General features: G+C 31.7%; 3 protein-coding genes and 2 pseudogenes across 6 annotated transcripts; 3 read left to right on the forward strand and 2 right to left on the reverse strand.

Annotated features, from left to right (window-relative positions):
• Positions 1–9,783: 9,783 nt before the first annotated feature.
• LOC149885633 (uncharacterized) lies at positions 9,784–12,561 on the forward strand. The gene is made up of 3 exons (XM_090093344.1): positions 9,784–10,132; positions 10,350–10,536; positions 10,761–12,561. Exons 1-3 carry the CDS (start codon positions 9,799–9,801, stop codon positions 12,493–12,495), a joined length of 2,256 nt encoding a protein of 751 aa, XP_089949470.1. The 5' UTR covers positions 9,784–9,798; the 3' UTR covers positions 12,496–12,561.
• A 5,505-nt stretch (positions 12,562–18,066) lies between these two features.
• On the reverse strand, positions 18,067–20,109 carry LOC149885634 (zinc finger BED domain-containing protein 4-like; annotated as a pseudogene).
• A 1,725-nt stretch (positions 20,110–21,834) lies between these two features.
• LOC149885635 (uncharacterized) lies at positions 21,835–23,273 on the forward strand (annotated as a pseudogene).
• Positions 23,274–32,256: 8,983 nt separating this feature from the next.
• Positions 32,257–34,825, reverse strand: LOC145201302 (uncharacterized). 3 transcript variants are annotated; one of them, XM_090093388.1, is made up of 3 exons: positions 34,684–34,825; positions 32,905–34,349; positions 32,257–32,818 (listed from the first exon to the last, which is right to left on the reverse strand). In XM_090093388.1, the coding sequence occupies exons 2-3, from the start codon at positions 34,340–34,342 to the stop codon at positions 32,601–32,603; spliced, it is 1,656 nt and encodes a 551-aa protein (XP_089949514.1). In that variant the 5' UTR covers positions 34,343–34,349; positions 34,684–34,825; the 3' UTR covers positions 32,257–32,600. The 3 variants fall into 3 exon arrangements, with proteins under 3 accessions (XP_089949514.1, XP_089949515.1, XP_079930809.2); XM_090093389.1 differs by having other exon boundaries at positions 32,257–32,707; positions 32,905–34,825; XM_080074683.2 differs by having other exon boundaries at positions 32,905–34,825.
• Positions 34,826–45,305: 10,480 nt separating this feature from the next.
• On the forward strand, positions 45,306–48,134 carry LOC145183988 (uncharacterized). Of its 2 annotated transcripts, none has more exons than XM_090093732.1 (4): positions 45,306–45,409; positions 45,820–46,120; positions 46,228–46,324; positions 47,975–48,134. In XM_090093732.1, the coding sequence occupies exons 1-4, from the start codon at positions 45,387–45,389 to the stop codon at positions 47,989–47,991; spliced, it is 438 nt and encodes a 145-aa protein (XP_089949858.1). In that variant the 5' UTR covers positions 45,306–45,386; the 3' UTR covers positions 47,992–48,134. The 2 variants fall into 2 exon arrangements, with proteins under 2 accessions (XP_089949858.1, XP_089949857.1); XM_090093731.1 differs by lacking the exon at positions 47,975–48,134 and adding an exon at positions 47,037–47,768.
• The last annotated feature ends 23,955 nt before the right edge of the window (positions 48,135–72,089 follow it).

A 72,089-nucleotide genomic window follows, 5' to 3' on the forward strand; every position in this document is an offset into this window, starting at 1 on the left:
AAACAACGAGTGTGGTCCAAAGAAAGGCTGGACTGGTCTGTATAACAGTGGGCAAAGTTATTTGGAGTGATGAAGCTAACTTTCAAGTTGTAAACCGCAAGGGAAGAATCTATGTCAAAAGATTTGCAACTGAGAAATATTCAGACAGGTTTTTGCAACATCGTCGACAAGGCGATGGAGGTTCGGTTTGCATCTGGGGATGTTTTTCTCACAAAGGTATAGGCTTCTGTGAGCTGTATGAAGGCCGAATTAATCAATACAATTACAAGAACACATTGGAAACGTGTTTAGTTCCATCAATCAGACACTTATATGGCAGAAGCAAGCAATTCATCTTTTAACAAGACGGGGCTTCAGCTCATACAGCACACTCAATCAAAGAAAATTTTTTGAAAAAAAAGCTCAATGTGATGCCCTGGTGCCCTAGATCACCAGATCTCAACCCATTCGAAAATATTTGGTCTTGGAACGACAATCAACTGACATACCATGAAACTCAATCAAGTCAGCATTTAAAGCAACTTTTGAATGAGTACTGGCTGAAGGTACCTCACGTGATGTGCGTGAAATTAGTTGAATCAATGCATAAACGAGTTTATCTTTGCTATAAAAACAAAGGAGGACATTTCAAATATTAATTTGGCTTTTTTTTCCATTTTTTGTTCGAATGTTGCAATTCGTTCAAACTTTTGTGCTTCTTATTTTTCCTATAAGATTTTTTGTAATGGCTTTTTTCTAACTAAATATTAAAATTTTTATAACATGTTCATATTCATTTTAAAGCTAATTACTTTTTCTTTAAGTAATAAAAAAAATTAAGTTGATATCATTTTACAGTTTTTCTTCACTTAACAAAAACCAAACATACTTGATAAAAATTCTGCAATCGTTTAAACTTTCGTGAATAGCTGTATTGTATGTATGCTTCTGGATCTTTCGTACCTCCAATTCTAATTTTTAAACGCAAAAGATTCGAAAACGAGCTCAAAAACAGAGCACCACCATTGGCAATTTGTGGATGCTCTGATAGTAGTTGGATAACAACAGATTTGTTTACTTCTTGGATTAGGCATTTTATAAACTATCTTTGTCTTAACCTTTCAGAACATTTTCAGAACATTCAGAACAAAAGAAACTACTTCTTACCCTTCACAGTGTATAGGAACATACTCTTATACCTTGCAACACGTTGCCAGAATTATTTTTTTTTGATTATCATTAGAAAACATTTCCTCATTCAAAAATTGTTACAGACAACTTTTTTTGTGGGGGTCTGGGGAGAAATCACATATTTTAGGGGAGTGGCCAGGAATTTTGTTGTTCAAGACAGGTAACCAAGAGATATGGGGCATACTCAAATTTCTAGTACGTTGATGCTGGTGCCGAATGAGGATGACTCACTAAAAATTAGGGTACGTGGAGCTAAACCAACCCCACCCCGACCCCTAACTGCCCCCTTCCTAGAACTGCGTCTCTTTTATTAATAAGTTTTTTTTTTTGTTTCATTATAAAATAGATCGAAAGTCATCGGCAGATTTCAAATTTCATCAAAAAATCTCATTTTGTTTTAGATTTATAACCATGCAAAGCTTAAAATTACCCTCAATTACCCCTTTAAATATCTTTACATGGTCTTCATTTTTAAGCAGAAAAGTTTTTTTTTTATTTAATTTGAAATCTGTTGATGAGTTTTGATTAAGTTTAACATAAAACACAAAAAAATTGAAAAGGGTTTTTAAGAACCATACCATAAGGGGGGAGGGGGGGTTCAGGGATCTTATTGAACACCACAAAATCGTGTCTATGCCCCTGTATTTACAATTTCAGAAATTCTAGGTGATAGATTTCTCAATTTATTTGTTAAAGTATTTTAAAGAGTTTGTTTAATATTGAAATATACGTGCGGTTATGTAATTTTCAGTACTTTCTCTTTACATTTTTATTGAAATAAAAACAAAGCAAACCCACCTTTAATCATTAACAACTAGTAAAAGCTAGCAGTTGCTAATTGTTAATATTGCATAATAAATCCTCACACGCGTTGACATATGAACTGAAAGTATGTTTAAACGGCTATTTTATTGACGTTTGATTGATATGGTTGATATATCATGCCAATATTATCAATCCATATCAGAAATTTGTTATTTGAAGCATTCATTTAAAATGCCTAAATATGCAAAAGAACATGTTAATTTTGTTAAAAAGTTTTGCATTTGATGCTTCAGGAAAGGCAAGGATCAAGACCAATAGATAATGCTGAAACAACTTATTTAAATCTAAGGTAAAAGGAAAATGAATACTCAAATCTTGTCAAAACTACCCAGCTAGCACAAAACGTTCGAGTACTTTCGAAGAACGTTAGAAACGTTCTTAGAACGTTCTTAGAACGTACCCGACCGTTTCTAACGTTCTCCGAACGTTTCTTGAACGTTTTGTGTTAGCTGGGTATATTCTGGGAAGACTACTCAGCGGATAATGTTGACCTTCCTACCATGCTTTGCTCAAAATGCAGAAAAAAGCTTGCAGGTACTGATTCTTACTTCACGGTGTAGTCGTATAATTATAATTATATTGATGTTTAATTTTCTTTAGTCAAAGTTTAATAACGTTACTTTGGTTACTATAGTTGCCATACATATGTTGTAAAATTTAGACCTAATACCAGAGTTATCAGAGGGAACACCTTAGCTTTGGAAACTTTTTGTCCGAAGCAGCTTACTGTCTTCTGTCGGAAAGACTGAGGCTAAGAAACCTTTCTTTTCTTTAGATAAATTGAACAAAGTTCAATTAAAATTACATGCCAGGCAAGTTTTTGTTGCTTAAAAATACTTTTAAAAATAAATTTGTTATGAGTTTAAAGCCAATTTTTGTTTACATTATGATTTCTAAGTAATCACAACATGATTGAAGTTGCACAACTTCTGAGAAGTGCGGCAGGACGAAAAAGTGTGAAACCTGGTTTCAATATTAAAATGATTGAGAACAACGAAAGGCTGGGAAAATTATTCAATGGTGATAAACTCCCATTGCTATTAGAATTAAACGAAAGCAAAGAGGTAAGTAAACTATCACCAAAAAAATATTTCTTGATAACAAGATTGCAATCTGTATCATTCCTTTTGATTTTTTATGGGTGTATAGTTGATAGAAAAAGATAATCCTTTTGTGTATTGCAAAGACATTGAAGAGCTTGTAGCAATGGTACTTCATCACAGAAGTAAAGGAGCAAATGATGTAGATATCAAATTAGGTGCAGATTGAGGGCAGGGATTCCTTAAAGTTACTTTGTCAATAAATTTAAAACTAGAGTTATAAAATGATAAAATTCCAGAGAAATTGAGCAAGTGTGACGGATAGGCGTGCAAAGATTTTAAAGATTCAAGTGTCCACAAAACTATAATATTGGCCATTATTGCCTTCATTGAACAAAAAATAACATAGTTTGTGGTTAATTTTGGATAAGTTGAACATTTCATCCTTAGATTACACAGTATCTGAAAACAAACTGCAGCATCAAAGCACCTTTGTCCGTAATGCATGACGTCATCTCCTGACTTTCAAAAAGCTGATCATTATATTTTAGAATCTTTGTGTAGATTGTACGACCAATAGATGGCTGATGGTGCAAATTTAGAAAAACCAAAAAAGTACACAAATGTTGTTAATTCCCCTTTACTAACAGGCGAGAAAAACAAAAAAGTATTAGAACTTGTAAATATTTCTGGTCTACATATACTGCTAGGTGTTGTAGACAAAATTTTAAAAGAGATTGAAAAAAATTTATTTGAAAACAAGGAGTGTATGTTACAGTTTGTTAACCAGTATTTGTCTAAGATAAACATTTGCAGAGTGTCCTACCAAGGGCAGCATCGTTTGGAAGGCAATGCTTGCAATAAGTTGCTTAAAAGCGAAGACATCTTTAAATTGTTTTTTCAAGAAACTAGTCTTAGAGTTGCCGCTACCAAATGCATTTAGATACTTAGAGATTTTGAAAATGTAGTCCATGGTTGTTTTGGAAAATCATTAAGCTCCACATATGTCAAAGATTTTGAGGAGTTCTCTACGAGCTAACGAAATCTAAGGGCATTAATTCCTTTGAAGGTAGAAATAGTTGAGCAACATATTATTGAATTCATCAACATGAAAGATGACTTTTAACATGAAAGATAACTTTTAAATCAACATGAAAGATAACTTTTAAATTTGATAAAAAATGATTTATAATATTACTAAGTAAATACTCTATTTCAACAGTTGAATCGTAAAATTTGCATAAATTACGAAGAATATTTGCTAAATACAAATTACATTTTATAGGCTTAGGTTACTGAACGAACAAGCTCTTGAATCCATTGATAAGGATTTCAATCAGTTTTGGAGGATGAGTAAAGTTGGAGAGCACAGCCTAAACAATATGGAGGTGCTAAAAAACTTTGTTGCTGTTTGCAACTTTTAAAGTGGCTATCTTTTACAGGAATGTAGTTAGTAAAAAGTAAAATGTTAAACAACCTATGAACAAACGTTTAGAATGATTTTGAAATGTAAAATATAAATCATAATCTAACCATAAAGACCAAAAATATTTTTTTTATGATAATAAGTGATTGTAGCAAACCCTACTCGACCCCTTATAGCCCCCCCCCCCCCTGTTATGGTTCCTAAACACACTTTTTCAATTTTTTTTTTGTTTTATGTTAAATTTAATCAAAACTTATCGACAGATTTCAAATTACATTAAAAAAAACTTTTTCGCTTAAAATTGAAGACCATTTAAAGATATTTCAGGGGGTAACTGAGGGTAATTTTAGGCTTTGCATGGTTATAAATCTAAAACAAAATGATCTAGTTTATAATGAAACAAAAAAATTTATGATTAAAAGAGACGCAGTTCTAGGAAGGGGGCAGTTAGGGGTTGGGGTGGGGTTGGTTTAGCTCTACGTACCCTAATTTTTAGTGAGTCATCCTCATTCGACACTAGTATCAACATACTAGAAATTTGAGTATGCCCCATATCTCTTAGTTACCTGTCTTGAACAACAAAATTCCTGGGCACTCCCTAAAATATGTGATTTCTCCCCCAGACCCCCACAAAAAAAGTTGTCCGTAACATTTTTTGAATGAGGAAATGTTTTCTGACGATAATCAAAAAATTTGGGGGGATATGTTGCAAGGTCTTAGAGCATGTTTCTTAACCTTACCTTGATGGTCATTCAACACATACAAAAATTCTAGAAGCATTTGTATTAGCTCGAGATCATGAAATAGTAATGCCATCTTTGCCATCACTTATTACTCACAACCTTTAGATAGATCGTTTTTCAAAGCTTTGAATTCTAAATGTAACATTACTTGTGGTAAATGGATGCGAAACCATCCAGGAGGATCTATTACTCAATTGCAAGTGTCTTAACTTTTTTTGAAGAGACTTATGCAGAGATTGTTGGAAATTAATTAATGCTCTTAATTGATTTAGAGATACAGGGATAAGGCCAGTAGACAAATCAGTGTTCCAGGAAGACTTTGTACCTTCAAAATTACGGAGAGGAGATATGAGTTTAAATAAACAACAGTCAAAAACTTTTCTATAACTACAGTAAATAGTTATTTCTTAATCTATATACAAATTTTTTTATTTAAAACTATTCAATAATTGAATAATGTTAACAAACAGCAATAATTGTTGTTTTTTATTTAAATTTAACATACTTTACCTTTTTTTTTCGTTAACATTTTAACATTTTTTCTTTATGTTGAGGTTCCAATAAAATATCCATACTTCCAATACGTACTTCACCACTCAAATAAAAAGGAAAAACTCCAGTATTACTCTTGTATTGAAAAGTATTCCTTACAAAGATCCACTCTCTAATACAGCTTTACCAATATCAACTGAAAAGGTGGAACAGGAGAGCAAAGGTGTAAAAAAGTTCAAGAATGCATCTCTCCATAGTGAAAGCTCGTTTTGTTACTTTTGTGTAAAAAAGAATATGCTAAAATGTCTCTTGTCTGGCTACAAGGCTGGTTACATCAAAATATTTCCTACTGCTAATTTTACAACCCATTTGTTTTAATCAGTTTTTTTTAATCCGTTAAATAAAAAATCATAAAATATTTGCAAACTTGTAAGGTATTTGAATCAAGAAAATAGTACAGTATTGGATTATAACGGTAAAATTAAGGATCTAGTTTCCTTACTTATACTGTATGCATTATTTTTTTAATTTGATTCTCTAAGACTTAGCGCCTTTTAAATTTTGAGTTCTTCTACTTCTTTACAACAAACAATCCTTAAATTATGAAATACAATTGAAAGTCCACGTTTCCACTAAGAGGATTTTCTACATTTTTAAATTTGGTCTTAGTGGGTACAATGTTGCAACCTTACTCTATAATAGATTTAGTGGTAATAATATTAAATGTGATCAAATCGAAGGCGCTGCTACTCTTTCTTCACTCCACCTCTAATTTTATGATTGATTATGATATAAAATTTTTTGCTGATTAAGGATCGTATAAAAATATAGGTCTCAAAATCAATGTTAAGTGCTCTAATCTGAAATTGAAAGTACAAAAATATACATCAAATCGCTAATATTCGCCATCTTGCATTAACTAACTTTACGGTGGATTTTGCTTTCAACCTCAAAATACTACCAGCCTGGTTTCTACCATAAAAAAATGTTTTTTGGTTTATTACACAATAGATCTATTCCCAGTGGAATCGCATGCTTTTTTTTTTTTTCGCAATACATTCTGGATCTTCCTAATTTTAAAAAGCGTTAAAGCGTTAAAAAGTTATTTAAAAAAGCGCTTTTATAGCAAATGCTGAGATAAAAACAACTTTTGTTACTTGTTATAAAAATTTAAATACGAAACTCAAATGTTAGCTTTTAGTAAAAAAAAAGATTAATGGTGATTATTGTGCCGTTTTTGGAGAATATTAGCGATTTGATGTACATTTCAACTGGAGATAAAACAATTGAGGTCGACGTGTTTCGGAGACGAAGCTTCGTAGTCGCTAAAAGTTGTGCGTGAACGTGTTTCATAATCTTTAAAAGAAACGATATTGTTTTTTTTTGCAGACCATGCTCGTTGCACATTGCTACAAGTCTTTTGTTTTAAACAATAGAAGTTATGTTAAAGATTATGTTATTATTAATAATTATATTATAAATAATATTAAAGTCTGTCGGATTCGTCGAAAATTTTTGGTCTCGTCAAACCAGTCACATCAACTTCCTTTTTGTCATTAAAGATAACAGCAATAGAACCAAGTTTTAAGCTTAATTTTATATATCTAGACATTCTTAATATTTTAAGAAAAAATGCTGATGATATAGAAATTGAGATCATTTACCTAACTTTTTTAGTACATGTATAACTAGAGATATGATAAATAATACAAAATATCATCTAGTTTTGTAGCTACCTAGAGCACAATGGTTTCATGTCCAGGGAACAACTAATATTATAGAACTTTCTATTTTTATGTTTAACAACAGAAATATATACAAGGATAAATAACTCATGATTAAAATTAATACAATAAAGAACTACAATAAAGAAAAATGTTATTTGTCACAGTTTTAAAGAATTTAGCAAAGCCATTTTATGGCAAGCCGCAAGAATAACTAAGTATTTAACATAAACATAATATGATTTACCAGATATATATAAACTAACTTTTATTTGACAAAAGTAAATGGGTTATTATGTGCTTTTTATGACAAATACAATAATATGTGAAATATAAAAACAAAAACATGAAATATCTGGTCGCATTTTGCAAGATAATTATAAATTAAATGACTTTATAAAAGGTTTCGCATTATCAAATGAATTATAAAAAACCCCATCAGAAAATACACCTACTAAAAAAAAAACGCATAGTAAATTACATATTTTGAAGCTTATAGAGTAGTCGAGGCAAAAAATGGCAACATATTGGAAAAAATACTAAAAAAATACACAAAATTAAGGCTGGTGAATGAAGTATCAAGAAATAGAATTAAAGCAGATCTTGGCAAAAATTTTATTTAGTATTAGTAAATGCTGTAACTGGTGTGAGCCAGTGAGTGTGGTATCAACACACTATGACAGCCGATTTGCTGAACTGCTGCTCATCCAGCAATCAAGGCCTGCTTTAAAACTGTTAACAGATTGTGCTTTAACCAACTCGCTTGGCAAGCTATTCCATAAATTGGCCGATCTATTAAATAAAAAATTTTACGGTATGTTGATTTTTTTAAGTGATGGTATTAATCGAGTTGCACCATGTTGAACTCTTTCTAATAACTCAATTTCTCCCCTTCGAATAGGTGACAAAACTTGTACTGCAAACTCTAACAGTGGTCGCACAAAAGAAACATAAAGTCTATAATCTAAGCAAACGAAGCATTTTTTTGATCCGACCCAACATTTGGTTGGCTTTGCCTACGCATTTTATTACATAATTTTTCCATTTCAGATTGCTTAAGAAAATTACTCCAAGATCACTTTCAGATTCTGTTATGTTTAACTTTTGTTCATTGATATGAAAGGGTGATTTTTTGTTATTTCGGCCAAAGTGCATTTAAGCTTTTTTATATTTCGCTACACCTTTTTAAGGCATTTTTAAATTATCCTCATAGATTTATTATTGACAGACTTTGTTTACAAGAACAAAGTTCCTAAGTTTACAAATGTTCATCTTCAAAAAATGGTGAAAATCTGTTCGTGCCGACAACTAATTTCCTTTACCCAAGTGTTTCCAATTGAATTTCAAATCTGCTGTTCAGAAATACTTCGGAAAAATAATTTGTTAATGGCCTAAAATTTGCAAAATTAAAAAAGTTCCTTGCAAATCTCAGATTTGAATTCAAGACATCAAATTCTGTAAGAAAAAGTGTCGGAATGAATGCAATAAAATTTTTGTTGCCCCGAGTCTTAAAAAAAGTTAATTATTTTTCTGCGTGTTTAAAGAAAAGATTTAGAGTTTGGGTTTTACTTTAATTTCATTTTAAAATAGAAAACATTATAAAGAATCAATTTTTTTTTATTGTTTGAATTTTAATGAAAGCATCTCATTCAAAAAATTATTGTGAACGTAAATTTAAAGCTTCAAGAAGTTTTCATGTGAAATTATTTGGTCCGTAGGCAATCTTTTCTAAATTCATTCACAAATTCATTACCATTTTCATTCGTCGTAAAAAAAATCCGACATGGTTAAGTCTGCTTTTTGTAACATAATTCAAGCTTATTTGAATAACATTATTTTGTCAAATTAAGATTTAAGATTGGGGGGCATCCATAAAGTACGTACGCAGGTATGGGGGGAGGGGGGTTACCAAAAAACGTACAAATGCGTACAAGGGGAGGGGGGGTTTCAAGACAGCGAGTACGTACGCGGTTTGACAATCTTTCTCTGAAGAAGTTTTTAAAACTTGATCTGTACAAAAAGCAATGAACTTTTCGAACGTAAAAAATCTTTTTTTTATATACGCAAACCTGGTTTTTATCTTTTCAATTAAAACGTTACAACAAGTTAATTTTTTATTATTTTAAATTAATATTTTATTATTAACTTTTTATTAACAATGTAATACTTCAAATTTTAATGCTAATAGAAACCAACACCTTTTATTGCGAAATGTGACTGCAATTAATTTGGGTCAGGTTATTTTTTTTACGTTCTTCGCTTTAACGACACTGAATCTTATGATTAAATCGTTTATTTCCAAATAAACAAAAACTTTTATCTTTCCATTCAAATAACTGAATACGTTGCAACAAAAAAAAAAACTGCTTATTTCCAAGATGTCGAACGAATTTGTTGGGAACGAGAAAAAGTATCTTCAGCGCCTTGAGTTATATAAGAAAGCATATTCAACACTTGAAAAACAAAAGCAGTATCAGCACGCACAGGAATTGTGGAAAATAGTAAAATATGATCAGTCTTTGTATGAAAAAAAAGTAAACGAATTAAAAGTGAAAGCAACAAAGTCAAAAGGATCAATCATGTCATTCTGGGGAAATACTTTATCACCGCCTAGCAAAAAGAAAAAAGATATCCATCCAGTGCCGTCTTCGTCAAATAAAATACAAAGTTTTCCGAACGCAACTACGGCAGAACCTGAAAGGATTGAACTTAGTAAGCCATTTTTTGTGATAATTTACAAACTTTTTCTCTCGTGATTTTTTATATATTGAAATCAACCGAATTGGTAATTTAACTACCTTGTACGACTATATTGCAATCGCATAGTTTTATTCATTATAATTGGACAACTTGACCAATTTTTCTACATCCAATCTCTATAACTGTCAAGAATTTATAATAGTTTATTTTTGGGTATTTCCTAATTTAGATTTAACATCAAACGAGAAGGAAAGAGCAAATCCGGCGCAAGTTAAAAGTCGGAAGAAAATCTCAGATCTTGAATCACAGCTTTCATCCTTGATAATCTTACGCGATTCTGGTTTGTCTACTGTAACGAGGAAACAATTAGACAATGTGAAAGAAAGCATAAGAAGAGAAAAACCAAACTTGGACAGGTAAATGTTAAGCGATATATCGAATAGAGCTTAGAAGTATAGAAAGACGTCTTGGCCATAAAAACCAAACTTTTAAGCAGGCAGCAACTTTCAAAATTTTGTTTTTTAAATTGTCAATAAGAATTTCTAATTGAGTATTTACAAAGTTCGCAGAATCCAGGTAACCTTAAGTATAGAAAGTTTTATAACGGAATCAAAGATTTGTGTAATATTTTGTTTTTCAGATTGATTCGTGAATCGGCACGACAAAGAAAACGGAGACAAAAACTTAAAGAGGGCATCGAAACAGTTTGTCAAAACAACCCTGAAGTATCAAGTGCTTTGAAACAGTTTATGCAAAACCATCCTGGACGACCACGGCTCGAAATTGATCAACCAGAACTTTTATCAACAATCATAAAGGTTGTGCAAAGTTCATCAGCAGCTGACGAGCGTCGAAGAACAGAATGTCTTCGCAGTGTCTCCACTTTGGATGATCTTCAGAAAGAGCTGACGAAAATAGGCTTCAACTTGAGTAGAAGTGGTTTGTACCTTCGTCTTTTACCACGACGTGAAAACACTTCTGAAGGAAAAAAGCATGTCAACACAGTTCCAGTGAAGCTACTACGTCCAGAAAATTCACTGCGAAAAAGAAATGATGATAGAATGTTTGCCAAATCTTTTATTGATGACATGTTTGAAGTTTGCAAATTGTTTGGACCAAAAGCTGTGCTTTTCATGTCCAATGATGATAAAGCCAGGGTACCGTTGGGTCTTACTGCTGCAAGACTTCAAGCGCCGTTGCTGATGCATATGGAATACAAGGTCAAACTTATGGATCATGACTTTGTCGTTGGCCCACAGCACAAGTTAATCCCATCGGTGTATGGCATATGCGAAGTTAACAATAATGGAAATGTATCCTACAGTGGAGACACTTTCATACGCATACGAAGTGGGAAACACGATACATCGAATGCTTTTACACATGCTTTTGATGTTAGGGAGCTTTTTGAAACCAAGTTGGTTAGACGTAAACCAATTATGTTAATGGAGACTGATGGAGCTCAAGATGAAGCACCACGCTTCCCTAAAACGTTAGCAACTGCTGTTGATCTCTTCCGCTTGCTGGATTTAGATGTCTTGCTTCATGGTGTGAATGCAGCTGGGCTTTCAGCCTTCAACCCCATTGAAAGAAGAATGGCACCTCTTTCTCGTGATTTGGCTGGAATAGTTCTTCCCCATGATTATTTTGGCAATCACCTTGATTCTTCTGGGAAGACAATTAACCAAGAACTGGAGGTAGAAAATTTTCAAAAAGCGGCTGACGTTTTATCCCAAGTTTGGGAGAAAACCGTCATCGGCGGTTACCATGTTAATTGCCGGGCAGTACCAGTTGGAAAAGCATATAAACCGCCGAATCCTGATCCTGTTTGGGTAGAGAAACATTGCCAGCAATCGCGTTATTGTCTACAAATTGTGAAATGCCAGGACAAGTTATGTTGTTCATCGTTTGAAACAAATTGGCTGAATACCATCCCCCAACGTTTCATTCCATTTCCGGCCATCTACGAGTACTGCGAGAATGGTTACAAAGCGATGGAACCATCTCGATATTTTAAAAACGTATCAAACCATTCAAACTTTGCACCTCTGACGCATAGGCTTTTGCTACAAGACATACCTACAGAAGGCTTAAAGTACAAAATTATACCATTTGATCTGTATTGTCCTTCATTGGAAAAAAAGCTTCTAAACGGAATTTGCGACAAATGCAATAAATACTGGCCGACCAAGGCAGCAATGAAACGGCACAAGAAAGCACACAACAAACAAAAGATAAAGATTGATATGGAGAGTGATTTAAGTGAAAGTGAAGAAGTCAGTGAGAAGATTACTAATGAAAGATTAGAAGCAGAGTTCATGCCTGTTTTCCATAACATTTTCAATTTATTTAAGTCACCATTTGTGGAAATATAAATAGCTAAATTAAAAATACTCGCAACACGAATCCTTTCTAAATCATTTTTCTTTCCTTTCGTTAATAACTGCCCATTTTTTAGTTAAGTACAGAAAAATCTCTAACTAAAAATGTTGATCTTTTTTGTATTTAATGTTTTGAAAACTTTTTTTTTTTGGGTGGGTGGGTGGGGAGGTCATACTTTTTTAATAAATAACGCGTACGTACGCAGAGGGGGAGGGGGTGGTTAAAAGCGTACAAGTGCGTACAAGGGGGGAGGGGGGGTCCAAAAGCATTAGTTTTACTGCGTACGTAATTTATGGACGTCCCCTAGCATAAACCATAAAAATTATGTCGAATAATCAAAAAGCGTTCCATTGTATAATTAATTTAACAATAATATTACATATTCGTAAATAAATAAGTTCGATCAAAGAAGCCATTTCATTACCTATAATCACTTAATTCTAAAAATGAGTTCTGCATCTTTCTTGTTACTGAAAAAAAAGGTGATGCAGATTTTTTTGTAGAAAAACCTTTTACCATGGTGTGAAATACCAAAATAAATATTTGAGAAAAATAGTTTCGTTTGTTTAACAAGGTGTCAAAGTTACTTAAAAAATTATTTTCCCCACGACTTTACGACTTTCTTACAGCATAGGACTTAGATCACACCACAACATCATTTCGTTTCTTTGTTTTTTCTTCATCTAGTAATTGTTATAATTATAATTATTGTTTAAAAAACGTACACCAATTATACAAATTCAATTAGAATTTACGTATTTTGCGATACAGAAAAAAGTATCTATGCGTCAGTGAACAAGTTCACACACACTATTAATTCCAAGGTGTGATTACCGATGAAAATGATAAGGGTGTACGTTTCCGCCACATAAGGATTTAGTCCGTTTATTCTTTTTCAATCTTGTTATTGATATTTTGTATTCGTAAAACTTGGTCATCTTATGATAAAAAGTTTTTCAAGACATAAACCTCTAATCCATTAACCATCAAAAGTTGTTGAAATAAGTAGTAACAGCGTCTCTTGTGCCTCATAATTACTGACCTTTACTTCCTTAATTGCACATCATTATCGTTTTAAGATGAAATGCTTGATTTTTATTTTGAATAATTCCGTAATCAAAACTATTTCGGTTGTTTCATTTTGCGTTCGATGAGATTAAAAATGAGTTATACAAGTTTTATCAAAGTAACACTTTTATCTGACAAGCTCATATGTGACGAGATACAACGAAAGATCTGTTTTTCATTGGATCAAGATGTTATGAAAATATGGTGATTTTAAGAGGAAACCTGGAAGCGGTAGACCGCACAGTGTGTCATTTTAACAATCTAAAAGGAAAAAAATCCAAACGCGAATATAGACTATAAACTTTGCTTATTTAAAGTGTAATTATAGGTATAGTAATCATAAAAATAGAAGATAATAAAAATAAAATAAGCATACATAACAATTTTTGAAATTTATAAAATAGAGCAAACTTAATGAACTTAAAGGTTTTAGATTTTAATTTCAATATTAAAAGAATTTTTATGAAAGAGACATTTAAATTTAGATTTTACAATTAAATAAAAAAACACATTTTGAGAGGCAAAAATGGATTACTCAGTTATTTTGTATCACTGGCAATAATATATTCACTTAGTGAATCCTCAGATATGTACAAAGAATTGTCACTTTCTAAAGCAATCACTTTCTAATAAATTTAACAATTCTGGATTCATTTTAATATGCTTAGTTTTCGGGCATGCTCTCAAACCTGCAATAATCAAATCTGAAGTAATTAGCAGTCTGTTTAATAAATCAGTATTTGTGCAAAATAATCCCTAAACTGCCTGTTATGTTTGTTTCAAGCCTCTTGGGATTCTGCAGACTATTGTCCTATGGGAAGAATGCACATCATAATGGCTCTGCCATGAAATAAAACTTTATGATGGGTAACAGACATAGGATACCATCAATATAGAGTAATTCCTTAGCGCTTTATTAATTCTAAGCGCACTCCTGCTATCTCAATCGACTTCGCAGCATTTCTGAAAAGTTTACGAGCACAGGTTCCTTCATCGGTATTACCAAAAAAAAAAATCAAAGACCCAATTCACCTTTAAAACTTTCCCGAACTTCTTTCTTTTTTTTTTTTATGCCAGCTTTTCTTATTTTCATTTCCACTTGCTTACCTTGTTTTAATTACTAAGCGGTATGAAATCGCGAGGTTAGAATTATTTAGTTCAATCTCCAATTTTAAGTTGGAAGAAAATGAGTTATTAGTTTTAGTTAGTGATGATAACTTTTAAAATACGCATTATTTTATAATTTTTTTTCAATTAATTTGCTTAAACATAAATTATTTAAAGCATAAGTTAATATTTCTTTAAAAATAAAACCTAAAACTTTAAACAATTTTTACTTTTAGAAAAAATCAAAAACTTTCTCCCAACATTTAAACTTGGAGATAGGACTAAATAATTCTAAACTCGCGAAATGTAAATTAAATACGGATCATTTAGTAGCACCCATCAATAATCAGAACTATTTTAAAAAAATACACATTGTAGATGTTACAAAAAATCTTTTAGACCTTTGCTATCAAAACTTCGAAAAAGAGCAACCCGACAAAAGTATAGGAAGCTTCTTGATAATTATCGAGATATTAATTTCGTTCTTGATGACGAATCATTCTTTACGCTGTCTCATTTTAGTCAGTCTGGAAACAATTGTATTTACTCATATGAAAAAAACAAAACACCTAATAATTTTTAATTTAATTTTAAATCAAAGTTCGGAAACAAAAAAGTTGCTTGTGTACATTAATTTTGTGCCAAAAATTATATATGCAGCTAATTTACCAAAGGCACGAACAATTAAAGATTTTTGAGGAAATTCGAAAGAAAAAGTATAGGAGGGTGATTGAAAAGTCTTATATGCAGAGGTGGTAAAATTACTTTCTTTCTGTCAACAAGCGGCTCATGTAAGTGTTGGGATCTCCAGGTTTAAAATCAGTTCTTGGCTAATTTATTTCAACCTAATGCTTCCCTCGAGATCTGCTATCCTTCATTCAGAAAAGAGTTGCTAACCCAAAGTTGCTGACCCAAAGTTGCTGACCCAAAGTTGCTGACCCAAAGTTGCTGACCCAAAGTTGCTGACCCAAAGTTGCTGACCCAAAGTTGATGACCAAGAAAGAAGCCCACTATTTTAGGTTGACACAGATAAAATTCTACTGAGTTTGTCATATTGCAATTACTCAATGACCCTCTTTACATCTCTACGTTTTCTTTACTAAGAATGACAAAATGGCCAATAGGTATTTCACCAAATAAATTACCAATGCGTAGAAGAATACACATTAAACTCTGCTTTAAGCTATCAATAATTATTCAGCATTCAATTTGATTGAAGATTTAAAGACCTAGTTTCTTCTGTAAATTAGGAATATTATAGCAAAACAAAAAAAGGTACTCACTTTCAAAGTGTTGAAACAATTTACTTTCTCAGATTCGAAAGAATGGCACCTTCACTCCTTGTTCAAATAAGTTTCTCATTTAGTCTTGATACTAGGATTTCTAAAGTTTTTTTTTTGAGAGGCCCAAATCACATGCCAAATAATCTAACTCACTCTGATCAAATCTCCTACGAACTGACTGCTCATGAACTTCAAAATCATCATGATTGCTGTTCAACTTGTTTCTGTGTACCCGTGCAACCATTTATTTTACATACGATTTCTATTTATAGTGCGATCTCTATTTATTGTACGACTTCTATTAATAGTAGTATTGTTTAAACAGTCATTTAAAACTGCATAATAAAAATTGCATAAACTTAAAAAAATAAATTTGTATATTTTAATTACATTAAATTTAATTATATCAAACAATTTATAAATTTTAATAATTAACTTCTTTTAACTTTAATTAACTTAAATTTTAATAATTGACCAACTAAGAATAATGGTTCAAGCTGTAATTATTTTCAAGATATCGTTTCTTTTAAATCAAGAAAAAAGTTAGCTCCTTAATGGAATGTAAACTGTTTGAAAAATCAGCAATCTTTTGATCCTATCAACTACAAAAAAACTCCAAAAATCGAAAAAAAAAAAACAAAACTTTTTTGTCCACCAAATTGTCCAGAAAGAGTTAAGGTGAGTTTCCACTCATCCGTTTTTGCTACGGGAAAGGGAAAGGGAAGGGAAAATTAATCACGTGAACGTGCGCAGTTTGTAATTTAATTTTGAAAATTAATCACTGCGCATGCTCAAGTAATTTTTTTCCCTTTCCCGTAGCAAAAACGGATGAGTGGAAACCACCTTTAGTCAGTGAACCATTTTCTTTATTAACAACTTTACATTAACGTAAATACGTGTGACTTTTCCGTCATAACTTTTTGTGACGTAAAAAATTTTTTAATGATTGGCCTTTTTTTTTTTTTTAACGCTCCATCAAAAAATCTTTAAAGTTCATGAGCTTCTCTTTTACCCAGGCTGGTGTTAATTTTCCAGTTTAGATTTTTAAGCGTTTTTTTGCTGGTAAACGATAATAAAAAAGTTATTAAATTCTTTTAATGTTTTTAACTTTATCATGTAAGCGATTATTTAAATTTTAAATAAAATTTATATATTTGTCATACTCCTTAAAAGTAAACGATAAATATTGAACATTATGAAAATAAATGTTTAATTTAATTGTATGAAAAACCAGAATCAGTAAAAAAAAAAAAAAAAAAAATGCTTTTGTAACTTTTTTTGTTTTTCTTTCTCTTAACATTATTTAAACACGTGGTTTAAGAAATATTTTTTTATTTTCATTTTTTAAGTAAATTTATACCTTTTATTTGAACTACGGTGTAAATAATAGAGATGGGCCGATATCAAAAAATACCGATTCCGATTCTCAGTTGCGATTCTTTACCGATTTTGATTCTTTTGTGATTTTTATTATTTTAATTTAACTGATAGTGCTTATAGTTAATTTAGTACTTACACGGACTTTAAAAATAAAAACATTAAAAGTCAGTTACTTGTACTGGTGAAACAGGGTTAATAACACCGAGGCTCTATGGAGCACGCCCTCCCCACTCCTTTTTATCGAAAACTTTTTTTTTTTTAAATTGACCTCGAAAATGAGGGGTTTTTTTTACAAAATAAGGGAGTGTGCCCTTCCCCCCTCCCCTACTTTAAGAACCGTGTTGGCCTTGTGAAAAAATAGCAACTTAACTAATATCATGTTCATAAATAACAAATAATATAGTGAATGTTTGTATAACCATATTATTAATAATAAGAAATAAATAATATAGTCATAAGTAATGGATAGTGATGAGATAAGCAGAATGTTGTATCTTCAGCATTTACATTAGTCACTACCATTAGTACTGATAGTTTAAAAATGGCAGGTCTTTGTTAAAAAACACAAGCATTTGCACACGTTTCGGAGTTAACCGGCTTCTTTTCTGGTCGCAGATAAGCTCCGCAGTACTAAGTAACCGCTCCGAAAACACTGTACTTATAGGCGTCTCTAAATATTTCTGTGCTAGTTTTTTCATATCAAGAAATTTGGATTTCCTTCAGTAATTAAACACGTCTTCGTGACTTGCGAGTAGAGGTTCATTCAAGTACACTGTTACTTCGTCTGACAATACGCAGTATGTATCTAAAATATTAAAAAAAAACTTATTTTTTAAAATTTTTTTACCTACCCAAGGCCGAGGGGGCCACTTCAGTTGAGGAGGCTACTCATTTTTTTTAAAATTATTTTGTGTTCTTAATCGTGGTAATAGCCCTCTCTCAATTCTTTAAATCCGAAACACGGACCTTGACGAACAAGGTTGCTTCGCGGAGAAATATAGTCAAATATTTTGCAATATCTAAAGTACAATAATAATATAGAAGTACATACAACACTTACCACAGAATTTGTGTTAATTATTTGGTTATATAATGACCAGACAGCACCTGGAGCCGGTGTGGTTCGTTTAGCAATTTTAGTTTCAAGACCTTTGTCTATTTCTAGTGCATTCAACTCACCGATCAATAAAGTAACAGCTTTATTGATCGGTGAGTTGAATGCACTAGAGTTTAAAATCTTGTTTTTAAATCTGGGATCTAGTATTGTTGCAAAAGCATATGTATATTTGTTCTCGCAGTCACCGTAACGACTATGCAAAGATTCACACAGAGATTCTTTGAAATTTCCGTAGTCCTTGATGCAATCAAGTGACATGTTAACTGTATTTATTATTGGGATAACTTCTGATGTGGTTACTTTTAATGAACTTACAGTAAGCGTGACGTCTTCAAAAACTTTTAAAGCAGCAACGAGAAAAACCAAATTGTCCCATTCTTCGGTTGACAACTCTTTGTTTTGTCGAGCAGCTTTTGGGAAATGTGGCGTTACCAACAGAATCGCATCTTTTTGTTCAATTAAACGGTTTAGCATGTGGAAGGTGCTATTCCATCTATTTGGCTCATCTTGATTGATGTTGTGTTTAGGAAGTCGCAAAATCTCCGGAGATTTTCTCAAACGTTTGTACGATTTAACCGAATGTTTAAATTGTTCCACTTTTCCTCTACATGCAACAGTTAGTAAAGAAATGCGTTCATTGTCAAGACAGCCATCTTTTACAAACAAATGAAGTGTATGGGACAAGATAAGGAATGTTTGAAAACTTCCCTACTTACATAGCAGAGACAATATTTCTGGCATTATCTCTTACTACTACGTTGAGTTTTTCAAGTAGTCCCCAACGCTCAAGTGATTCATTCATAAATTTAACAAGATTATTTCAGTGTGGGACTCGTAAGGAAAAAGTACCTCTTCAAGAGAAATGTGAATTTGTTTTATATCTTCTGTGAGGAAATGTGCTGTTAGGCTCATGTAATCAACATTAGTAGTTATACTAACATGATCAGCTTTCTTTGCCAAGAAACGAATTTTACTTGATACCTTCTGATAAATATTAGGAATTTATTAGTAGAGAAATGTTTTCTGCTTGGTATTGTATATCTTGGCTCCAAAAGCTGCAGTAACCTTTTGAAACCAGGATTTTCTACTATACTAACAGGTTGGTTATCTGTGCATATCATTTCTGCAATAAGCCTTGTAATTTTTATTGACTTCGGATCAGTAGATGTGAAAGGCCTGGTCTTTGCAAACACTTGGTGTATTTTCTGTTGTTTAGGAAAGGAAGATCTAGGCTTCATTTTTACAGAAATAAGTGTAGAAGAAGAGCTTCTAGTATTAATCTCCGCATCCTCAGACTTAGGCCCGAGACTTGTGAATACGGATGTGAGTGTAGTAGATCGAGGTTCCCTTGCCATGGTCGTCGGAGTATCACAAGCAGGGTTAGGAATGGATTTAGAAGATGGTCCTGCAGTAGAGCTATCCACGCATATATCAAAATCGATAATACTAGCTTTACCCTGTTTCTGATTTTTGATATCAGATTTATGAAAAGTATTTAAATGCTTTAGCATGTTCGATGCTGTGCATGACTGAAAAATTCTGCCACCACCTCTGGATATAACTGTTTTGCAAAAGCTGCATATTTCAGAGTTCATATCATTTAAATCGATCGCAAAATAGTCCCATACCTCGCTTTTCTTACGTTTTTGCATGATAATGATACTACATTCTGAAATAAAAACAGCATTTGTAATAATAAAAAATAATAATATAAACAATAATAGTTATAATAAAACAAGCAAATAAAATAATTATAATAGTACTTATCACCGGTTTAAATATCAATTGAAATTTTGTGGCAGTATTTTGCGTATTTGCAACGTTTACTTTTGTTAAGGTTTTCCTTCACAGTTTACTTAACTTCAACAATGATATAAAACGCAATAGTGAAAATTTAAAGTAAATTAAACAAAAAAAAGTCACAACGTCAAACAGTAAATATTTTATTTCAATTATCAAGGGAGTGTTAATAAAAGAAGTGAAGTCGTTCAAAAGTCATTTTAGAAAGGATCGGAATCGTTAAAAAAAGGTAGAGAATCGCGATTCTTACGATTTCTTGAGTATCGTTGGAATCGGGAGAATCGGAATTGGAATCGGCCCATCTTTTGGTTGCAAATCCAAAAAAGTGGTCACTCGTTTTCGGAGTGCCTCTTGATTAATCAAGCTTTTAGACATTTAATTAAGTTCTGAAATAATAAAGCTCCGATATATTGTAGAGGATTAAATTTGAAAAATAATTGGTAAAATTATGAAACTACGAAACATTGTAAAACATATTGAAGCTACAAAGTTTGTCCAGATTTTTAGTTGTCGCAAGTTATCATTTTCAAAAACTCTTTTAACACGTTTTAACACAAAAAACTTTTAACACATAAGATTCTGCCAACACTTTTTTATATAAAACTTTAAAGCATGTCCCAATGTTTTGCAGTCCAATATGAAAATGTAGATTATGAAAAAATGTCGTTCAAAATGATAGAAGTTTCCAATTTATTTTCTGACCAACGCAAAGTACTTTAACTTAAGCTTGAAGAGGATTAAAATGTCAACAAAACGCAAATATTCGCCTTTTTTCCAACACTAGTGGGTTTTGTTAGTTCTAATAAAACTATCATATAAATTGATATGGTTTCCATGGTCGCAGCGATTAAATTTTAAAACAGCAAGGTGTAGAATGGAGCCCTTAATAATATTTAAAAAAATGTTTTTGACTATTTAGTTTGATTTTTTTTTTTTAAATTTATTGGATATTTTTTTTGGATTTTTTTTTTATTTTTATGTTTTAAAATACTATAATAAATTAGAGGAACCCTTTCCAATTTTAATCAATACAAACCGGAAATTTTGCTATGTGCTAAATACTACAACCTCTGAAAAGTATAAAAATAATGCATAAATGGTACCAAATGATATCTTTTCTCATTAAAAGTCATAAACAAAGCTAGAGTTTGCCATCAAATTTAAATAATATGTGAAATTAAATTACACTTTAAAAGCAATTAAACAAGGCTACAGGTTCAAAATAATTTTTTAGCTCCATTTATTACTCACTCGGGTTCTCTCTAAACCGTTTTTTATTGTACTTTAGAGCCACAAAAAGGCATAAAAGTTACTTAAAAACATTTTTGGCATTTAGTTCCGCATTGAAGCGTGTCTATGCGTTTCATATAAGGAATTTCTATGACTCACGAGGAAACAGTGATCTGTATAAAAAGGTGCTGTGGAGAGCTTGATTACAAAGCTTGCTTCGTTGGACATTAAATTTTCCAGCATCTAAACGTACGGTCACTTTTAGCTGCAATAAAAGAACTTAATAAACTTGAATATTATTTACACTTTTTCATTTAGACGTTTCATTATTTAGGGACGCATACAACATGCATCTATCAAACATTCTTCTTTCGATAGTTCTCCTTTACTTGTCTGTCTACGTTGAATGTGCAAAGAACAGCGATCCTTCGATTTATGCTTATGGTAAGTGTTTCAAAACGTAACTGTTTGAAAAGGTAATTATTTTGCATCTTCGATTGAAATCTATTAATGTCCTTTAAAATGTTCAACTTTTTCTTTAAACAAATTTACTTAGGAAAAGGATATGGATACGGCGGATACGGCGGATACGGCGGATACGGTGGGTATCGCGGATTTGGTGGTAATTATGGATATGGAAAAGGTTACTACAAAGATGAATCAGTAAAACCTACGAAAGAAGATCCAAATTTCTACCCTTACAGTAAGAATTTCAATAGCTTAAGCTGCTAAATTTGTTATTTCAAATTATATCTTTTTGTCAGAGTTCTTTCAGTCGATGTTAAGTTTTAGTTGAAATTAATAAAAAGTTCCTATGCAAAATAGGAACTTTTTATTAATTCAACTATAACAAATCTTACAGAAAAAGGATATGGCGGATATGGCGGAGGATATGGCGGATACGGCGGAGGATACGGTGGATACGGCAGAGGATACAGCGGATTCGGCGGAGGAAATGGTGGATATGGTGGAGGATATGGATATGGAAAAGGCTACTACAGCGATGAATTGATAAAAACAAAAGAAGATCCGATCTATAATTCATACTGTAAATATCAACATTAATTTCCCATAAATAACATTTGCCATTTTGCACTTCCTTTATTACTTATTTATGACTTTTTAGATTTCATTTAACATATGCTTTAATATATTTTTGCCAATCATTTGTAGATAAAGGATATGGTGGATATAACGGGTATGGCGGATACGGTGGATATGGTGGATATGGTGGATATGGAGGTGGATTATATAACAAAGGGTATGGATACGGAAAAGGCTACTACCGCGATGAATCAGTTAAAACAACCAAAGAAGATCCCATAGGCTATGGATATGGTAGATATAGCGGATACGGCGGATACGGCGGATATGGCGGGTATGGCGGATACGGCAGTGGATTATATAACAAAGGATATGGGTACGGAAAAGGCTATTACCGCGATGAGTCGATGAAAGCAAAAGCAGATCCTAATTACAATTCATACAGTAAGAATTGTATACCTTTTTTTAACTTCTTTTTTATCTGTTATTTTAAATTGACATTAAAATTTTTTTTCTTTCTAAATTTTCGCAGATACGGGATACGGATACGGTGGATATGGGGGATATGGTGTAAGCTTGTACAATAGAGGGTATGGGTATGGAGGAAAAGGTTATTAGAAGGATAAAAGGTAAAGGTTTTCATTTTTCTTAATTTTTTTTTAACCAAATATTCACAAAAAAAAAAAAATTGTTTAAATTGTTTCTTAAATTTTTATATAGCAAAACTACGCATGGCTTTTAAACTGACGTGTTTAAAAATCTCTTAACCAATGGATCTGCATCATTTGGGCAAATCGTTATCTTTAATTGATTTTTTTGAACACAAAATTTTACTTGTAATGTTTTACAGTGGAAAAATAAATTAATTTTTCTAAAGAAAGTGGGATTATTTGAAGCGAAGTATCGAAAGGAATATTGTATTATATTTGCCCCTATTACAGAATACTCAGCAGTTTTACGCCATTCTGTATATTTATGTCAACTCCAGGCAAAACAATATTGCTAGTTTTTTAATTGGGTTGAACTGGGTTGTATGATTAACTAAACTGATTGTTAAAATAATATCTTTAGAAGCTGTTAAAATTTTTTTAATGATTTTTTTCTGTCTTTGATTTTATCTCGAGACAATCACGGAAGTAGGAGACCGGAAGAAAATTCTCAACTACTTGGGATATGAAAAAAAACAAAAAAGCAAAAACAAATACATCCAATTTTTTTTGCAATCTTCTTTAAAACTCTGCAGGGTTTCTGCGTACTCTAATATTCAATTGGAGGTTGAAATCACATTTCAAGAAATGTGATTTTAAGGCATCATTTTTTAAAAAATAATTACCGGTGTTCCTCATTTAAAGTTTAGACTAAAAAAGTAGGAAAATATAAAAAACTTTATAACAAAAATAAAATAGCTATGCAAAAGAAAATCTGAAGTTGCAATAGAATAATATAAACATAAATAGGAGATTAAAATATTTTTTAAAAAAAAGACTGCATCATGTTTTCCTTGTGAATTATTGTGTTTAACTTAAAAACCCAGTTTTATTGATCTGAAACCTCCGTAAACAACGTGGAACATATAAATAAATTCAACATATTGTCAAATACTAACCCACTATAGTTGATATTACATTGAATTTTGATTCGAAACGTGAAACAAGAGGAAGAAATAAGTTTACAACTTAGAGAACATCATCATGGTACATGTGGACAGAAATACATGCTGACCCAATTACATGCAAACATAATTACATGCTGACCCACTTACATGCTGACCCCAATAGAAACTTAAAACTATTTCTACCAAGTTCAAATAGGATATGAATTTCAGGTTAATATATGAATATCTTTTTTTCGGTAGTGTATGGGTGCATTTAATGTCTTTTGTAGTTCAGTTATAACTGAAAGAAAATATTTTAACTGATGACAAAATCAATTTTACAGAACGATCATTATAAATGATTGCCATTAAAGAAATGTGCATCTAGAATTGCGGAATCTTGTTTCAAGAAAGGAATAAAAAATTTCACGTAGTTAAGTTTATACAAACCATGAACGACGTTAGTCATATTGATAATAATTTTTAATGAGTTTTAAGTAAAAAAATTACATGCTATTATAATGAAGAAATATTTTCATGGTTTCAGTGCATAACATTTCATTAAAACCACTTTTTGATCTGAAAGATAAAAACGTTATTTTTAAGTTGATATTTTTATTTGTAGATTAAAATGTAATTATAATATAAATGTGTATTTTTATAGTAATATATAATCCTTTTTAACAACGCTAGAAACTGCTTTAAAATTACATTTTAATACTTAACCGAAAACTTAACCGAAAAAACAAAATCTATGTATTAATTTAGGGGCCAATGCTATAAACAATTCCAAGTTTTCTTCGAGAGAAAAAATCTTTTGTAAAAACGCAATTTTAGTAAATTATTTTTACGTAAAAAACTGCGTAAACTCGAAGAATTTATCGCTGTTTGTATTTTTTTCGGCTCAGGTTTTAAGGCCAGTCCAAGTTTTTATGGTAGTTCGTCCTACCTTCTATAACTTCTTTTTAAAAAAACTGTTTTTGAAAATTTGTTGTCTAAGCTGAATAATACTTAACAAAAATTGGGCTAAGTTGAAAAAAATATTATTGACAAAAATATGGTAAATGACGCATACTGTCTTTAAACTTAAAGATGAATGTTTCAAAAAACAAGGGTTTAAATTGTTAAGCACAAATTTTCTAGTTATCTAAAAGCTAAAAGACATCGATATTAAATTATATTATTTTTTCATACTTTGATTCAGAAGGTAGGGTAGAAAATCCGACGTTTAATTATTTCTTTCAATAACACACACTGAAGTGTCGAGAACTCGGTAATACTTAGCGATTTTGTTTTGAAAAGCTTTTTGATGACCACATAAACAAAATGGTTTCTGTCGGTGGAAGTTATTCGTAATAAACAAAATAGAGCGTGTGGTCATTATATACATATACATATATGGCGCTACTCCACTTTCTCCCCCCCCCCCCCTAATTTTATGATTGATTCTGATAGAGAATTTTATGCTGATTAAGAATCGTATAAAAACATGGATCTCAAAATCAACGGAAAGTGCTCTAATCTGAAGTTGAAAGTACAAAAATATACCACAAATCGCTAATATTCGCCATCTTGAATTCACTAACTTTACGGTTGATATTGTTTTTAACCGCCAAACATTGCCAGCCTGGTTTTTACTATAAGAAATTGTTTCTGGTTTAATATAGACGCGTAAGTTCTTTCCAGAGCTATCAGGCAGACGATCGAGTTATAAAGTTATAAAACGTGTCGCTCTTGCGAAAATGCGATTCCTTCTTATGAATTTTAGTTTTATAACAGAATTTTCGATTATTTTTTTTTTTTGTTATTAAAGAAAAAAATTAATTGGAAAGACAAACTTTCATAGAGTAAAAAAAAGGGCTTTCTTAACGTTCTTTGCAAAAAATGTTCTTAATAATTTTGTGTGGCTATGAAAATAGCCGTTTTTTGATTTACACAACCTTAGGCATGAATTATAATGTATGTTACGTTTGATGCACACAGGATATCAAACAGGATATGCTGTTAAAACTTGATCCCAAAAGTGAAAAAACCGATGTTCGGAAAATCTCTGCATCCACATAAACTCGGATAAATAATCAGCTACCATTTCACGATTAGTTGGCCCCATCATTGATTTAAGTTTTGCTTTTGCTCGACACCACATAGCTTCCACGTGATTTGTTGTTACACCTGTCTGTGGATCTACAAAGTTTAGGGTGTGGTTAACGGTACCATGTAAATATGCAGGAGCTTGCAAATCATTATATGCTGCCCACATATCACTCCAGACAATAGAGCCAGGAAGTATCCATTGATGTATGGTAGGAATTAATGTGGTATGGTAGGAAGCACTCCTTTTTATATGACAAACATAATAAAAATAAATTCACGGGGGGTTAACTTGAAGTATTAAAAGATAGTCCATAGTTTTAAAGAATTAATTTTTTATTTAAAAAATTTTTAACTTGTTTTAAAGTTAATTGTAGAATATAATCAATGAAAGAATTTTTCAACTTATTTGACAAAAGTTTTAAAAGACACTCAAGCTAACAAACTAAGAATCCAGTTAATGCAAATTGACGCGATAAGAGTAAATGCCATTAAATTCCATTACCTGCTAGTAGAAAAAAAATGCGGTCAATACACCTGATTATGAACTTAACGCACCGGTTCTTTGTTCTATTATTCGAAATCTTTAATATAAAAAATAAAAACCAGGTTGCTGATACTTTGAAAGGATAACTTTTAAACAAAAAAAAATCACTTTTCAAGATGGCGAATATTAGCGATTTGTGGTATATTTTTGTACTTTCAACTTCAGATTAGAGCACTTTCAGTTGATTTTGAGACCCATGTTTTTATACGATTCTTAATCAGCATAAAATTCTCTATCAGAATCAATCATAAAATTAGGGGGTTGGGGGGAGAAAGTGGAGTAGCGCCAACATATATATATATATATATCTGTTATTTAAATGGAGAAAAACAACATATTAATAGTACTTACAGTTTCGTGCCTTACGGCAATCATCAGCTATTAATTACAAATCAAAAACGTAAAAAACCGTTTAAAAACGAATCAAATTTACGGTAGAACGAATTCTGTCGTAATGAGCAAAAAGACGCAATCATTTAGGGTGGAATGCAAGAACCGAACTTCAAATTTGAAGTCGAACTTCAAACCTTAAGCGCGACTTGAGCGAATGCACAAAGCGAACTTCAACTCAAGTCAGGCTTGAAAACCGCTAAAAATAGACCGTTTTCAAGTCTGACTTCAAACCAGACTTGAGAGAGCAAAAATTCCTTCCGAATGCAAGAACCCGACTTGAAATTTCAAGTCAGACTTCAAATCTCAAGTCTGACTTGAACGGAATGCAAGAAGCGAACTTGAACTGAAGTCAGACTTGAAAAACGAGAATTTTTGAATTTTCAAGTCATTTTTTCAAGTCTGCTCCAGACCAATCTTGAAACCAAACTTGAAAAAAAAAACAGACCGCCATTATCATTTTGCTGATGCGTAACAAAACTTTACTATTACTATATAACTTATTACAACCTTTGCAAGTATGAAAATGAGTCTTTAACAAGCAAAAGTAGTTACTTGGGCATATTGACGTAATTAATTTAGAAGGTTACATTGTGAAAGTATATTTGTCAATGAATTCATTACAGAAAACTGAATACCAACATTGTGAAAACGTGTGTCTTTTAAAACATCCTGTAACTCGTATGTAATGATCCAACATGTCATATTTTGATGCCATTAGAAATGTTTATTAGCTTTTTGAAATGTCGAACATCCTAGCATTATAAAAGGCTATTGATTAAGGCACGTTTTTGTGATACAGTATAAAAGTAAATTCCATTTAGTAATAAACAATTGCAGTTATACAAAGAAGTGATACGTGTAAAAGGAGTAAAAGAGAATTCAAGAGAAGAAGTAGTTATAATATGAAATATTAAAAAAAACTTGTTTTAAAACGTTCAAAAATGAATCGGTATGAGCTGAATTTTAGAAGAAGAAGAAGAAGAAATATGCCAAATCACATACCAAGAATTATTATTGACAGAGCCAATCCTTTAGAAGTTTATAATGATATAGAATTTAAAAGGCGCTACAGATTTTCCAAGGAAACCTTTTTAATATTGGCTAATGACATTATTAACAACAATGTTAGCAATCGAGGGTGTCCTCTTTCATCTGTACAACAACTGGCTATTGCATTTCGGTTTTATGCTACTGGTTCATTCCAAGCGAGTAGATATTCAAGAAATGGTATTAGACAATGGTACCTTTTTATTGTATTGTATTCTTATTGTATTCTTATTGTAGATTTTGTATTATGTTTTTAAATAACACCATTTTTTAACAACAAATAAAGTAATCATATACTCAAGTAACAATAAATAAGGTACCTCACATTTAAGTTTGTATGGTTTGATCTAATTAAGTACACTCTTTTAGAGAGTAATAGGAGATTTGGAGGAGCTGAAAGTTAATCAGTCAACTCTTTGTCGAGTAGTTAAAAACATTTCAATTCAAATTGCCAACAAAAGATATCAGTACATAAAGTTTCCAACAGAAGCTGATTCTTTGATAATTCAGCAAAGGTGATAATAAGTTTTCATGGATATTTGCATTTTGCTATTTCATACAAACTTTAAAATTTTCTTTGATAACGAAAATATTTATATTTGTCAACCATTGTTTAGATTTTACCAAATTCAAAGATTCCCAGGGTGTATAGGAGCAATTGATGGAACACATATTCCTATAATAAATCCTGGTGGAGAAAACCCAGAAATATATCGAAACATAAGGGATTCATTTCCAGGTCATTGCAGGTCCTTCAAAAGAAACTTTATCTGCTTGTGTTCAATGGCCTGGAAGTGTTCATGATTCACGAGTTTTTTCCAACTCAGCTAATAAAGAAGTTTTAGAAGCTTGCCAACATGTTCATGTTATAGGTGATTCTGGCTATCCTTGTAAACAATATTTAATGACACCTTTTTCAAACCCAAAAAATGAAAATGAAATCCGATACAATTACAGTTTGAGAAGTACACGTATGGCAGTTGAATGTTGTTTTGGTATATTAAAAAAACGATTTCCTTGTCTTAACATTCCCTTACGAACAAAATTACAAAATTCCATAGCCATAATTGTATCCTGTTTCGTGCTTCACAACATTGGCCTTCTAGAAAATGATCATTTTGAAGACAATGAAATACAAAATAGCAATCAAGAAGATGGCGCTGAAGCATTTACAAGAGATATTTATGGAGAAACAAAAAGAAATCAAATTGTGGACCAATTTTTTTAAAAAATCTTTTTTGTGAGTCTGATTATAGATAAAAGTTATATTTGCAAATGTTTACACTGCATATTATTTCAAAAAAAAAAATGCATTTCAAATTAGTACTATATATCAAATAACAATTTCACTAAGAAATAAATTAATAAATTAAAACATTCCAAAAAAACACCAGATCTGATGTCGTTTGAAAATTATTTTCCTCGATTAGAATAATTCTGTTGTGTTTTTTTAAATACTTATAACTGTGACAATTTTTTTTGGTAAATTTCCATTTTAATTTCATGTTCTTTTTGTTTGTATTGTTGCTTTTGCTAGAGTGAGTTTATCTTTATGCTAGCTATTTCTATTTGTTTTTGCATTAGTTCTTTATCAAGTTCATGAAATTCATTATATTGCTTTTTTTCAATTTTTTTAGAGAGAGATATCTTTTTTAATGTTGAGCATTGTTCTTTTTCATGTGTTAATGAACCAGATGGTATCAAAGGTTCAGTAAAAGTTTTCTTTTCTGTTTCTATGATTGGCCCAATAGTATCAGAAGTCCTGTCTGCATATGTGATCTCTATTGACTCGTTCGGAATATTTATATAAATAAATAATATATTTATATGATGAAAAATGTGTAAATATATATATATACATATATATATCGTTTTAGCATTGAGAAAACCGAGTTTGTTTAAAATAATTAGTTTTGTCAGTATTTGTAAAAAACCTTAATTTTCATTAAAATATAAGAAAAAAGATAAAATTAAAAAATAAAAATGAAATTAACAAAAAAAAAAAAAAAAAAGTATTGAAAAGAAATAAAGTTAAAAATAAAATTACATCGCAGTATAGCATCATCCCCAAATGGTGTCAAAATAGTATTCAATGATTTTGGTGGTAATATCTGCAGAATGCTTTCAATTTCCTGTGACAGAACAGGAGTTTGACTAGGACCTCCGCCAGTTTTGTTTAGCTTTTTTCTTTCACTAAAATCCAAAGAATTGGTTAGGAAAACCCCATATTATTAACTTTAAAGTAATATCGACAAGAAAACATGTTGTAATAGTCTGACAGAGAGAAGTCCAGCACTGTATAAACTTTACTGGTAACCATACAGTTTAAGCAAGAAAATCATTGTCCCACAATTCATATTTTTATAACATTTTTCGATATAAATAACGTTTGCTAAATGTACACAAGACTACTTTTAGATGTCTAAAACATGTCTATAAGTTCACTGGGTGTTTGTCTTTAAAAATAATCTTTGTTTTTTTTCTTTATTTACTACTTACAAATCAACAAATTGTTTTGCTTTTTGCTTTGAGTTCATCCAGCACTTCTTTAGTTCTTTTTGATCTCTTTTAGCTCCGATGCCTTGGCTGTTGAAGAATTGCGTTATTTCTTCCCACAAAGATTTTTTTTTTTAAGGGAGACATTATCCGTTTTCTTTTCTTCGATGTCTTTGTAGTCTTTGATTATATTGATCAAAAGCGATTTTTCTTGCTGACTGAAAATTCGTCTTTTAGAATTCATTTTACAAATATTTATGAAGTAAGCAAAAATTCTATTGTGGATATGCATTTTGAAATTTTTGTTCTTTTATATGATGAGCAATTCCGATCATAAATCTTTACGACAAAATTTTCATTTTGATAAAAGGAAACAGAATAGGCAGTAAACAAAAAAACAGACTATAATAACACATTTATTTGTTATATTTTCCTTTTTACTGCTTTAAAGTTGTAAAAGTGTCATGATTAGCTAAACTATTACCTGTAATTAAATTGTAATTTATATTGTCATATAATTTATATATTGATCGTATATTATACAAATATCATTATACGAATTTGTTTCAGTAAATGGTTTTTCCCGTAAAAAAAATCCATTGCCGCTATTGGTTGCGAAGTGCATTTTCAGATAAGCGCCCTGAATTCAACGCCTCGGCTATTTTTCAAGTTCGACTTTCTCAAGCACGAACTTGAAACTTTCAAGTCTCGTCTACGCATTCGCTCAAGTCAATTTTTCAAGTCTGACTTGACAAAGTCGAACTTGAGATTTCAAGTCGAACTTGATTCAAGTTCGGTTCTTGCATTCCACCCGTAATCTTTTAATTAATCACGTCAATATACCCAAGTAACTACTTTTGCTTGTTAAAAACTCATTTTCATATTTGCAAAGGTTGTAATAAGTTATAGTAATAAGAAAGTTTTGTTACGCATCAGCAAAATGATAATGGCGGTCTGTTTTTTTTTTTTCAAGTTTGATTTCAAGATTGGTCTGGAGCAGACTTGAAAAAATGACTTGAAAATTCAAAAATTCTCGTTTTTCAATTCTGACTTCAGTTCAAGTTCGCTTCTTGCATTCCGTTCAAGTCAGACTTGAGATTTGAAGTCTGACTTGAAATTTCAAGTCGGGTTCTTGCATTCGGAAGGAATTTTTGCTCTCCACAGTGGGCCGGATATTAGACTTATGGTGGACAAAATTATTTTGATAATTTTTTTTTTACTAAAGTCCTTTAAATGTCTAAATAAACACATTGTAATAAAAAATATTCGCTTTTACTATAAATTTTAGTTAATTTTATTGAATATACTGAAAATAATAGAAAAAACTTTAAAAAACGCGGGTTTGTAATTTTTTATATTTGAGTTCTCATAAAATGCTTATGAGGTTTTAATTATATTTTATGATGAAATATAAATTCTATAGATTAATTATGGTAGTAATTAGTAAAATTCTAGTCTAAAGAATTACATTTTTTAATTTTTAAATCTATTACCCCCAAATTCTGAATAACATTATTTTAAGTTTTTTTATACTATATAGAAAAAAGACTACTTGTAGAAAAAAGAAAACAAAGCTTGTATTAATTTATATATTACAAATCATTCAATTACGGAGCTGATTCTTTCAACAACTCTAGAACTTCACTGGGAAATTTATGCAAACTTTGATTGTTATTTAACTTTAGTTTTCTAAGAGATGCTATAACGGGATCACTGGATACAAAAAGCCTATTAATCAAATCTTGGTTTGTATCTTTTCTTGAAGTCTTTCTGCTAAAATGTTCCCGAAAGTTCTTGAAGTCTTTATTTTGCGCCTCAAGGGCATCTTCAGACATTATTCCGATTGGTAGAAATTGTCTTTCAATTATAGCATGACCATGAACCAAAATTTTGTGGACAGATTATGACATATAGTACCATGAATAATTGGATATATAAAGTTTTAGAGCGGTTATGCAAAAAACTTTAAACTTTATAGTATCTATTTCATATCCTGATGACAAAGTGACTAAAATAATATAAAAATAATATATAAGAGTTTCATCAACTTTTAATATCTCGGCGGTTAATTTATAGTTGGCAAAAGCTCTGCGGGAAGTATTTCCGTCGTTACTAGTACCTTAAAAATTAGAAAATTATATCTTATATTTAATATATTATATGGATATATAATATATATTTTATATAATACAAAATTTGACTTACCCGAACCTCCACTTTTCTGAAAATCGACAACCAATCCTAATTGGTTCATAAAATCGGTCTGAATTCGGCACTTTCCTTGCTCTACCGCTAATTTATCAGCTACGGCTCTAGCCTGCCATTTTCCGGTTTCCTTTTTATATCCAACATGAAGTATTAGTTCAAAAAAGTTTATCCAAGCGTGTAAACTAGATAAACCATATTTAAACTCTATATTATTGGTGTCTAAATTCATAACTTTCTCCAAGTTATTCATGTTTTTTGGAGATAAACCACAAACTGGACAACACTGTGTCGAGTTTGTCATAGTTGATAAAATTGTTTGAAGTTTACCATCTACCATGGTCAGCTCAATAAAACATTTTACAGCTAATTCTTTCCCAGCAAAAGTAATGTTAATAACATCACAGTTCTCAATTTCGGAATAAATAGTTTTTTTTTCTTCTTCCACAACATTCTTAGTTTCCTTTTGAAAAGAAAATCTAACGGGTCGACAATATGCAGTTGATGACGGCTTTTCGTTTCTCCACACTACTACGTTTTTATTATTATAAAATCCGCTGAGTTCTAATGGTACTATGCAAGTCATAAATAAGCACTCTTCATTTTTTAGATTTCGTTCAATGTTTTCATTATGGCTAACCTGCTTGTAAACGCTTTGCCCTGTGGCACCATCAAACCCAGCTTTGCATCTAAATGTCAGTTTAGTTAGTTCTTCTAAAATTGTTATTAGCACAGGAGCTTGTACGTCACACAGTCTTTCAAGAGTGTGCATAAGAAGGTCTTTTAGCGGTATGTTTACGGCATACTCATCTACATAAACGTTTTTGGGATAACATTTAGATTTTGAAAACCGTATATCATTATATAAAGGATAAATGTGGCAGCCTTTTTCTTCTGCGCCATTTCGTAAAAGCTGGTATGTTGATTTTGATAAACCACCATCAACAACCAATGCTAGACCTTCATCCGGTGTGTACTTCATAAGATTTTTAACTGGTTTTTCATCTGAAATTTCGGCACTTTTTCTAGCAGTCTCGTACTTAAACTCATTTCTAAATTTTAATTTTGTTGCATGAAGTAATTCAGAGCCAGATAAACTGTTAATAACATTGTTAAGCTTTCTCTTTTTTGTTTTGTTGCATGAGTTTTTAAAGGAGCAACAAGGTCTTCCAACGTCATTAACTGTAGAATTTAGCGTAATGTACGTAAACTGAAAATCTTGAGCTAACCATTTTTCATTGCTTTTTTCAAAGTAATTTGCATCATTATTTGCAGCTATCCACTTTTTACGATATACTTTTATAAAGTTTTTACACTCACAATCGTTTAGTGTAATATCTACTGAAGATAGGAGAGTTAATACTGATGAAAAAAATGATTTATCATTAGGAAGTAGTTTGTTTTGTCTTATAAGTGTGTGAATCTCACCAATTTTCATATTATAACTAAAGTAAAAAACAAAAAAAGTATTATTCAAACAGTACAATGTGCATTGAATTGTATTGGAGAAAAATAACATCTGTTATTGTTTGGTTGAATAAAAAACATGACGTTTCAAATAAGTATTTCGATTTCAAGCGAATAATACGATTTGAAACTCGTATTTTTAAAGTATCAAATAAACTCAAAATGGGAAATAATGGGCGATGTATACAGTTCTAATAGGTTATAGACATGTAGCATTTACTAGCTCAAGCACTCGATATAGGTTCTCGTAGGTTCCCTAACTTATCTGACACTTTTTGTACGAAATAAAAGTATTAAATGTTATAAACTTACCTTGTTATAATAAAGCCAGTTTACAAATGTTTTATAAACAATGATTTTTTCTATTTATTTTTTTCATAAAGCTATACAATTTAATAGTTAAAATAAATAAACTAATTGCGCATACACGTATTTTTTTTAAAGTTACTGTTAACAAAAGATATACACAAAAATAAAAAAAACTCGCGCTTTTTTAAAAAAATAAAATTATTATACATGGAACCGCAATTGATTTTTGTGGTTTTGAAAGATACTAATAAACTCAAACAAATGTTTTAATTAGTCAGTAGAGTATTGCGATTATGTTTTATAATATGATTTTCGAAATAACAAACTTTCATTTTTGAGGTTTTGTCCACCACCTGGCCCACTGTGCTCTCTCAAGTCTGGTTTGAAGTCAGACTTGAAAACGGTCTATTTTTAGCGGTTTTCAAGTCTGACTTGAGTTGAAGTTCGTTTTGTGCATTCGCTCAAGTCGCACTTAAGGTTTGAAGTTCGACATCAAATTTGAAGTTCGGTTCTTGCATTCCACCCTAAAGGTTTTATTACTCGTCTACCGTGCATTATGCACGGCAAATTAAATCTGGTGCAAAGTAGCCGTAACAGTGGTACAGTTATTAAGCATTTAACTTTTTAATACAAAATGAGTGCGCACTAACATGTGTTACTGATGAGCTTTGTGTACAGGCAAACTTCAAAAAAGATGGAACCTCTTGTGAGTTGATATCTTCAGCTGATGTCAATGAAACAGATAGTTACGAATGGAACACTCTCAAGTCAGACACTGGCAGCGATAAACTCGTACGCTGTTTTTATCAACTCATGGTGTTTATAATTGACATAAAAAAAATAAATCCGACTGCTTTATAAACTTTTACTACATGTTTTTTTTTTGCATTTGAACCATAGGTTGGTCCAATTTGTGAGCAAATCAATCCTTGTGCTAATGAAGATTATTGTAGGGATGTATGTGATGTAAATAATCATCACACATACGTTTGTTTAGGTTAGCCGAATTCACTACTTCCAACTTTTTTAAAATTCTCAATTTAAACTCATAGCGGTTATGCTTTATAACTATATTTAACGAGTTTTTATTGCTACTACTAAATTATTTCTCCAATAAAACAATTGTTTTGTAAGAGGTTTCATATGCTACTAGCCTCATTTTATAAATAATGTTGATTCGCCAATAACAATTTTTATATGTGTTTGAAAAAATGTCTGTTACTACAAGTGTCAGCAACTAAAGATGATATAAATTTTGTTCATAAAATAGTTTTGAAATTAATCATACAAACGAATATTTAGGTGAAGGACTTGTTATAGCTGAAATTATTTTTACTCAAGGTTCAAGTAATAATGCCGCTCGAAAAGGTGTCGTAAGTCTATCATCAAAGATTCCAACTGAGTTTCATAACGATTGGGATCTTATTGATGGAAATTATTATACAATTGTTCACACTGACTTAGGATCTACAAACTGGATCAAGCTCGATTTAGGCTTCGTGTTTAGAGTAAAGATTATTAAGCTTTTTAACCGCATAGGCCAACTAAAAAGGCTGATTGGTTATCGATTATTAATTGGAATAACAAATAAAGAGACTGAGAAGCAAATTGCTGTATTAAATTCTGGTATGGTACAGGTTTTCCAATGCACAGATCTTGTCAAATACGTTTTGATGGCAAAAACTCCAGGAGATCAATACCTCAATGTATCTGAATTAGAGGTCTATGTATAAAAATTGAAGCTGATTTATAAAGTTGATATATGACTTGCTCAAGTAAATATGTATTGATGAATTATTTGAAATATGAATATAAAAGTAACTTAATAACGAAGTCAATGTACTTGACGACATTCCTTAACTTAGTTACTTTGCAGATAACATTTTGAACAATAAAATTCTTTGAAGTAGTTTTTGCTAATTTTAAATAATATCGTAATCGTAATTTGTCGAAATTGTTTATTTTATCGATTGAGCACAGTATATGATTTTAATTCCAATTTACTTAATTTTTTGCTGTGAACTTTTTTTAGTTGAAACGTTTGTTCAATAATTTCTTAGAGTTAATTTTAAGCTTTATTTTAGAAGTTTTCATCAAATTATTTAGCGATTGACTCCAAAGGCTTTTATGATTGGTTGTTTTTTTGTCTCTGCTGAATTTACAAGCACAATCAATCCTTTTTTAGTTTTCCAAGCAAAAAATTTTCTTTTATTATTTTAATCAAGCCACCAAATAAATTATTCCTTCATCAATATACGATGCTGTTTGCGTTTCATCTACACCACCAGACTTCGTAACAACCTAACAAACATCTTTTTCATTAAAAAACTGTCTTGAAACATCAGTTTCTTTAATTCCCTCTTTGCATATGCTTCTTCCCCGATACAAAATAAACAAATCAACAGCAGTATAAATATTTTTTCTGAAAAATGCTGACTCCAAAATTCTTTGAGTAAAATTTCGTCCCTATTTTTAAATCTCTCAATTCCCCGAAAAGCAACCAACAGTCGTAATAGAAAACTTTTTTCACAGTTATTGTTTTGTAAGGCTGGGTTTTTCATACTCTATTCCAAGGCTAGATTTTTCTTGATCTAAAGACAATAATTTCTATTTCTTTTTTTCATTTATGGTAATGCAGCACATAAAGTTCTGTGATTTTTTCCGACCTACATATTTTCTATCACAAACTTCAGAAGAAGGTTGTCGTGAAAGCCGAACACAAGATTTGCTGAATCCTTCATCATTGTTTAGAAACCTAGCTACATCTTATACTCATTACTTATTTTGTTTAATATTTATTTAAGTTTTAATTTATTTAAACTCGTGAAAAAAAACTCAACTCAACTAGGTAAAGAAATCTGAAAATCTCATATAAGATGAAATCGCGAAAAAATATTTTTACAAGATCACATAAGTAGTGGTGGTTTCTGTGGTTACCAAAAAATTAATTTAAATCGTTTCAAAAACTATCCCACTGAAGCAGAAAATTAAGCATGGAATTATTTACATTACATACCATACGTACCATTTATTCTTCTTTAGAACACTCAAACAAACACCCTAAAAAACATATTTTATCATTAGGTCCAAGAATCTGTTCTTAAAAGTCACTCCATACATTCTATCAAAGGAGTTACGCTTGACTTCGTTTTTAAACACTTTTTCTTTGTATTCATGTACATCTTAGAACTTATTTATAAATATGTGTACATATATACAAGTAAATATATAAATACGATATATTATTTATTTTACTTATTGCTAAATACTTTAAAAAGTCTTTTTTATGGGTGTTACAATAGAAAGTTTGTGAAATTCTACTTTTATGTGACTATTTTGTTTTTAATATTATTTTTTGTATTTTCATTTTAGTATTTTGATTGCGTTTTATATATGTTTATATTGGTTATTGATAATTGTTCCCAAGTAACCCTTGAATTTAAAAGTGTAAAATAAATTTCTTGTTACACAATTATTAAGCATGAAAAATAGAGATAAAATCTACCTTGATCATAGTTATTACAAATCTTGTAAGTAATTAAAATTTATTAAATTGGTCTTCCTTTCATATATTTACAATTTATGCTCTGGATAACATTACAGTATTTATAGATGCTATATATTAGAAGCACTAAAAATGTTAGATCTGCACAATAATATTTGATAAATATAAATGTAAACAAAATTACAAATAAAATTGAAAACAAAATTACTAATGAAATTAAAAATAAAGTTGCAAATAAAATTATAAGCAAAACTATATATAAAACTATAAACAAAACTGTTAAAAAAATTATCAATAAAACTATAAATAAACTTATTTAAAAAATTATCAATAAAGCTATAACTAAACTTATTTTTAAAAAAATCAATAAAACTATAAAGAAAATCAAAAAAAAAAATTATTAAAAAAACTATTAATAAAATTGTAAAAAAAATTATAAACAAAATTGTTAAAAATTATATCAATAAAACTATGAAGAAAATTATTTAAAAATTAAAACTATAAATAAACTTATTTAAAAAATTTTTAATAAAACATTAAAGAATATTGTTAAGAAAATTATTAAAAAAATCATTAAAAAAGTTATTAATAAAACTATAAAAAAAAAAAGCTAGAAGCAAAGTTATTAAAAAATATATCAATACAGTTATAAAGGAAATTCAAAAGAAACTTATAAACCCTGGTCACAAGTTTCCCTGATTTGCATTTGACCTATGATTATGTATATCTTACATCTATTTCTGCTTACAATACTTTCAACTATAATGAAACGATTTTTTCATATGATCCCAAAGCCAAACAGTTTATTTTTAAAAATAGAGTTGAGATAGCAACAAAAGTATTCGTAATTGCAGTAAAAGAGTGAAATTAACCATGATCAGTGATTCAGTATCTAGTCAAATGTATCTACCTGGAACAAAGATTTTTTTTTATGAAAACCTGAGCTACCACTTTAGTGAAAAAAAAATTATAGTTAGTTGAAGAAAATATTACCTTGTTTGTTTGATTAAAACCAAACTCTTCATGTAATGCTGTATTTTATGGTCCTTTTAAAAGAAGATACTGGTTTAATGGAAAGATACTAGGATAACGTGTAAAAAAGATATTAACAACTAGCAAGCTCATATTTATTAATCGGATAAAGAGTTAAGCAGTTCAATGATAGTTAGATTTTTAAAATGTGGCCTTATTCTAAGTTGTTTAAGAAGAAACTAGTTTTTCAAATAATTGTCTCCCACTCACTAAAATGTTTCCTTTCGGAGTTTTGTTGTATCAAAAAAATTTATTGATTAATAGGAAATAGGAAACATTTTAGGGCTATCTCAGAGACTCCAAAAAGTTAACGCTTTGAAAAACAGCTTATAACTTCGGTAAATCATATCCTCTGGTGAGCGAATGGTAAATTTACTTTATTGCTACTCAGCACATCTGCTATTGATATATTTAAAAAATAATCTAGCTACTCTTAAGATATTTCTAATAAATTAAGAATTATAGATCAATGATTAGCTCGTCACTAGTCGTTCGTCGAAACCTTATCAAGTTTATGCCAGTTCTCCACTTGTTATCCTGCAGAATTTTTTTCGGTGTTTATCAATATTTTGCAGCATAAACAGCTTTTTTCTTCCTTTGTTTCTTAAAATTTACAATAAGCAATACACCCCGTAGTTTAGTGGTTATAGGGGAAGCGCATGTTCTTTTGATAACAATCCCGGCATTCGTACCCTGAATGTGATGAAAGTATTTGTGCGTGACAAATACTTTCATCACATTCAGTTGTATCAAAGAATACTCAAGATGTTTGAAGCTCAGCAATAATGGGTAGCAACTCTTTTATAGGAATTGGGACTCTGTCCAGAGATTATGTTGTCATCCAGTTCTTGTTTTTCCTTGGTCGCAGCAAAAATGTTGCTGCACTAGGTACTGCAAATGTTGATCCATCATTTTTAATCCAATCTTACTTATGACTCAATCACCATAATGTTTCAATTTGTTTAATATCTTTATGTCGATGCTGAGTGCATCCAATTAACCATGCTTGAATGAAGACTTCAACCATGAAAACATAACTTCTAGAACCAAAAATATAAAAGCTTTAGAGTCAAACCAAATCATAAACCAAAAACATTTTTAGAGCATGGAGGTGATAAAATACTTGAGAGATGAGTGAAAGAGATCAAACTCATATTCAACCTTCAATATATATTTAGGACATATTATTTGACAACTTCTGGCCCAACACAGCTTGCTGCTCAAACTTGCGGTATGAGTGTGGAAGCTGCCTTTAAACTTTTTATAACAAAAGAAATGATTCGAATTATTGTTAACTGATTTAATTTTGAAGCTCGTAGAATTAGACTAAAGCAATATGTTGACACAACAGTTAATGAAATTTATAAGTTTATTGGCCTGCTTTTGCTAACTGGTGTGTTTTATTCTAAAACCAAAAACCGCAAAAGAGCTTTGGAGTGCTACAGATGGCGTCCGTATTTTATCTGCCTCAATGCAAAGAGATTAATTTATTAATTGACAATCAATTGACAATCTTCTACACCTACATTAATCTGCGCGCGATCAATACAAGGACAGAAGATTAAAAGATGTTACAAGTGATATCGCGTAAGTAACAGAAAAACTCGCCTACAATGAGTTTCATGCAAAAAATCAGTTTGCAAGGCTTATAGCAAGATTGTGTACCACAGTTATCTCGTTTAGGAGAAAATGTTTTAACGTTTCTTTTTTTTTTTGTAAGTTTTTATAACATTTTTTTTAAAACTTACAGAAAAAAGAGTGTTAAATAAACGATTAACTTTAATAAAAAAAAACACAAAGATATTTTTAAAAAGTTAGCTTTTGAGTTGGGGTAGTTTAATACCCCAGTCATCCAGAACATAACTTTCTTTTGTCGTCCTTTAAGGGTTAAGTGAATGGTAAATAGTACACCTTCAATTGGTATATTTAAAAAATAATCTAATAACTCTACTCTTAAGAAAAATTCTAATAACGCATGAATTGTTGGTAAATTACAATGAATAACAACCCAAAAATATCTTGTTTGATGATTACATTTTCTAAAGCAGTTTTTCATGCTGATTACAAATCTGAAAACCGTTTTTCTCTATCACGTCAGGTTTTTAAGATATTAACATAAACATACATTTTTTAATCCCTTATTGTTGCGAATGAATAAGAAAATAGAGTTTAGTTTACTAAGTTAATAACAGATGGCAACACTAAACATATTCTTTTGATATTTTAAAATGATATATTCTGTTCTGAAAATAGGTCCGCTAAAAGATGTGCAGGGCAGTCGTTGTTTGTTGTGATCGAGTGAAGTTATGTTCGAATATTGTGCTTCTTAAAAAAGATCCCGTGTGTGATATTTTAGTTTATAGATAAGGAGTAATGAATAAAGTATTTGATTTAAACATAGTAATTAAAAGTGAAAACCCCTGAGTGGTTTAATCGAGACCGAAATTAGTTATTTCGAGTTTGTTTTGTTTTCTACCGAGTAAGGTTATGTTTCACCTGTCTTTTAAGAAGACTAATATCATTTTACAGAAATGAACCCTGTTGAGTTAATTTTTTTTTTATCGAATGCTAATTTAGTGATTTTTGATGTTTTCCTTTTTATGTGAATTGAATTCTCCCTTGTGAGAAAATTTAATAAGTATATGAATGACAAGTGTCTAGTGATAGTGACTGATTTACTGTGTATTAGATGTTTATAAACTGATGTAAATGAACGAGTTGCTTGTTTAATTTAGTGTACTTAATTTGTAACTGTATGTTTATTAATGATTGGTGTGTTTATTATGAGTTATACTATTCCTATATATTTGCTATTTTTTTTCAGTGAAAACAATGGCGTCTAGAGGCTGCATCAATATACCAGACTTGTTTTGTTATGTGTGCGGCTATCTCACAGACAAAAGCCACCGAAAGACATTTACACCATTTCTGAGATAAGCTTATGAACTATACTTTGATTCAAAGGTTGACAGCGGCAAGTCATGGGCACCACAGCTCATTTGTTTGACATGTGGATGCAACTTACGGGGTTGGATAAGGAAGGCTAAAAATAACAACCATCTGGCATTTGGAGTTCCTATGATATGGCGTGAGTCAAGCAACCACATCACTGACTGTTATTTCTGTTTGACAAATGTCACAGGTTTCTCAAACAAGACTCGTTCATCTGTGAAGTATCCAGATATTCCTTCGGTTTCAAAACCAATTCCACATGATCCAGTCAGTTGTCCAATACCAACATCACCTACAGAATACAGAGTCGATGATGCAACACAAGAAGAAAGTTCGTCTTCCAGCAACATGGCAGACTCTGACTACAATCCTGATGATGATGAAATTCATTTGATTAATAATTATGATCTTTGCGACCTTGTACGGGACCTGGCACTAACAAAAGGTCAAGCTGAACTGCTAGGTTCAAGTCTGAAAGAGTTTAATTTGCTATCACCAGGTACAAGAACTTCACAATTTCGACATAGACACAAAGAACTCGTTCAGTTCTTTGCAATGAGTGACAATATGTGCTACTGCACTGACATCCAAGGTCTTATGTCAAGCCTCGGTTTAGAACATAAGACTAAAGCATGGCGTCTATTTATTGATTCCTCCAAGGCAAGTTTGAAGGCTGTATTATTACACAATGGAAACATGTATGCATCAGCACCGGTTGGTTATTCTACTCATCTAAAAGAGACGTACGAAACCATGTCGCTACTTCTTGAAAAAATTTCCTATCGCGATTACAATTGGAATATGTGTGGTGATTTAAAAGTGATCACTATTCTCATGGGAATGCAGACAGGGTACACCAAGTACTGCTGCTTTATCTGCGAGCGGAACAGCAGAGATAGGAAGCACCACTTTATAAATAAGAATTGGCCCATTAGAGATAAAATGGAGCCAGGTAGTAAAAACGTCCTGCGTGTGCCATTGGTTGAGCGTGAAAAAGTTCTTATGCCTCCACTTCATATAAAGCTGGGGCTCATGAAAAACTTCGTGAAGGCACTAGACAAAAACTGAGATGCTTTTCGGTACCTATGCAACAAGTCTCCAGAGTTGAGTTATGCGAAAGTGAAAGAAGGTGTATTCAAAGGTCCACATATAAGGAAGATCATAGCAGACAGTCTCTTCGAAGATTTACTCAGCAGAACTGAAAAAAAAGCATGGTTGGCATTTAAGTTTGTTGTAGCCAATTTCTTTGGAAATAATAAATCTCCTGACTATGTAAATATTGTGCAGAAGTGCATTAGTGCGTACAAGTTAATGGGTTGTAACATGTCCCTCAAGATTCATCTCCTCGACTCACATCTCGACTTCTTTCCAGAAAACCTAGGTTCTGTTAGTGATGAACATGGTGAACGTTTCCATCAGGACATCTCGGTGATGGAGTCACGCTATCAAGGCCGATGGAGTGCAGCAATGTTAGCCGACTATTGCTGGATGCTTCAGCGCAACATGCCGAATTGTCAGCACAAACGCAAGTCTACAGCCAAGAAATTCAAACCAAACTAACTTTTAATTTAAGGAACTTTACGTTATACCTATGTATTTTACAAGTGTATTATATCTTAAACTATGTGTATTTATGTTAAGTAGTACTCTATTCAGCGATATATGCTCTACTGTAACTTGCCTGCGAGTTGTTTGCTTTGATACAATATTAAACATATATAAATGGTCAATGCCAAATATCTCAACAACGGTGGGTGATAGAGACAAACGGTTTCTATATTTGTAATCAGCATGTCTTACTTGTCTTAAAACAAGTGTTGGTTTCCCAGATATTTTCCGAAAGTTTTTTTTTGTTGATCAGTGTTATCAGCTCGTCTTTAGTCACAACCTTATCAATTTTTTTGCCGGTTTTTGGCTCTTAAGTCTGCAGAATGTTTTCCGATGTTGTTCAACAATTTGCGGAAAAACAGTTTTTGATTTTGATCCTAGAAAATTTTCTAACTGTGTTTATTGAAATTTACAATAAGCGATACACCCCCGTTCAGCTTAGTTAAGTGGTTATAGACTGGATGTTCTTATGATAACAATCTCGGCCAGTCCACACACAGTGTGTCAATAATCTGGAAGGAAAAAATTCATTTTTTTAACTTATTTCAAAGTGTTTATTTGTTATGTATTTCGATTGCTATCGAAGTATATAACAAATAAACACTTAGTTAACTAAGTTAACTAAGGGCGCTCTCCAAATCATGTTACCTCCAAAATATCTTTTGATGGCGGTCGCCAGTGGCTTCTATTTCCCCATTTGCGGCGGACTCCAAAACATTCTGCCTCTATACAATAACATTGGCGGCGGCGGCCGCCATTTGTGAGGCGAAGCCATTAGAGGCAGCCTTTAAATCACCATGCCTCCGATTTATCTTCTGACGGCGGTCGCCAGTGGCTTCCATCTTCTAGTTGGCAGCGGCCGCCAAATGGGAGGTGGAAGCTATTGGAGTTGTACTTGATATCACCTTGCATCCAAAATACTTTCTGGCAACTGCCGTCAGTGGCTTTTGCCTCCCGATTAGCGGTGGCAGCCTCCAAATTATTCTGCGTCCCAAAAAACATTCTGGAAGCTGCCGCTAATTAGATGGCAAAAACAACTGGAGGTGGTAGCTGAAACATTCTACAAGTTAAAAAATTATTTGAAGGCTACCACCTATGGCTTCCTAAAAAGTTGGCCTCTCGGCAGAAAGTTACTTTGCCGCCGCGGAGGCATAATCAACTCTGCTCTAAATTCAGATTGCTTACGGTGATGTGTACGCTATCATTAAATAGTTGTTGCTGTGGAAACGGTTGTAAATTCAAAATGGAGTTTATGTTATTACTTTTATGAAATTTATGATGCTTTAAATCCAAAATAAATTTCTGAAAATACCGGCTCCTTTTATTTTACTTAAGACTCAAATTTTTTTTTAACAAAATTTTTTTTGAAAACTTGAATGAATTTTTTGATGACCTAAAAAAATAATTAAAAATTAAAGCATCTCTATGAATTAAAGTCAATAGGATCGCTCTCATTTTAATTATTCAATATTTAACGTTTTAATTATTCAATTTTTAGGTAATTATTCATTTTAATATACTTTTATATCTTAATTTTGCGTGAAATCTTTTTATATCAGTCAAACAGTTTATTTTGATGGAACTACTTTAGGCGATCATTCCTTGAAACATGGAAACATCATTTTTCATAAGGTAACATTATTTTATGTTTCAAAAGTTCTCTACATTATTTTAAATATTTATATATATTTTTAACTGGGGAAATAAGTAGATTGGGTCACTTTATTAAGGCTATTAAATGAAGAAGAAAAAAGACAACTCTTACGACTCAAATAAACAACCAGGAAACTTCTTCTATATGTTACAATGGTCACCCCCGTCTTTCTTCATTTCTATGTTGTGTACAATACACCAGAGGAAATATATTTTTGTTTTTAGATTTTTATAAAACTGATCGACTATAGTTATATAGTTATAGAAGCACTTTATCAAAAAAAGGTTTTTAAACTTAATTGTAAATAACTACGTGCTCTGAGTTTTGAATTTATTAGTAGACTTATATTATTCAGCCTTTAAAAAAATTAATTTCTTTCGCATTTTAGAGTTTTACTCCTGCTTGCGTGTCAACTTGCTGTTAAAGGTTTTATTACTCGTCTACCGTGCATTATATACGGCAAATTAAATCTGGTGCAAAGTCACTATAACAGTGGTACAGTTGTTAAGCATTTAACTTCTTTAACACAAAATGAATGCGCACTAGCATGTGTTACTGATGAGCTTTGTGTACAGGCAAACTTCAAAAAAGATGGAACCTCTTGTGAGTTGATATCTTCAGCTGATGTCAATGAAACAGATAGTTACGAATGGAACACTCTCAAGTCAGACACTGGCAGCGATAAACTCGTACGCTGTTTTTATCAACTCATGGTGTTTATAATTGACATAAAAAAAATAAATCCGACTGCTTTATAAATTTTTACTACATGTTTTTTTTTGCATTTGAACCATAGGTTGGTCCAATTTGCGAGCAAATTAATCCTTGTGCCACTGAAGATTATTGCAGGGATGTATGTGATGTAAATAATCAGCGTACATACGTTTGTTTAGGTTAGTAAAATTCATTTCAGACCTTTTATAAATCTCATTTCAAGATGCTTTTAGATGTTTATTTAACCAGTTTTAATCGCCGCTGCTACAACTAATTATCCAACAAAACGATAGTTTTGAAAGAGGTTTCATTTGCTACCAGCCTATTCTCGTAAAAGATATTAACTCACCAATAATATTTTTCATGTGTTCAAAGATATTCACATCGGACTTCGGTTTTTCGATATTTTTACGATTGATAGCGATTTAAACAAAAATTTTTAAGTAAGTCTTTTAAAATAAATCTAACTTTCTGAAGTTTATTACAATAGAATTCTTTTTGCGTTTAAAGTAGTCAGATTTTCGGAGTGTTGTGTGCATTCATACGTAAATTTGTAAGTTAAAATTTGATTAAATCAAATAAAGTCGGTTTTAAACAAATAGCAGCTCCTTAAAAATTTTTTTTTTTCTGAAGTTCTGTGAAGTTATGTCTGAATTTAAAAATTATTTTGAATTAGAATTATAATGAACGACTTATACAGAAATTTTTGGTTTAATAGTTATTTATTGTAAAAAATCGAAAAACCAAAGTCCAGTGTCTACAAGCATATGTCTGCAACTTAAAATGACATAAATTTTTTTATAAATTAGTTTTAAAATTAACAACTCAATTAATAACTGAAAGAATATTAAAGTGAACGATTCTTTACAGTTGAAATTATTTTTACTCAAGGTTCAAGTAATAATGCCGCTCGAAAAGGTGTCGTAAGCCTGTCATCAAAGATTCCAACTGAGTTTCATAACGATTGGGATCTTATTGATGGAAATTATTATACAATTGTTCACACAGACTAAGGATCTACGAACTGGATCAAGCTCGATATAGGCTACGTGTTTAGAATAAAGATTATTAAGCTCTTTAACCGTATTGGGTCACCAGAAAGATTGATTGGCTATAGATTGTTAATTGGAACAAAAGGCAAAGAGACTGAGAAGCAAATTGCTATATTAAATTCTGATATGGTACAGGTTTTCCAATGCACAGATCTTGCCAAATACGTTTTGATAACAAAAACTCCAGGAGATCAATACCTCAATGTATCTGAATTAGAGGTCTATGTATAAATACAAATTAAAAATTGAAGCTGATTTATAAAGTTGATATATGACTTGCTGAAGTAACTAAGTATTGAAGAAGTAGTTGAAATATGAATATTAAAGTAACTTATTAACGAAGCAAATATACTTAATAACATTCCTAAACTAAGTTACTTAGCAGATAACGTTTTGAGCAATGAAATCCTTTAAAGCAGCTTTTACTAATTCTAAGTAATATACACTACCGTGCAAAAGTCTCCGCTCATGTGTAATATTTGCAAGGAACAGTAAATGCAATACATTTTAGGATGATTTTAAATATAAAAAGAAAAAAATGTTAATATAAAAAGTTGATGAGGCCAAATCATAATTTTGCATACTTTTTCCTTTTCTTTTTGTTTCAAATAATTTTGTTTACCTTTGTTTTATTGAGTTCTGCTGCTAAAAACATGGCAGAAATTTTTCTATATGAATAACCTTTTTCACGTAAAATACATATAAAGTTCTTCAGTATTCTTTATTAAATTTAAAACTGCACAAAAGTTTTAACCAAAATATTTTTTGTAAGCTTAGGTTTGACAGTAGCATGATACTTTCCGGCATGGTAAGGATGTTTTCAGTAATTTTAATTGGTTGCTTTTAATAGACTTATGTTTATATTTATACTTGCATGGCCTACTTTATACACGGCCGGATATGTTGCATAAATAGGCCGAAAATTAGAAGGCCAGTTTTTCAGTATTTTAAGTTTTTGTGTTTTAAAATGTAAAATAGTTTTAAAAGTAATGCTTAACGTTTCCTAAGTTTAAAGTTTATTAAGTATTCCTTATTAAAAATTTTTTAGGTTAATTCATCTTTGTTAAATATTTTATTAGAAATTAAATTATCAAATATTAAGTAAAAACTATATTTTACAGTTCATTTCAAATATATAACTTTTAACATTTAAAATATAACAGATGCATTTATAAAATAGCATTTGGAGTTGAGATATTAACGATATTGAATTTATAAACAAATTTGTAGTTAAAACAATTTATTTGTATAAACAATTTATATATATATATATATATATTCACTACATTTCTTATTTTCTCTTTTCTCTTTGTCTCCTTTTGAAAGATAATACAGTATCTTTGTGTTTACTCCCACTTACAATCTTTTGTTCATTATTATAAAAAATATTTATTACTGTTCTATTAACAAGAGAAAGTCCCCACTCAAAATGACTATCACAAAGAAATTTTTGGTTCAAATTATACTCATATAAAATATTTTCGCTAACTTTTCTGATCTCAAGAGTTTCCAATGTAAGTAGACTTTGTTTCACTGCATCAACCATAGCAAAGCAACTAATAACATGACTTGCAATTAACTTTGAGGGAGTTAAGAGACCTCCTCTGGATACTAGGTCAATATATTCTGTATCTATGTCAGCGACATCACTTTTTAGCAATAAAGTACACAATTCACATTTCAATTTTTTAAGTAACTTTCTGCATATATATCCAGCAATAAAAATTGTAACCTCTTTACTGTCTTCATCTAACTCACTTTCCTGAATTTCATTATTAAAAAGTTCTGAAATTGAATTCAGATTCACATCTGAATGAAAAGGTTTTAAATCCAGTTTCCAAAAGTCAAAGTTCTCTTTTAATAACGATCTCATTTGCAAAATTTTCTCAGAAGTAGTTACTTCACGTAATCCAACTAGAAACCTGCCACCACTCATTTGACAATACTTTGAAAAATGTCGCTCTAATGGATCACTTTGGAAACGTGAGGTTAGAACATAATTATATCCTTCAAATAGAAGATCTTCAATTAGACTAGAAGTACTTTGCAATTTTATTACTAGTGCATTAAAAGTTTGAGTTGTGAGACAATATCTTTCAGTGGAACTGTACTGTAAATTTTGCCACTCTTGAACCCAGTGAGCAAGTGCACGTAAAAATTGTGGCTTACCATCCCCCATAACAGCTGCATTTCCTTTAACATTATTAGAGTATTTCATTTTTGAGTTGGATACTACCCACCATAAATTAAAGAGTTTTAAGAATTTTGATGCTGAGTATTCATTAGGAAAATAATTTTGAATTGCAGCTGAAGTTGTTTCATGGAATATATTTAATGCCAAGTTGACATCTTGTTTATTGTTACCTGGATATAGAGTCTTTTCCCCTAATTTATATGCCTTTCTTAAGTTTGCTGAAAGAGTTTTGTCTTTTTCATGTTCTCTATGAAGCAAAGCCCAAGAGATATCCCCTGCAGACACTTTCATATTAAAACTGTAATCAGTGAACTGAAATGGTGGGAAAATGAACTTTTTAGTACTAATCAAATTATTTCTTAAGTTTTTAAGCAAATGAACACTATCATACATCAGATAAACTTTATGATCAATATAAGTGATAAAGAAATTTTCTTCTGGCTTATCTGACCCATAAATGCTAAGCAATTTTGAATAAGCTGAGACATTTGTTGGATGGTTGTCTGCAATCAATGCTCGAATGTTAAAACCTGCAGATCTTAATGTATTTAAACTTTCCTCTATTTCATTTTTAATGAAATCTCCAGTGATATTAGTCTCTGGGATGGCTTTAATTACATAAGGTATTGATTTCTTGAGGCCAACAATCATAAAGACAATTACTCCTTTGTAGAGATTACCCTCTTTATCTTGTCCAGTTAATCTACCACTGTGGTATTCACAAGATTGCTGCAGATACATTTCATCAAAAAGAATAACACAATCATTGCTTATTTTGTCCTCATTTAACAATAACTTTAATGATTTTATTGAATCAATTCCACCTGATACTAACTTCTTTGATAGTGACTTTGACGGTAAAGGAAGTTGTTCCAGAAGATGCGAATAAGCCTGAGATGATGAATATCTTTGCATTAGTGCAAAACGTAACACTTTTGAAGAATATGGAGGTCGACCTTTAGATTTAAAAAAGATTAGTTTTGAAAGTTCATTAACTAAATAATAGGAATTTCCTTCAACAAGGTTGTGCATATAAGACACCAAATTATCTAAAATAGATAAACTTGTGAGTTTACAATTGTTGATAGTTCTAAACCAATGAGGAAGTGGAAGTGGACAACTTTTATAATGCAGTTTTACATGCAAATTGTTATCAACACTTATTGATTCAATAAAAGGAGTGCAGTCTACAAAAAACAAACGATAATATAAAACAAAACTTTCATATCTTTGAAAACTAAATCCATTTGGAGAGTTAGATTCATGAAGCATATCAATGTTTTTTATTTTATCCATTTCTTGAAATGAATGAAATTCATCTGGGATAGTAGAATCTCGTTTAGTTGGTGGTTTACGAAAGTTAGAAACTTTAGGCATTACAGAAGATAAAATACAAGTTTCTTCAGAATAAATAGATGGAACAGGTTTTAACTCGTGTTTTAAAGTAACTCGTTTTCCATATTTTAAATATTTTTCTTCAAAATGATCGATGCAAATAACTGAATGTTTGCTTGGTTTCCAATCTTTTCTGTTTACAAATTTAATCCATTTTTCTTCTAAATTAGTATCTTTGGGAAAACTAAAAACAGCTTTACTTGGATAAAGAGAACTAGGTTCACTTTTTTTAAATTTATAGCCAGTTCGACAATTAACCACAGCGCGTTTATTTACCATATTTCTCACAACTAATTTGGAAACTTGATCAACACGACGTTCTTGCCGAAAAAAACCATGAAAAACTGGCCTTCTAATTTTCGGCCTATTTTGCAACATATCCGGCCGTATATAAAGTAGGCCATGATACTTGAAAATGGCATTAGTGTGCGCATTTAATGTCTTGAATTTAATAAAGAATTTGAGAAATGGTGAAAGTAAAGAAAGAATATTGTGAAGAACTTCGTGGCAAAATATGTATTTTACGTGAAGAAGTTTATTCATATAGAAAAATTGCTTCCAGGTTAAAAATATCCGAATCAGGTGTGAGATATGCTCTACAACGATTGCATGATATTGGTTCCAACAGTGACAGATCACGTTCTGGAAGACCAAGAGTTACATCACGGCAAGAAGATACGTTTATTGTTGTGTCCAGCAAAAGAAATAGAAAAATTCCAGCCACAATTTTAACAGCAGAACTCAACAAAACAAGGGTAAAGCCAGTATCAACTGATACTGTAAAAAGAAGACTAAGATCAGTGAACTTAATTGGACGCATTGCTGCACGTAAACCTTTGTTGAGGGCAGTAAATAAGAAGAAAAGATTGGAATGGGCAAAAATGCATAAAAATTGGGGATTAGAAGATTGGAAGAAAGTTCTATGGACAGACGAGAGTAGGTTCGAACTTTTTGGTACCCGACGTCGCGTGCATGTTAGGCGTTTACCTAATGAAAGAGTGCTTCTTCAATGTATACAAAGTACTGTAAAACATGGAGGTGGTAATATTATGCTTTGGGGATGTTTTGGCAATTGGTTAACTGGAGATTTAGTTAAAATCACATCTACCATGGATAAACACATGTACCATAATATTTTGGTTAAGCACGCGATTCCATCTGGTATTCGTATAATTGGGAAAGGATTCATCATGCAGCAGGACAACGATCCAAAACATGCATCTGGATTATGCAAAAATTATTTGAAACTAAAAGAAAGGGGAAAAGTTTGCAAAATTATGACAAAATTATCACCAGACCTATCACCCATCGAAAAGTTGTGGGATGAACTGGATCGGAAGATCAGAGAAGCAGGTGAAACATCTTTTATTAATCACCAAATGCTATGGGAACGTTTGCAAAAAGCTTGGAATGAGATAACAGCGGAAACCATGAATAAATTATTAGCCCGAATGCCAAAATAATGTGCTGCTGTTATACGCTCCAAGGGGTCTCATATTGATGAAAATAAAATTTAACATTTACAACTTTGTATATTAACATTTTCTTGATTTTATATATTTAAAATCATCCTAAAATGTATTGTACTTACTGTCTAATTCATTGTTTAATAAACAATTAAAAATAAACGCAATTTTCTTGCAAACTTTTGTTACTTTATTGAAATATTAAAAATGAGCGGAGACTTTTGCACGGTAGTGTATACTATGCTTTATAACTTGGCAAAATCGTAATCACAATATTTCGAAATGGTTTATTTTATCGATTGAGCATTATGATATAGCATATTGATTTTAACTCCAATTTATGTCATTTGTTCTTGTTGACTTTTTTTCACTGTGCTTTTTGCTGTGTATGAAAAGAGAGTCTATTTTGTAAAATGTATTGATTCGTAGTCAGATGTAAAAAATATTATCAAGTTCAGAAAGTGACTCTTTAGTGTCTCAGGGAAAATCTAAATAATTCCCCACAGTCCAAATCACCTCCTCGCCTGGAGCAATGAGGGTCGACATCAAAAGTCCCCACATCGAAATGGTTTGTTTTTCCATTAAGCACAATATATGATTTTAATTCTAATTTACGTTATTTTTTGCTGTGGACTTTCTTAATAGAAAAGTTTGATCAATAATTTTGTAGAATTTATTTTAAGCTTTTATTTCAGAAGATTTTTACGGTAATAAAAATTATCATCATTTTCATGTACTATTTGGCAATAATATCATTCTGCTTTTTTATACATGCGCCATAATAGTTGTCTATCTCTTCATCAGCAATATTAATTAATTCAAAACTTCCATATTGATGATATTCCCATGTCTATGAAGCTTATAATATATAATTAAAAATTGAAATTGTTTTGTGAGGCGAATGAAAAGAAAACAAACTGATGTTATATGACATGTTTTATACGTAAATGAGCTTTAAAAAAGTTATTTTGTGCCATCAGTTATTTTGTTTTCGTTTTTCTCACCAATAACACAGGCCTGCAAAATGAGAGTCATAACTTCCTCTCTGGAATTTGATAGCTGATTCTTGGATATTTTGGTGCGCTGATTACGAATATGTACTTAGTTTTTCTCTATCACCTCCAGATTTTTCAAAAAAGGCACAGATAGAAAATAGCAAAAAAACAGAAGATTTCACATAAAAAAATATATATTTAAAACAGAACATTATTTTTAACTTAAAAAACTACTAAAATATAATAACAACTTAACACTAGTCTAAATAACATTTAAATTTCATTTGTGGAACCTGGTCCTTTTCTCCTGGAAGCTTCGGTTGTGCGATTTTCGCTTAAATTTCCGGTTTGGATCGTCGCGCTTCAATAACCAACAATAGTCCGCCATCATGTTGGTATTCCATCTTCCTTGATACCGGACTTCAAGCTCTTTCAAATCTTGGTGAAATCTTTCGCCTTGTTCTTCGCTAACGGCTTCTAGATTTTCTGGGAAGTAATCAATATGAGAATTTAAGAAATGAAGTTTAATGCTCATATTACAACCCATTACACCCAAATTGGAAATCATTTTGGCCACTATTTCTTTATAGTCGGAGCTTTTATTGTTCCCCAAAAATTTTGTCACCACTTCCTTAAATGACTGCCATGCTTGCAACTCGATATCATTAAGTTTTTCATCAAACTTTTCATCCGACATTAATTTCCTAATATCAGGGCCGACGAAAATTCCTTCTTTTATCTTAGCTTCTGATAAAGATGGAAAAACTGAATGCAGATATTTGAAGCCTTCCCCCTCTTTATTTAAAGCCTTCACAAATCGTCAGGTTAGAATTATTCTGTTCTATCTCCCATTTTAAACGTTGGGAGAAAATGAATTGTTAATTTTACTAAGTAATGATCACTTTTAAAATATATTTTATTTTTAAATTTTTTTTTTTCTAAATAGTTTCTTTAAACACAAAGTATTTTAAAAATAAGTTACTTTTCAAAAAAGTAATTGTAAAATTTTAAGTAATCTTTACTTATAGAAAAAAATCTAAAACTTTCTTTCAACGTTTAAAATGGGAGATAGAACAAAATAATTCTAACCTGACGAAATTGCTTCATTATACCCAATTTGATGTGCAATGGTGGCAGTAAAACTTTTTCTCTGGGAACCAAACTCTGTTTAGGTACGTTTTAGAATCCTGGGGTTAGTTCAGTTCTTGGAGTCCATTCCTTTTTGGTTCAATGATGTTGTTTATCCCGGCTATCCCACTCGCAAAGAAAGCACGGGTATTTTGTATAACCACCTTGTTGGCCTAGTAGCATGCTTATGATTTTCAAATCTCCACACAACATCCAACCGTGTTGCTCATAAGCTATATTAGTCAAAAGCTTTTCCAAATTTTCATAACATTCCTTTAAATGGATAGAATGTGCAACAGGTAACGAGGCATATGTATTCCCATTATGCAGAAGAACTGCTTTCAAACTTCTTTTTGAGGAGTCAATAAACAATCTCCACTCGTTAGGATCGTATTCAATGTCGTACATTTTCGTCAAGCCTGGAATATCTTTACAGAACACTAAATCTTCATCTTCAGCAAAGAATGGAAGAAAATCTTTTTCTCTGTGACGGTACCATGAAAATGAAGTACCAGGTGCCAGCATATTTCTTTCTTTTAATCGTGATCCGAGGAGTTCCGCTGCATCTTTGGGAAGATTCAAATCTCTTGTCAAGTCGTTTAAATGTGACTGTGAAAAGAGCTGACAAGCGTCAGAATCTCCATGAAATTCAGGATCAGATTAGTGTACATCCTCTTCCTCTATATCACAGTCAGAATTTTCAATTTGTAGAGCTGGAACCGGGGGCTGCACCATTTTTGAATCGCCAAATATTGCAGGCGTAACTGATGACACGTTTGGATAGTTTACGTCCCTTTTATTTTTTGAATTGTATCCAGTTATGTCACAACAACAAAAGTAGCAATCTTTAACATGGTCGTTAGGTTCTCTCCATAGCACAGGCGAAACGATTTTGAAGCTATTTTTCTGTCCTTTTGACCACTTGCGAAGTTCTAATAAACAAGTCGTACAAATTTTATGAGGTGCCCAAGTTTTGTCTTGGTTACTTAAAACGAGTCCAAAATAACTTTTATAAATATTTTTTACAAAGTCTGTAATACTGTTTCGTTGTTTTATCACCATAAATTTCCCGCAAGTATAACAGAAACAATTAGGAGAGTTTAAACAACTTCGCGATGCCATTTTAAAGTTTATGTTGCAAGATGCGCACTTCAACTGTTAAATTTCTAAATCAGTGTGGGTACTTATACAAAAATCCTTTGGTTTATCTTAATTACACCCTTTTCTAATAATATTCATAACAATTAGTTAATATTACCAAATCATTATGTAATAATGAGCTCATTACTAAATTAAGCCAAAATGACCCGTTTTTGACATGTTTAATGCGAATTACTAATACTTATTATGTAGTCATTAACAAATTACTAATTGGCGTTAATTTCTATGTTCCCTTACACTAATTATATGAAACAAAAATTGAGCTGAAGTAAATTAATAACGTTTTAGACATTTCAAAAGGTAGGCGCTCAAACATTTTAAAGCAAAATCTTAAATATTCCATATAAAAAAATGATGGATTTTTTTTATTATTTTTCTCGTAATCAGCACATCAGAAACTATAAAAAACGTTACTCAGATTTTAAAGAGGAAAACAATTGCAGGCCTGTGTAATCTTAGGGATATAAAGGAGGAGGGTATAAAGGAGGAGTGCGTAAACAAGCAGTGCGTAAAGGAGGAGCGCGTAAAAATGAACTTGGAGTTCGTTTCCGAACTTTGATTTGATATTTGTGATCATTTTTTGACTCGATGATTCTTAGTGAGGCGTTGTTGTTTATGCTTCTATATTAGTATAGTACAATTTATATGAATAAGAAAAAATCAATTTTGAAAGAATAAAATTACTAAAATGTCATGCTTTTTCTTTGATGTATTATCTTCTAAATTTATTTAATAGCAATTGCCCCTTTTTTATTATCTCCTTAGAATAAAATCATTGTCAATCCTGTCTTACTTAGTCAATAATTTTCAATTCTGTCTTACTGAGTCAATAATTTTTGTTTAATATTTAGTTAAACTCTTTGCTAATCGAAAAAAATACCAACTTAATCAGGAAAAGATATCTTCATATCAGATGAAATTGCGAAATGACATTTTTACAAGCTCACAAAAGTATTAGTAGTTGCTGTGGTTACCTAAAATTAAGTTTAAATCATTTCAATAACTACTCCACTGAAGTAGACAAACATTGAATTATTTTCATTACATACCAGTTTATTCTCTCTTAAAACATCCAACACCCTAAAAAACTGATTTTATATTTCGGTCCAAAAATCTGTTTTCAAAGTCACTCCATCTTTTCCACCAAAAGAGTTACATTTGACTTCATTTTTCAACTCTTTTTCTTTGTGTGTATGTACATTTTGCAATTTTTTATTTTTGTATATGTGGATATGTACATGTAAATATACCCATTTTAATGCATGTAAAATCAGGTTACTTTGAAGACTGGGGATTTCTAAAAGGCCGGCTTCCTTCAAACCTAAATCTGCTGTTTTTTTCTATTTATTAGCATATACTTTGGTATATTTGTGTTGATTCTAAAAACAACATTCATTTAACATAGTTAGCTCTTGCTTTTTACCAATAAAATAGAAGCCTAGTTATTATTCTTTGATGCGTGAACTTTGAGAAATAAGTAAATATAAAAAGATAATAACTATATAAAAATATAAAAAAAGGATATATTTGAATTAACTAAAATTTTTTAATAGTTGTTATTCATATAACAAACCAATCATTTGAACATTTTTCTTGAACGTTCACGATGAAATTTTCCCTGGTAAATTTTCACATTTTTAACTAACCAAGTTTTTCTTGCTGTACCTCACACATGAAGCTGTTTTTAATAAAATTATTAAGCATGAAAATTAAAGAAAAATAATTGGTCATAGTCATTAAGAAATAACTAAAAACTGTTATTTAGTTTTCCTTTCATATTTTTAAAACTTATGTTCTAGATAACATTATTGTACTTATATATAAAATATATATAGAGAGAGAATAATTAAAAATATCTGATGTACACATTAACATTTGATAAATACATCATAAATATTTGATTAACAAAAATATGAATAAAATTATAAATATTTGATGTTTGATTTTTATATATTTTTACAACAATACCTATTTAAAATGTTTTTCACTATGATGGAGCGAATTTTTCAGGTTTTTACCCCAAAACCAAACATTTTAAAAAGAATAGATGAAATATCCTGAATGTTTTCGTAATAGTAGTAAAAGTACAGCATCTATCATGATCACTGGTTCAGCCTCTGTTCAAGTGCATCTTTTTGCAACTATGAATCATTTTAGTGATAGCTTTTTACTTGTCTTTTGTAGAAACTATATAGTTTTTGCCAGTTCTGGGCTTGTTAGCCTGAGGAGTATTTTCCGGTGTTATTTAACAACTTGCAGCACAGACAGCTTTTGTTTTTCATCCTTTGTATATTAAAATTTGCAATAAACAATACCCCGAGATGCTTGAAGCTCAGTATCAATTGGTAGTAAGCCTTTTATAAGATTTGGTTCTTCAGAGATTATGTTGTCATCCAGTTCTTGTTTTTTTCTTGTTCATGCGAAAACGTTGTGCACCAGGTACTACAAATGTCAATCTATCATTCGTAATCCAATCTTGCTTAATCACCATAATGTTTGAGTTTGTATAATATCTTAATGTAATTGCTGGGCGCATCTGCTGATGTTTAGTATAAGAACCATGCTTGAATGTAGACTTCAAGCAAGAAAACATTACTACTAGTGCCAAAACTTTAAAAGCTTTGGAGTCAAACCAATTCATATTAACCCAAACCATTTTAGAGCACAGAGGTAACAAAATACTGGAGAGGTGAGTAAAAGAGATTGTTTTTTTACGTATGAGTATTGTGAGATGATACGAGAAGTTACGAGATTGAAAATTCACCAAAATATCTCGAAAATTTCGAGATTTTTTTGAGTTTGTTTCGAGAGTTACGAGATTCTTTTCGAGATTTGTTACGAGAATCTCGTATTTACTTCATTTTGAGATAGAGCGAGAATTTCGAGATATTACGAGATATTACGAGTTTCTTGTAATGGCTCGTCAAAAAAAAGGGATAAACTAGTTAATCCCTACAAAGTACGCAATTTTTTGGGACAATTGACGCGATTGTTTTTTTTTTTTTTACAATGTAAACAGAGCTAAAAGTTAAAAAACTTTAAAAGTTTAATGAAATTAGTTCAAATTATATTAAATATAGAGTATTTTTTTGTTTTTCAACAATATTATCATCTTTTTTACAAAGAATCAGGTAAGAAAACACTTTATTACAATATATTTTTATAATTTATTGTTTATTTTGTTGAGTCTTTTTACTTTAGTTCATTACTGAAAAATTATTTTTAGCTTTTTAATAAGATGACAAAGTTAAAAGTTAAAAGTGAATGATGTCAGTAAAATAACCAGTTATTGTTAAAAGTGACAGTAATATTTTAATTATTGTAAAGGAGCATGTGGAAAGTGATATTTATTATTTAATTATTGTAAGTGGGTGTTGTTAAATGTGGCATTTGTAAACTAATTATTGTTATTATTACTAATGGTTAATTTATTGATGCGTGCTCTCCACAGACCTCTTTTTTATTATATATTCTGTTGGTGGAGCAGCATAGACACTCTTATAATTGTATTAGTTTAAATATATAGTCTCTCCAAAGGATCAGTTTTTAATCCTCGAGATTTTGCAGTTATATTTACACTTACAAGTTTGAATTGTCATGTAGATGAAGGGCTAATGGAATTTTTGTAAGGGAAAAACCTTTTACTGAAACAAATTCCGCGTAATGATATTTGTGTAAAATACGATTAAATAAAAAGTTAATAACAGTAAAAAAAAAAAAAAAACGGTCTTGCTATGTATTTTTCATCAGAAAAATAAATTCATCTTAGCACTTTCAGTTCCAAATCCTAAGTTGTTGGTAAACAACGGTTAGTCATATGTACCACTTAAGTGATCAAGACAATAACTCTTGATTTCTCCATTTTAGCAGATTCCATTTAAATTAAATTACATGTAAATGTTCTAGAAAATACAGAATCTTATTTTGACGCTTTTTGGGGATGATAATATACTAGAATGTATTTTTATTTATCTTTTTACTAATACTTTAATGAAAATAATGTTTTTTTTTTTACAAATACTAAGAAAATTACTTTAAACAAAATTAGTTTTCTCATTACTATAACTACATAATACTATTATGGGGCCACTTATAGAAACATTATTGGGCCACTTATAGAAACAGAAAAGAAAACTTTTAAGAAACCATTCATAGCATCTTGCTCATGAACACATGAAAAAGAACAAAGTTTAACGTTAAATAAAAATCTCTTATTAAAAAAAAATACAAAAAAGCAATGTAATGAAATTCATGATCTTGATAAAAAACTAATGCAAACACAAATAGAAATAGATGATATAAAAAAAAACTCACTCCAAAAAAAGCAACAATACAAACAAAACTTTGTGAAAATTTTCACAGTTAAAATTTTCACAAAGTTTTAAAAAAGCAACACAAAAGAATTATTCTGTGTGAGGATTATTATTTACAAACAATATCAGATCCAAATTTTTTTGGAATGTTTTAATTTATCACTTTATTTTTTAGTTTCTGTTTTTTTCATATACAATACTGTTTTGAAGTATAAAATGTAATTCTTTTGAAATAATATGCAGTATAAATATTTGCAAATAAAGTTTTTGTTATTAGACCCTTCATCCATAATCAGACACAAACTTTTTTAAAAAAAAATCAATCCAAAATTTGATTTCTCTTTGTTTCTGCAAAAATATCTTTAGTGGATGCTTCAGCACCATATTCTTCATTGCTGTTTTGTATTTCATTGCCTCTACAATAATCATTTTGTAAAAGGACAATGTTGTGAAGCACAAAACAGGATATTATTATAGCTATGGAATTTTTCAGTTTTTATCGTAAGAGAATGTTAAGACAAGGGTATCTTTTTTTATATATACCAAAACAATATTCAACAAAAACATTCAACATGTGTGTACTTCTCAAGCTGTAATTTATCTGATTTCACTTTCATTTTTGGGGTTAGAAAAAGGTGTCATTAAATATTGTTTACAAGGATAGCCAGAATCACCTTAAACATGAACATGTTGGCAAGCTTCAAAAACTTGTTTAAAAGCTGAGTTAGCAAAAACAAATGAATCCTAAACACTTCCAGGCCATTGAACACAAGCAGATAAAATTTCTTTTAAAGCACCTGCAATGACCTGGCAATTCAAAGAAAAAAATCCCTTTTTGTTTCGATATATTTCTGCACTTTCTCCACAAGGAATTATTATAGGAATATGTGCTCCATAAAATTGCTCCTATACATCCTGGGAATTCTTGAATTTGGTAAAATCTAAATAATGGTTGATAAATATAAATGTTTTCTTTACCTAAGAAAAGTTAGAAGTTTGTATGAAATAGCAAAATCAGATATCAATGAAAACTTATAATCACTTTTGCTAAATTATTAACAGCTTCTTTTAGAAACTTTATTTACTGATATCTTTTGTTAGCCATTTGAATTGAAATGTTCTTAACCACTTGACAAACAGTTGACTGATTATTTATTGTTACTTGAGTACAGCTATTCACGAAAGTTTAAACGATTGCAGAATTTTCAAATCTAATCTTCGGTTTTTCTTGAATAAAAATCTAACGGAAATAGATATCAAAATACTTTTTCCAATTTGGTAAATAGGTTATTTGTTAATAGAATAAAAAAATTAAAATGAAAGCGAAATCAGATATATTTGCAACTTGAGAAGTACACACATGAGATATATATATATATATATATCTCTCATGTGTGTACTTCTCAAGTTGCAAATGTATCTGATAGTATATATATATATATATACATATATATATATATATATATATATATATATATATATATATATATATATATATATATATATATATATATATATATATATATATATATATATATATATATATATATATATATATATATATATACTATTTCTATATGTAGGTATTCCAAACGAGTGTATGGAGATCACATATAGGGACAGGCTTCTGAAATTATTGGGCCACTTATAGAAACAGAAAAGAAAACTTTTTAGAAACAATTTGGTAAAAAGGTTTTTTGTTAATAGATTAAAAAAAAGTAGGTTTTGACTCGTCACCGTTTACTCAGAAATTTCATTAAAAGGTAGGTGATACAAATTAAGAGGTTTCACAAAAGTTTAAACGATTTTAATTAGGATCAATTATTTGCTAATTAATTGATAAACCCGCTGCGAATTTTTTTTTCGCAGCGAATTTATCAATTAATTAGCAAATAATTGAGTAGTTTTTCAATCAAAAAATTCATCACAACATCATCAGGCAGCTTTTAATTCATTAAAAATCAACTTAAAATATTGTGAATTTCAAATTAATTTCAATTGAGTGCAAATGGGTCGAAAATCAGTTACTAGTGACATCAAATGGCAAGTTATTGGTATGGCGCGGACAAAAAATCATACAAACGTTCAAATAGGCAAAATACTTCACATTTCTGAATATTGCGTTAGAAAAACCATCAAAACCTGGGAACTTACCAAGGACGTCTCCCACATGCCGCGTACTGGGAGACCATCCAAACTCAGCAACAAAAATGGTGCTCAGTGACAAAAATGGTATATGCAGAATGAGCAGAGAAAACCCCAGACTCAGCTACAAAAAGCTAGCACAAATCTTCAATGAGTCTAAAAATAATCCAAAAGTTAGCAGAGAGCTCGTGAGACGAATATTGTCGGACAAAGGTATTCGAACGTACATAGCTGCTAAAAAACCTATTCTTTCAATCACGGATAAACGTAAACGACGAGTGTGGTCTAAAGAAAGGCTGGACAGGTCTGTAGAACAGTGGCCAAAAGTTATTTGGAGTGATGAAGCTAACTTTCAAGTTGCAAACCGCAAGGAAAGAATCTATGTCAAAAGATTTGCAACTGAGAAATATTCAGACAGGTTTTTGCAACATCGTCGACAAGGCGATGGAGGTTCGGTTGGCATCTGCAATGTTTTTCTCACAAAGGTATAGGCTTCTGTGAGCTGTATGAAGGCCGAATTAATCAATGCACCTGCAAGAACACATTGGAAACGTGTTTAGTTCCATCAATCAGACACTTGTATGGCAGAAGCAAGCAATTCATCTTTCAACAAGACCGGGCTTCAGCTCACACAGCTCACTCAATCAAAGAATGTTTTTTGAAAAAAAAGCTCAATGTGATGCCCTGGTGCCCTAGATCATCAGATCTCAACCCAATCGAAAATATTTGGTCTTGGATCGACAATCAACTGACATACCATGAAACTCAATCAAGTCAGCATTTAAAGCAACTTTTGAATTAGTCCTGGCTGAAGGTACCTCGCGTGATGTGCGTGAAATTAGTTGAATCAATGCATAAACGAGTTTATCTTTGCTATAAAAACAAAGGAGGACACTTCAAATATTAATTTCGCTATTTTTTTCATTTTTTGTTCGAATGTTGCAATTCGTTTAAACTTTTGTGGTTCTTATTTTTCCAATAAGATTTTTTGTAATAGCTTTTTTCTAACTAAATATTAAAATTTTTATAACATATTCATATTCATTTTAAAGCTAATTACTTTTTCTTTAACAAATAAAAAAAATTAAGTCGATATCATTTTACAGTTTTTCTTTATTAAACAAAAACCAAACATACTTGATAAAAATTCTGCAATCGTTTAAACTTTCGTGAATAGCTGTATATTATCATTTGTTGGTATAAAACGATGTTATTTGAAAACATAACATATAATATACAATAAGAAGGTACCATTTTCTGATACCGTTTCTTGATTATCTATTCAGTTGGAATGAACCAGTACCATAAAATGAAAATAAAAAAAAAAATGCAATAGCCAGTTGTTGTACAGATGAAAGAGGGCACCCTCGATTGTTAACATTGTTGTTAATAATGTCATTAGCTAATATTAAAAAGGTTTCTTTGGAAAATCTGTAGCGCCTTTTAAATTTTATATCGTTGTAAATTTCTAAAGGATTGGCTCTGTCAATACCAAACCTTGGTATGTGATTTGGCATATTTCTTCTTCTTCTTCTTCTTCTTCTTCTTCTTCTTCTTCTTCTTCTAAAATTCAGCTCATAATGATTCATTTTTAAACATTTTAAAACAAATTTTTCTTTTAATACTTCATATTATAACTACTTCTTCTCTTGAATTCTCTTTTACTCCTTTTACACGTATCACTTCTTTGTATAACTGCAATTATTTATTACTAAATGGAATTTACTTTTATACTGTATCACAAAAACGTGCCTTTATCAACAGCCTTTTATAATGCTAGGATGTTCGACATTTCAAAATGCTAATAAAAATTTCTAATGGCATCAAAATATGACATGTTGGATCATTACATACGAGTTACAGGATGTTTTAAAAGACACACGTTTTCACAATGTTGGTATTCAGTTTTCTGTAATAAATTCATTGACAAATATACTTTCACAATGTAATCTTCTAAATTAATAACATCAATATACCCAAGTAACTACTTTTGCTTGGTAAAAACTCATTTTCATATTTGCAAAGGTTGTAAAAAGTTATATAGTAATAGTAAAGTTTTGATACGCATCAGCAAAATGATAGTGGCGGTTTGTTTTTTTTTTTTTCAAGTTTGTTTTCAAGATTGGTCTGGAGCAGACTTGAAAAAATGACTTGAAAATTCAAAAATTCTCGTTTTTCAATTCTGACTTCAGTTCAAGTTCGCTTCTTGCATTCCGTTCAAGTCAGACTTGAGATTTGAAGTCTGACTTGAAATTTCAAGTCGGGTTCTTGCATTCGGAAGGAATTTTTGCTCTCTCAAGTCTGGTTTGAAGTCAGACTTGAAAACGGTCTATTTTTAGCGGTTTTCAAGTCTAACTTGAGTTGAAGTTTGCTTTATGCATTCGCTCAAGTCGCACTTCAGGTTTGAAGTTCGATTTTAAACTTGAAGTTCGGTTCTTGCATTCCACCCGATGTGTCGTACTAAAGTAATTAGCTAATTGCAGTACAAATTTTGGTAATCATTTCCGGGAAAGTGCAAGTTTTCTTTTGTAGTTTATGGAACTTTTTAACGATCGGACGTATTTAATTATTGTCCTGGAAAATTTTTTTTTTGAAATTTTTTTTTTTATTTTAATAGTGATATTTGATTTCATACTTTTAGTCTGACAACATGGTTCGTCTGAGGACAGAAATATGGAAGCACTTTACTGAGGAAAGAGTCATCGAGAATGGCATTGAGAAAGTTTTTGTGAAGTGCAACATTGACAATTCGTCAAAGTCTCGAAGCTTACAGATAGAAACGTGTCTCCAAGCTTACAGATGGAAACACCAGTGGTATGAGGCGTCTCACTCAGTGATCTGGCTTTGGAAAAAGAAAAGGCAGAGAAAGAGCGCCAAGGAGATGTTGCCTATCAGAATCTAGAGCAGGTGAATTGGTGTTTTAAATCATTTTAATTAATATTTATTGAACTATTTTTATTGAGTATTAATTCTTTCATTGTTGATTTAGGATTTTGTAATCATTTTTCTTTTGTTTACTTATGAATCTAAAACCTTTTTAATTTTTACAAAAAACGGTACTTATTATAACTTTTTTTAATTTTTAGTTATACGACGAAGAGCAAGGAGGACATACAAATCTTGGATAGAGGCATTAAAAAGGAACTTGGTAGGACCATCAATACCTGAGAAGAACTTGGTAGGACCATCAACACCTGAGAAAGCCAAAAAAATTGATCCATACATGAAGTATAAGCCGCAGGACAAAGAGTAGCTACAAGGAGACATAGAAATTGCCAAGTTCTTAGCCAGATGCAACCTTCCCTTCAATCTGGTAGAAACTGAAAAAAGAGTCAAATGTTTCACGATGAGGACTGCCAATGGCTGCTTAGGTAGCCGTTCAAATAGTGTTTTGTTATTTTAATCAATAATTAGGTAAAAAAATGAACAAAAAACCTTTTGTTCTAATAATTTTCAATATATTTGAAAAATTAGAAACATTGTCTCGTAATATCTTAAAAACCATCAAAAAAATGTTTTAAATCTCGTTAATTTCTTGTTATTCTCGTAATATTGTCATGTTTCAAGACGAGAAATTTTGTGGCCAATTCTCAATCGAGAATCTTGTTACTTCTTGTAACCTCTCGAAACAAATTCTCGAAACATGTGAAAACCATAATCTCGACCGAAACTATTCTCGAAACTCAGTGTCATTTCGAGATCTCGTATCGTAATGTCTCTTAACAAAAATAGTTTCGAGACGCCTGAGCTTAACCGCAACAGAGATCAAATTCATATTCAATCTTTCATATATGTGTGTGTATATATATATATATATATATATATATATATATATATATATATATATATTCTGGAAAAAAATTTTCAACCATGTGGAATGATGTTATTGCATGGCGAAACCTTGCACTCCTTTTTTTAAATACTATTAATAGTATTAGCAGCATTATTTCGGAACATTTTACAAGGGATCAGTGTCGTTAAAGCGAAATTTTTTAGAGCGAAAATTTTCAAAGCGAAGTTCGGGAAAAAGAAAAAGTTATAAGTGAAATTTCGGGTAAGCGAGAAACTTAAAAGGGATAATTTTTAAAGTTACACATTTTTTTCCCTAATAAAGAGAAAGGACACGATGCGAGGGAAATTAAAAAATGTGTTTGCCTAACATGTATGCGTGTAAATGTACTAGTATGTTATGTGTATGATAATACATTTAAAGACTGAATATCTGTGCAATAATTATAAGCGAACAGAGTCTTTTTCTCACCCTATTTAGCATTAAATTTCAATGGCCGCTCATTGTAATTATTGTTATATATTTTTCAATTTTTTTATTTATTTATTTTTTATATATATTTTCTTTCGCTTTAAAACCTTTCGCTTTTACATCATTTCGCTTTAAATCTTTTCGCTTTAACGTCCTACTACCTTTTACAAGTCATCTTAAAATCCCCCCGTCTTTTAAATTATAATTAGCATTTTGGCGATCATCAAATGTCAAAAAGTTTTAATGCGAATTTGTTTCAGATATAAAATGTTGTATAATTAGATAGAAGTTTTTAAAAAATATCTTAGATATCTGAAGTATTTCTAAATAAAAGTGGCGTTTTAAATGATTAATGCTTAAGTTTTTTATCGACACTTACAAGACGTTCTAGTTCTTTTCAGGGGGGGAAAACCTCTCAAAGTTGATGAACTTTTGGTAATTTTCCTCTTTGGCAAGTTTAAAACTACATTACTTAAGAAATGAAATGGTGAAAACCTTATTTAACTTTAACGTGCATGTTTAATTCAAAACGTATAATTTTGTTGATGCTTAACTTAAAAAAATTATTTTTTTGAGGGGGCTTCCCGGTTAAGCTTTTCTAAAACTTCTGAAAGATTAAATTGGTATTTAATCATGGTGTTCTCTACCACGTTCCTGCGCATCTACGGCCCTATTCATCACGCAACCAGGTTTTTTTGTGGGGGCCTACTTCTTTACGGTAAAGAAATATATAACCTTAATAAAACTTAATTTTAAAAAGTTTGAATGCACAATCAACTTGAACTACTAGAAAAGGGGAGTTCTGGCTCATTTTGCTTTTCTCTCTCCGTTGTGTCTTTTTTTGATGATTGAGGGCATGAAAATTTTTTCTCTCTCCGTTGTGTTTTTTTTATGATTGAGGGCATGAAAATTTTTTCTCTCTCCGTTGTGTTATTTTTTATGATTGAGGGCATGAAAATTTTTTTGATGATTGAAGGTTGATGAAAATTTTTTGATGCCCGTTCTTTTGATGACGTGAAAACGCGTCATGAAAAGTTTAATGGTTGTAAAGGTGTTTCTTGCGAATTAGGCGTAATATAACACTTGTCCGAGAAGAAGGTAGAAGCTTCCGGATTGGCCGACTTGTGCGTCTCCAGAGTTGAGCGTGACAACGCTCAACTCTGGAGACGCACAAGTCGGCCAAAGATGGAGTCAGCTTCTCCGAAATTTCTGTAAAAGGAGATGGTGGTGGTGGAGTTGATGGATGAAGTGGATTGATAGAGCAGTCCAGTCGATTTGTTGTTGAATGAAGTCAGATTTGATCCGTTCCAAGAGGACAAGTAAAAATCTTCCAGTCCAGAAGAGGAAAAGAAGCATGTGCTGTCTGCGTCATATCCTGGAAAATATGTGTAATTGTTGGTGTTGTATGGAGTCCAAGGAGTGAGAACGGTTCCGTTTCCGGGGGGTAAATTTCCATCGTACATTCTGACTCGTGATTCCCACCAGTTTCCAGAAGCGCCAATGATGTGCATCCTGATGTATTTGAGAAAGAGTCCGTTTCCTTTTCCGTTGGTGTTCAGCAAAACGTATTCGCTGCCGTAAGTGGTGTTCAAATATCGAAACGTTCTGCAGTACAGCTTGAAAAGAGGGATTGTCGCAGGAATAGAAGCAAGTGTGGAAATAAACGGCTGAATCCAATACGTGATGGCGGTGGCATTTCTGTTCACGAGTTGAATGGAGATGTCGTTTCTGAAAGGCATGTCCAAGGTGAAATATCCTCCCAAGGAAGTGGTGCTAAACATGCTGCAACCTTGCAAAGAATTGGTGTAAAAAGCTCCTCCCAAAGGAGAAAAAAGCAAATCAGTGGCGAGACCGGTATTGTCCACACCGATTCCTTCTGTTGTTTCTGAATAATTCCCCACATTGATCTCTCCGTCTGTGAAGATTCGAATGAAAACTTGACCAGGAACATTCGTGCCAGAGGCGCTGTATAATGCCAGCCACAATCTTCTCAGCATACCGGATTTTCCAGAAAACAAAAACACAGGAGAAGTCGTTAACGCTGCCACTGTCTGAGACTTGAATCCCAAACTGGTGAAACCGGATCCTGGAATGGTGCTTGTCAAACTCGATTTTTGCAACAACAAGTCAACGTAACTTTTTGTCGCTCCGTCTTGCGCGCTGGAGGGATCAAGCACATTGATCAATTTGTGTGAGTTCAAATCCAAATCTGCATTTCCCACAGTTGTTCCTTCGCCTGATGCATGAGTGTCCACGTAATTTTTTGTGGCTGACTCTGAAGCAGAAACAGGCTCGGCCAAATTGGTTAATTTGTGAGAAGTCATGTTGATGTCGACGTAAGAAATATTGTTGTAAGCGACTTTGGTGTCGACGTAGCTTTTTGTCGCTGCGTCTTTTAAATTGGTCGGATTGGAAACGTTGATCAACTTGTGGGAGTTCATGTCGATGATTCCAGTGATCGTGCAGGATCCGTCTGTTTTAACGCACAGATTTGAGCTGACGTCGACGTAATTTTTTGTGGCGGCGTCGTGAAGATTGGTCGGTTCGTTCAAGTTGATGGCTTTGTGAAAATTTAAATCCAAGTCAGCGGCTCCAATCACCGTTCCAGTTTCTCCTCCTCCAGACGAATGTGTGTCCACGTAATATTTTGTGGCGGCGTCGTGTGAGTTGGTCGGTTCTGCCAGGTTGATGATTTTGTTTGAATTGAAATCCAAGTCTGCAGTGATCGTGCTGAATCCATCCGTTTTGATATAAACGTTGCTTGCAGAGTCTGTTGCAAGGTTGTCTAAGTAAACGCTGAACTCGTTTCTGTTGAATTTGTCAATCATTTTTTTAAAAGGGTGAAAATTTTTTTTTAATTTGCAAGTGATCACCAAAGGGTGTTGACGACGTCTTGAAAGCTGTTTCCCTCTTCACATTTTTTCAAGACGTAAAGGCACAAGTAGCCGCAATAAGACGTGTTTCCAAATTGAACCCTCTCGCTGTTGTAAAAGACGGGGCTTTTCAAATAATCGACGAGCTCGACAAGAGGTGGTTGAGCGTAAGAGTCAAAGCTGAACTTTGAGTCTCCGTCTTTGTACCAGCACACCCAATGAAACCCTTCTGTGTTAGAATCCCCCGTGTTGACAATGCCGCATTCTTTTCTTCTCGGTTTTTTCGGCAATGTGTCTCTGACAAAAACACCTCTAAAGTTTTTTATTTTCAGTTTTTTTGCTGCTTCCATCAATTGAAAATTTGTCAAAGCCACGTTCGGCAAAACAATTCCTTCGACGTCGATCATTTTGTTCGTTTTTAATTTGTTCATTTTTAATTTGTTCATTTTTTGTCTCCTCCTCATTTTGGTCTCCTCCTCATTTTTGTCACTTACCTTTTGGTCTCCTCCTCATTTTTTGGTCTCCTCCTCATTTTTGTCACTTACCTTTTGGTCTCCTCCTCATTTTTTGGTCTCCTCCTCATTTTTGTCACTTACCTTTTGATCTCCTCATCATTTTTTGTCTCCTCATTTTTGTCACTTACCTTTTTGCCTCTGGCTCCGACTCCGACTCTTGCTCCGACTCTTGCTCTTGCTCCGGGTCTGGATCTGGCTTTGGTCTTTTTTTGTGATGTCCATAAGCAAACGTGTGAATCCCATCATCCAAAATGATTCTCTTGTCATTGTCGGAGCTGAGAGAGGTTTTGTTGATTTCCTCTGTGTAAACGTCGTGCAAATGGGATTGGATGACATTCATTTTGTTTATTTTTTCTTTTTTGGTTTCGAGGCATCTTTTGTAGTCGTCGTGGGTGATGTATTTTTCGACGACATATGTTTTGACCCCCTTGCATTTTTTGCATTTTTTCTCTTGTTTTTCTTGATGTATTTTGTAGGAGTAAAGTTTTGACCTGAGACCGATAAACTCTTCAATCTGTTTTCCTCCGGTTTTGTCTTTGAACATCCCAATGACCTTTTTGTTTAAACCCACTTTGAACCCGACGTTTTGAATGGCTGGATGGTTTTTGCTGAAATCGCTCGTGTCGAATTTCTTTTCCACATCGTCGGAAATGTCTCTGTAGAAATCGTCCATTTTTATTTCTTAAACCAGCGAGTCCGTGTCTGTCATCAGCAGCTTTGCGTCACCACCTGGATATTTCTTTTTGATGAAGTCGTAATGGAACTCGAACATTAAGGTTTTGCTCAAATCCAAAATGGACATCCCCAAATAAATGGGTTTGTCGTAAAAAACTGATGTCCTCTTCATGTGAACGGCAATCAAGTTTTCGTCGAAAATCGTGTGCCGGTCGTAAGTTGGTTTGGCTGCCAATTTCATCGCCTTTTCCTTTTTTGTCACCAGTCTCATGTCCACTCGCTTTTCAATGTTCTCCATTGTTTTTCCAAACACTGAATTGTTCATCAGCTTGAAAAATTCCTTCTCAAACTCGCTGGTGGCTTTTGTTCTCAATTCTGTGTTGAGGTCGATGTATGGCTTCATCCAATCCCGTTGCTCAAATTTCACTCCTCTGTGCACCTTTGAAATTTTCATTCCCAGTCGTTCGTACAATTTCAGGTTTTCACAGTGAAGGACATATTTTTTCTTGTCGTTTAAATTTGGAACGAGCTTGTCCACTTTTCCGATTTTCATTTTCTCAGGGGCCAACGGGTAATCGTTGTGTTCATCGTGAAGGCTTTCCGGATAATCCAAATCAACCTCCAAAATGCATGGAACCGATCTCCAATCGGACAGTTCGTCTTCTGTCATCCATTCGAAACCGCGAGTTGGAAGGGGTTTGCACATGGCCCATCCGTAAAGGTTGTTGGCGTCCAAGTATTGAATGAATTTTGATGGTTGGCTTGGATCGAACGAGTCGCCCATGTATTTGTTGTTCGATTTTCCATATCGGGTGGAGATCATGCTGATCCCTCCACGGGTTCCTTTCTGGATCATTCGAAGAATGTCGGGGTCGCTCAACAACTCCAATTTTATTTTTGTCAGTTTCAAACAAGCGTCCCATGCCAACCCGGGAGATGTGTAATACCAAGCGGGATCGAGCCTGTAGTTTTTAACGCAAACGTCCCTGAAATTTTCAAAGACGTCCGCCAGAATCAAAACGTCAGACACGTTGTACAAGTCGTGATATTCTCTGAACGTTTTGCATCCAAACACGTTCCAAAGCTTCTGAGCATGCGCGTAATCTTCGTCTATTATTTCACTGTGGTTGAGTTCTGAGAAAAACGCTTCTTTTGGAGGCAATTGCGTTTCTTGAAATTTGTCGAACCCATCCACCCAACCGTAAGGGTAAACACCTTTTTTTCGAAGCAAATCGAATTTTTCTCCTTCAAAATATTTTGCGAGGCTTTTGAACTCTTCTGGCTTTAAATTTTCCGACAAACTGACCAAACTGGAGGAAAGGAATTTAAAGCTGTCGATAAACCTCAATTCACTTTTTTTGTCTTTTGGTTTTCCGTCTTTCCCGATGTACTCTCCCACCTTGATTTTTTTCGAGAAGCTGATGTATTTCTCCTCGTTGCATGGGACGCAGGTTATTTCTCCCCCCAATTTTTTGATGAACAAATGGCTGTCGTAGCCTGACAGATTGTGAAAAACGACAGGAACAAATTTTGGGGCTTTGTATTTCAAATTGCATTCTTTGTGGGCCGCTCCTCGATATTTTCCAGTGAAATGGCAGTGGTCTCGCACCTTTTCTGAATCGAGAATTTTTTCTTCGCAAATGTGGCAAACGGTTGCGGCTTTGAAATTTTTTTCGTCCTCCTTTGTGAGAAACATGTTTTTTTTCTCGATTTTTCCAAAAAGTTCTTTTATTTCTTTTTCCAAACTTTCGACAAAAAATTGGGCCACATT

The sequence above is a fragment of the Hydra viridissima genome, unplaced genomic scaffold, assembly GCF_058129835.1.
Source record: "Hydra viridissima isolate aposymbiotic clone 2 unplaced genomic scaffold, HvirCarnegie_v1 scaffold_7, whole genome shotgun sequence".
In the NCBI taxonomy this organism is placed as follows: domain Eukaryota; kingdom Metazoa; phylum Cnidaria; class Hydrozoa; order Anthoathecata; family Hydridae; genus Hydra; species Hydra viridissima.

Bases quoted from the DNA above. Each gene is read 5' to 3' on its own strand.
- LOC145183988 (XM_090093731.1), top strand. From the start codon at position 45,387: ATGGAAACATCATTTTTCATAAG. The intron at 45,410-45,819 runs GTAACATTATTT...TTCGCATTTTAG, and splicing joins GAAACATCATTTTTCATAAG to AGTTTTACTCCTGCTTGCGT. The intron at 46,121-46,227 runs GTACGCTGTTTT...TTTGAACCATAG, and splicing joins ACACTGGCAGCGATAAACTC to GTTGGTCCAATTTGCGAGCA.
- LOC149885633 (XM_090093344.1), top strand. From the start codon at position 9,799: ATGTCGAACGAATTTGTTGGGAACGAGAAAAAGTATCTTCAGCGCCTT. The intron at 10,133-10,349 runs GTAAGCCATTTT...TTCCTAATTTAG, and splicing joins ACCTGAAAGGATTGAACTTA to ATTTAACATCAAACGAGAAG. The intron at 10,537-10,760 runs GTAAATGTTAAG...TTTGTTTTTCAG, and splicing joins GAAAAACCAAACTTGGACAG to ATTGATTCGTGAATCGGCAC.
- LOC145201302 (XM_080074683.2), bottom strand. From the start codon at position 34,423: ATGTTATTTTTCTCCAATACAATTCAATGCACATTGTACTGTTTGAAT. The intron at 32,819-32,904 runs GTAAGTCAAATT...CTAATTTTTAAG, and splicing joins TCAGAAAAGTGGAGGTTCGG to GTACTAGTAACGACGGAAAT.